General features: G+C 37.0%; 5 protein-coding genes across 7 annotated transcripts; 2 read left to right on the top strand and 3 right to left on the bottom strand.

The window, feature by feature from the left end:
- Positions 1 to 14,917: 14,917 nt before the first annotated feature.
- Positions 14,918 to 16,529, bottom strand: LOC128864667 (E3 SUMO-protein ligase ZBED1-like). The gene is made up of 3 exons (XM_054104423.1): positions 16,317 to 16,529; positions 15,090 to 16,243; positions 14,918 to 15,016 (listed from the first exon to the last, which is right to left on the bottom strand). The coding sequence occupies exons 1-3, from the start codon at positions 16,348 to 16,350 to the stop codon at positions 14,918 to 14,920; spliced, it is 1,287 nt and encodes a 428-aa protein (XP_053960398.1). The 5' UTR covers positions 16,351 to 16,529.
- A 2,467-nt stretch (positions 16,530 to 18,996) lies between these two features.
- Positions 18,997 to 19,971, bottom strand: LOC128864666 (uncharacterized). Its single transcript, XM_054104422.1, has 3 exons — positions 19,688 to 19,971; positions 19,227 to 19,628; positions 18,997 to 19,155 (listed from the first exon to the last, which is right to left on the bottom strand). Exons 1-3 carry the CDS (start codon positions 19,969 to 19,971, stop codon positions 19,017 to 19,019), a joined length of 825 nt encoding a protein of 274 aa, XP_053960397.1. The 3' UTR covers positions 18,997 to 19,016.
- Positions 19,972 to 43,602: 23,631 nt separating this feature from the next.
- LOC128863378 (decapping and exoribonuclease protein-like) lies at positions 43,603 to 46,107 on the top strand. The gene is made up of 4 exons (XM_054102507.1): positions 43,603 to 44,181; positions 44,241 to 44,376; positions 45,198 to 45,411; positions 45,576 to 46,107. The coding sequence occupies exons 1-4, from the start codon at positions 43,710 to 43,712 to the stop codon at positions 45,897 to 45,899; spliced, it is 1,146 nt and encodes a 381-aa protein (XP_053958482.1). The 5' UTR covers positions 43,603 to 43,709; the 3' UTR covers positions 45,900 to 46,107.
- Positions 46,108 to 46,131: 24 nt separating this feature from the next.
- On the bottom strand, positions 46,132 to 48,398 carry LOC128863377 (NADH-ubiquinone oxidoreductase 49 kDa subunit). Its single transcript, XM_054102506.1, has 6 exons — positions 48,097 to 48,398; positions 47,664 to 47,788; positions 47,494 to 47,603; positions 47,225 to 47,426; positions 46,980 to 47,167; positions 46,132 to 46,914 (listed from the first exon to the last, which is right to left on the bottom strand). Exons 1-6 carry the CDS (start codon positions 48,201 to 48,203, stop codon positions 46,225 to 46,227), a joined length of 1,422 nt encoding a protein of 473 aa, XP_053958481.1. The 5' UTR covers positions 48,204 to 48,398; the 3' UTR covers positions 46,132 to 46,224.
- A 1,733-nt stretch (positions 48,399 to 50,131) lies between these two features.
- Positions 50,132 to 63,348, top strand: LOC128863217 (probable RNA polymerase II nuclear localization protein SLC7A6OS). Of its 3 annotated transcripts, XR_008454583.1 has the most exons (5): positions 50,132 to 50,491; positions 52,891 to 53,360; positions 56,444 to 56,643; positions 62,828 to 63,126; positions 63,209 to 63,348. XR_008454583.1 is itself a non-coding variant. In XM_054102261.1 (4 exons), exons 1-4 carry the CDS (start codon positions 50,261 to 50,263, stop codon positions 63,013 to 63,015), a joined length of 1,089 nt encoding a protein of 362 aa, XP_053958236.1. In that variant the 5' UTR covers positions 50,132 to 50,260; the 3' UTR covers positions 63,016 to 63,179. The 3 variants fall into 3 exon arrangements, 2 of the variants coding, with proteins under 2 accessions (XP_053958236.1, XP_053958237.1); XM_054102261.1 differs by lacking the exon at positions 63,209 to 63,348 and having other exon boundaries at positions 62,828 to 63,179; XM_054102262.1 differs by lacking the exons at positions 56,444 to 56,643; positions 62,828 to 63,126; positions 63,209 to 63,348 and adding an exon at positions 53,787 to 54,971.
- The last annotated feature ends 8,302 nt before the right edge of the window (positions 63,349 to 71,650 follow it).

The following is a 71,650-nucleotide window of genomic DNA, read 5'->3' as shown; positions in this document are numbered from 1 at the left end:
AACCCAGTCATCATGGTTTATTTCGTCAGTTAGTTTCCCCAACATACATTTCAATATCCTATTCACCCTTTCCACTTGCCCGTTGGCCTGCGGAGAGGCAACGGAGACCTTTACATGACCTATGTTTTGCTTTATTAGAAAAGCACCAAACTCCATAGACGTGAAGCAGGACCCTCTGTCACTTATGATTCGCCTTGGACGGCTGTAGTAGCTGAAGTATTTCTCAAGAGCGGCAATCACTTCTCGAGTACTGGTTGAGTTGGTTGGGTAGAGTTTGACGAATTTCGTAAATGCGTCAACTACCACTAAGATGTGTTTCCGTTTTGATTTGATCGACGGTAGTGGACCGAAATGGTCTATATGGACGGTGTCAAACGGTAATGGAGTTTTGGGGATGGAATACAAGGTCCTCTCCCTGGCCGATGGAGGTGTAGCGTACATTATGCATTTTAGGCAGTTTCTGATAAATCTTTCTGTTTTCATTCGCATGTTCGGAAACCAGTAGTACAGGCAGAGTTTGTTAAGGGTTTTCTCAACCGATAGATGGCCCAACTTTTCATGCATTAGTTGTATAATGTTATACTCCATCTCGTAGGGTACGTACAGTGCTTTCTTACCATTTGCCATTTTCCTATATACAAGTCCGTCTACTAAAACGTAATGATTTAGATGTTCATTTTCTAAACGATTACGTATTGATTCAATAGCTTTGTCCCGCTCCTGAGCGACCTGTAGTTGGAATTCGACGTCGTCTGCGTTTATGATGTGGGCGATCTCTCGCGTGCTTAGGGCATCAACATGGCTCATGGAGGCTCCTCGTCTATGTTTTATTTTATAATTATAATTTTCGAACTCCAGAGCCCATCTGGCTATTCGAGGGTTCAATTGTTTTTTCTCCAAGGTCATTGTCAGTGAATTACAGTCGGTAACTATTGTGAAGGGTATACCCTCCAAATAGGGCCTAAACCTTCTCAACGCGTATATTATAGATAGAGCTTCTAATTCAAAACTATGATACTTCGCTTCGGCGCTGGAAGCAGTTTTAGAAAAATATGAAACCGGGTGAAATTTTTGTCATCTTGGCGTTGCAGCAGTACGGATCCGAAGCCTATGCTACTAGCGTCGCAATGTAGTTCCGTTTCCCGTTCCGGACTATAAATAGCCAGGACTGGGCCTTTTATTAACCTAGACTTAAGCTCGTTAAAGGCATCAAGGCATTTTTCGTCGAAGCTAAATGCCGAATTTCTTCTGAGTAGGTTTTGCAGTGGTTTGGCGATCTGAGAAAAGGACGGCACGAAGCGACGAAAATATGAAAATAGGCCAATACACGATTGTAATTGTTTTGGATTAGTAGGTATTGGAAAATTCTGTATACTCTTAATATGGGAGTCATTTGGCCGTATTCCTGTATGAGTCACAGTACATCCTAAGTAGTCAATTTCCTCATATCCGAATTTACATTTGTTTAAATTAAGTTCCAAATCCCGAAGGGCAAGTCGTTCTAGTACGGCTTGCAATAAATTTTCGTGTTCTTTGAACTTCTCGGTTGCAACAAGAATGTCGTCCATGTAGATAATGATCTTTCTATCGTCGATCATATCTCGGAAGACGTTATTTATGAAACGTTGGAATACTGCGGGAGAGTTCTTCAGACCAAAAGGCATTTTTAGATACTCGTATTGGCCATTTGGGGTCACGAATGCGGTGAGCTTGATCGACTCAGGAGCCATCTGCACTTGGTGAAATCCGCTCTTCAGATCGAGTACCGAGAAGAATTTCTTGTTCTCCAGGTAATCAATACAGTCGTCAATCATGGTAATGATGGGTAATGGGTAGTTATCCCTTACGGTTAATTTATTTAATGCCCTATAGTCTACACACAATCGTATTTTCCCATTCTTTTTCCTTACTAGTACGATAGCAGAAGCATACGGAGAGTTACTAGGTCATATTATTCCATCTTGGCGCAGTTCGTCTATGATAGCTTGCACTTGGCTTCGCTTAGCGTAAGAGAGCCTGCGGGGAGCGCAATGAAATGGAACGTCACTAGTCAAATGTATTTTCATTTCGTAGTTGGAGGGTTCGGCTTTCACGCTATTGCTGAAGTAGGTATCGTCAATGAGTCGTTTTAATACGTCTCGCTGATGTTTGCCCAGTTTGGGGCCTAAGTCAACGTCATTGGCTTTGCGAGAAATGTCGATGTTAAAAATGTCGAGTAATTCAGAAGGTATGCTATAGGAATTAGGTTTACTTTGGTGGAGTTCGTCACCAGAGTGCTTCGGCATAGTAGCGGCAGTATGTACGTCGGAGCCAATTACTGGTTGAGTAGTCACAGATGCATACGACTTAGATCTATCTCTTATTTCTAATGATTTTTCCTTGCTATATCTCTTAATACCATTTCTTAATTCAATATTGAAAATTCTCAAGAAGTCACGTCCCAAAATAACTGGTATGTTCATACTTTCATTCGCTATAATATTTAATTCAACTTCGTTTGATTTATTTAAAAATTGTATTTTACATTTCACTTTTTTTTTATAAGTAAATTTGTTCCTCCAATGCCTTTATAATGGGATATGTTTCCATTGAACTGCTCTCCTACCAGCTCTTTTGGGACGAGTGACGCTTTTATGAAGCTAACCGGACTGCCGGTATCGAATAGAGAAAAAACTTGATTACATATTGTTTCCCTAGTCAATTGGAACGATATACTTACAAAATTAAATGCGCCAATAGCGCCGCCTTCGTAATCTGCTTCATTTTCAATAAATGCCACGTCATCCCGTGGTTTTAAAACTTTAGCTGGATTCGGGCAGGAACGGTGGTCATGGCCTACTAGCCAACAGCGGAAGCAGGACCCGTCAGGTCGTAGTGGATATGGGCAATTGGGTTTCATGTGCCCATACCGCGAGCAATTAAAGCATAGAGTTGAGTCTGCTTTCGGCTTTGCTGTTCGCCGATCAATGTTTGTTGTTGTTGATGGTTGTTTTGCGTTTGTTGTGTTGGGCTGCTTGCTTCCAACACCTGTGACGTTGGCCGGCGTAAATTTTTGTTGATAGCGGTTCACCAGTGTTTTCAATTCATCGATAGTGCGTGCCATCATCAAGAGTTGAATATTTGAGACTGAGTTCCCCATACCATCGATGATGAAGTCAATGAGCTCAGTTTCATCGATATTGGCTCGTTTTGCCAAAGCTTGCATATTCAATATGTAACAGTGGATCGACTCGTCTTTTTTCTTCCACTTACGCTGCGCTAACATTTTGTAAATTTCTTGCCGCGTGATTGCTTTTCCAAACTCGGCGGTCAATGCCGTCTTTAAAGAGTCGTAATTTAGTGCGGTTGTGGTTGACAAGAAGACTCGTGCCGTTCCTTTTAAAGAACGGCGGAGTGCCAGTAGTTTGAGGCTATCGCCTGCTCCTTATGTATTCATAATCTCCTCGAAATCGCGTACAAAGTGGAGAACTGAGTATGACACGTCATCACCGTTGAACTTTGGGAGAGCGTGCTCGATATCTCCGAAATCTAAACGGCGCCTGTTTTCTTTGGGGACTCGGCACTCAAGTTCTTCAACCCGTTTCCTCAGTGTTAGAATTTCGATTATTTTCTTCAATGCTATGACCTCTTCGTCTAAGTCACGAAGCGTTGGCATGGCTCGCTGGTCCTCATTCATCTCTCCGGCAGTGTTTGTGGTGGCGGCGGTAGTGCCAATAGCGGCGACAGCAGTATCGGAATCGGCATCTGTAGTAGTAGTTGTTTGATTATAGGCGGCAGCGGCAGTACAATCGAACAGAATCGTGGAGTTCAAGGCGTCTGTTCCAACTCCCACTACGTTCTGAAGAGGGTTGTGCAACTGTTGTGTTGTGATAGTATCATTTTCCATGTTGGCGGCAGCGGCATTTCCATTGTTGCAGGCATTATTACTGTCGGAATCGGCAACGTTTTCAGGAGTAGAGTTCGAGGCATTTTCTCCAGTTCCTCCTACGCTCTGCAGAAGGTTGCGCAACTGTTGTGTTGTGGCTGATGGTGGGAATTCCACTCCTGCTTCACTGAGTGCATTCGCTAAATCCTGTCTCGGGTTAACCATTTTGATGATTCGATAAATATTATTATTTTCCAATGGGAAGTGCGGTTTACCCCACACCTGAGTTATAACAATGCCTGGTTTTACTTTATTTATGGCGATTCTATCGGTTAAAGAGAGCACTTCTTTAAATAAACACGTGTCCTCGCAATTCAAGCGGAAATTCAAGAATTCCCATTTTATTCAGAGTTACATTTTTCTAAACAGATAATACAAGCTTAACCTACGTTCACAATAAAATGATGCATGTAGAAATACGTTATTCTAATAATACAAGCTTAAGCTACATTTACAGTGGGGTGCACAAATGAGTACATGTTTGTACTCCGTACACTTCCAAGTGCATAACAGTAACAACAATAAAGCAATTCGGAAAATTTTTTTTCAATTTAATTTTTTATTCAATTCTTAGTAAAATAAATAATGCCACAAAACAAAAAGGAGCAAATTCTAGGGAATAAGCGAATAAAACAAAAACAACTTCTATGTACTCAATTTTGCACTTTTCACCAATTATACGGATGGAGTATGTTTTTAGTATTTTGTCCATAAACCTTTATTACGTATGACATTTTTCATACGGTTTGGCATACTTCCTACTAAATTTTGTGTAATTTGAGCCGGAATAGTTTGCCATTCGTGCTGTACACGCCGCCACAATTCGTCTGTATTGCCTGGGGCTCTTTGATATTGTCCTAACCGTCTTTTCACGATTGACCACAAGTTCTCAATCGGATTGAGGTCAGGACTTTGAGCGGGCCACTGCATTACCTCGAAATTTTGCCCAGCTAGCCATTCTTTCACAATTTTGGACGTATGTTTGGGGTCGCCATCCTGTTGAAATATTACTTCTTCTTCAGGATAAGCGGCTATATCAACAAAATGGGGAAGATGAGTCTTTAGAATATGCAAATATTCCTCCTTCCTCATTATTCCGTCAATTTTTTGCAATGGCCCAACTTGCCACCACGTGAAACAGCCCCATACCATGACGTTTCCACCACCGTGTTTCACCGTTTCTTTAATATGGTGTCTTTGTATGGTTTCTCCCGGACGGCGCCAGCAATACTGCTTACCATCGGACTGAAACCGATTAAATTTTGATTCATCTGACCAGATTACCCGCTTCCAGTCATCTTCAGTCCAATTTTGGTGTTCCCTGGCGAACTTCAACCGCGCCTTAACATTTCGTTCCGATAGTGCAGGTTTTGGTTTTTTTACCGCTGAGATATAGCCGATGTTATGAAGGGCTCTTGCTGCAGTCCATCGGCTAACGGGCTTGTTTATAGCTATAGCTGCGTCCTTTGGGGTTAAACATTTGTCCTTTTTCAATTGTGACATCATGACACGTGCATCCGAATCCGTTAAAAGTTTTCGGCGACCTCTAACTTGTGCTTTAGTGACCACCCCTCTCCTTTTCTGGACTCTTATAACCACTGATTGGCTTATGTTCAGCTGCTTGGCTATTATTCGCGTCGCGGAACCAGCATTTGTCATGGATATAACACTGTCCTCAATTTGTCGCGATAATTTCTTCATGACTTTAATTACGTATTAAATTGTTTCACTAACTTCCTCTATTTTATTAAATTTAAATGTGCCGCGTTGACAGTTTGCTTTAAACTAGGTTAGGTTAGGTTAGGTTGAAGCGGTTGTCCATTGTGGACACACTCAGGCTCGTAGTCCATTGTGATGCCGCATGGGGAAATTAGCCCTTATCCCTCCTGAAACCACAGTGTACTATTCAAAAATTTTGCTAGATCCTTAATTTCGACAGAGCCGAGATCTTCTAATTCATTAAAGAAATGTTTGCCCAAATTGGCGAGTCTACGTCTGGATAGAGCAGGACAATGGCACAGAAGGTGCGGAATCGTCTCTTCCTCTTCCTCGTCTAGACAACTTCTGCAGAAGTCATGTGTTTGCACACCCATTCTCTGGGCGTGCCTACCAATTAGGCAGTGCCCCGTTATGACTGAAGTCAGTATGTTGAGACTATGTTTGTCTCTCGTTAGTAGAAGTTCTGTGCGTTTAGCATTGAGAGTCGGCCACATCTGTCGGGCTATTTTGCAAGTGGCTTCGTTTCGCCATCTTTCATTCGCTATTCTTACAATTTCCTCGTGGATATGTAGTCTACATGTTTGCAAGGGTATACCTATATCAGTGTCTACCATGCTATCGTTAGGTGAAATGACTCAGCCATCTCGTTAAGAGATGTGCGGCATTTCATGGCTACCTTAGAGGTTGTCGACTGTTTAGTGAGGGATTTTATCGCCGCCTGGTTATCAGTGAAAATGTAGATATCATCACCAGATATCGCATCACACTGTACCAGTGTCACGGCTTTCATTATTGCCATCAGTTCAGCCTGAAAGACACTACAGTAGTTGGGGAGTCGAAAACTGAAGGAAATCCCCAGATGCTCGGAATACACACCCCCGCCCACCCTGCCATCGAGCTTTGAGCCATCTGTGTATACATGGATGGACTCGCCCTGTCTTACCACGTCACGCTCCCACTCTTCCCTCGTGGGTAGGAGGGTCACGAACGTTGTAGTGGCAAGTATAGGCGGAATTGTGTAGTCCACCTGTCTGGGAAGTCCCAACGTGCCATCCAGGATTTTGCCGTGGCCATAAATTGTGTTTGACCACTTACTTAAAGTGCTCAGCCTTATTGCTGCACTGCGCGCCATGTACTTTGCCTGCAGGTCTACCGGAAGGAAGTTTAGTATCACATTTAGTGCTTTCGACGGTGTGGTTGACATTGCACCGGTGATAAGAACAGATGCAAGTCTTTGGACCCTGTCAACCCTTTTGATGTTCACGCCCTTCTCCAGGGCATTCCACCATATTGCAATACCGTAGTAGAGAATTGGCCTAATTACTGCTGTGTACAGCCAGTGTATCATACTGGGCTTCAAACCCCATTTTTTCCCAACGAGCCTTCCACAGGAGTATAGCGCCGTCGTAGCTTTGCGTACTCTGTCTGCGACTGTGAGTCCCCAATTTAGCTTCCTATCTAGTACAAGTCCTAGGTATTTAGCGTTTTCTGTTACTTTAAGGGGTTTTCCCCCCCAAAAGAATTTGTTGAAGAGCAGGTGTTTTGTGTTTCCTGCTAAACAGTATCAGTTCCGTTTTTCCCGGATTTACTTCTAGTCCTCGACTCTTGCACCATAGTGATAGTCTGTTGAGAGCTCTTTGTTGAAGATCACACATAGTTGGAAGGTGTTTGCCAGAGATTGCTATTACAATATCATCTGCGTATGAGATTACCTTACCTCCCATTTTTTCTAGCTCCTGAAGGAGATTATTGACGGTCAGGTTCCATAGAAGTGGAGAGATTACCCCACCCTGCGGTGTGCCCCTGATCGGAAATTTCTTGATGGATGTTTCACCCAAATCTGCGCGAATCGTCCGCCCGACTAGCATTCGCTCTATGAGCGAGACGAGCGCTCTGTTTACTCCCATTTCTGTTAGCGATTTGGTAATTGCTTCCGGGTGTATGTTATTGAAAGCACCCTCGATGTCTAGAAAGACAGCAAGGGTGTATTCCTTATAGTGAAGTGATTTCTCAATCGTGTCGACCAGCGAGTGAAGCGCCGTCTCTACTGATTTGCCTTTGCTGTATGCATGTTGGGAAGGTGATAGCTTGTTGCCAATCTTCCCCTTGATGTGCCCATCTAGTATTCGCTCTAAAGTTTTTAACAGGAAGGATGATAGGCTGATCGGCCTGTAGTCCTTCGGTCTCGTATGTGTGGTTTTTCCTGCTTTGGGAATGAAGACCACTTTTACTTCCGCCCATTTCTTGGGGATATAACTAAGTCGTACTACTGCCTCAAAAATTGAGACGAGTCTAGGTGCAATCATACTAATTGTGTGTTGCAGGTCGGCGGGGTCCCGTCCCATCTGGTCCCATCTGGTCCCGGCGATTTATAAGGTTTGAAACTGCCAATGGCAGATTTTATGTTGTCCTCCGTAATAAAATCTATTGGAGGACCCCCATTGAGAACTGTAGGATGAGTTCTACCATCTTCATTGCATAGACAACCTGGGAAGTGTGTCTGCAATAGTAATTCTAGTGTTTCTTCACTATTAGTTGTCCAATTGCCGTCCTCTTTGATGAGGTAACTAGGGTTGCTGTGGCTCATTGATATAACTTTCCTGAGTCTACTTGTCTCAGAGGTACTATCTATCTTTTGACAGAAATCTCTCCAAGACGCCGTTTTAGCTGCCCTAATGGCATACTTAAATCTGCGTTGACAGTCTTTGTATCCATCCCACGAGTTAGTTCTTCTCGCTTCGTTATACTTGGTTCTGCATTCTCTTCTTAGGTCTGCTATGTCTGTGGACCACCATAGAGGTTTCGGTTTGCCTCTTTTCGTCCCCGGAGGGCAGGCTGCTTTCGCAGCCTGTTGAAATGCTGAAGTCAGTTCATCAACAGTAGAGTCGAGTTGTAGCTCGGAGTTAATTTGGTATGTCATGCCCGTAAGGTTGTTGGCTACAATGTTTTCGAACATACCCCAGTTTGTGCGTTTGCGGTTCACGACCGGTTTACACAGTTTAATTGGTAATTCAATGCTATACGTTAAGTACCTGTGGTCTGAGAAGGAGTTGTCTTTAGACACTCTCCAGTCTCTTATAATTTGTGACCCCCGTTCATTGACACACGTAATGTCCAGAACTTCCCTTCTAGTAGCTGTTACGAAGGTAGGGGAGTCGCCTATATTGCTAATATGAAGATAGTTACACATGATGAATTCAAAAATGTACTCACCGCGTTCGTTAGTGTCTGTACTACCCCAGACATGATGGTGAGCATTTGCATCTGCGCCCAGGATTAGTGGTATGCCACGTCTCGCGGCTTTCTCTGTTGCACCTCTTAGGAGTGGAGATGGTGGTGGTTGTACCGCGTCATGTGCCATATAGGACGAGGCAAGCCATATTGTCCTTCCGCAGGACTCCACTGATATTACTGCGTTGTCCGCATCGCTAAATTGCATCAATAAGAATACATTAATATGTTTTTTCACTAGTATACACGACCTGGGTTTACCTTTGTCGGTGACATAGACCAGTTTAAAATCTTTGTTACTCAACCCGCAAACCCGATCTTTTATGACCCATGGTTCTTGGATGAGAGCGATTTCCTCTTCTCTTTCAGCGAGACGGAGGATGAGTGCGGCTGAGGCCGCCTTACTGTGGTGGAGGTTGATCTGTACAACCCCCACCATCGTTGGTGTGCGTTGTTAGATGACAGCCAACCACGGTTTGGTCAGCGATCTCCTCGTCAGAGGAAGTGGGAATATATTCCTCGTCCTCCAGAGCGTCTGAGAGATCGGAATATTCCCCCATATCCTCTAGGGTAACCCTTCGGAAGAGTTCGCCTACCATACCGGAATTGGATGCCACCTCGTCGTCCGTTAGGTTGTCTAACGCAACCGTCGTCTCCTCCGCGGATGACGTCAAGTTAACTGCGGAGCTGCCTTTACTGGCTACATCCTGTCTGTAGACATGGAGTGTCAGTGATTGGAAGCCGTAGTTCACCTTCCATTTCAGGTTAGCGAGTGGATCCAGTGATTCCTCATTTAGGATGATCACCGCTAGTCTCCTCTTGCCATCCACTTCGCCAATCTTTGCTACTTTCCAATCGCTGGTAGGTAGCTCGGGGTTGCCTAGTTTGAGCAGTTCCAACACTTCCTCTGGGTCGGTGTGGAACTGTGGTATCCAGGCTCTTGATCTTGGCCGATTGGGGATGTCTTCACGGAGGACCACGTCGAGGCGGGCCCCTGGCCAAGGCTCCCCTATGCGTTTAATTGCCAGAGTGTACAGATCGACCGATCGTTGATCAGCGCACCTGGTTAATTTGACGCGTGATTGGAACCAACCCGCGTCTGAGCAGCTGGGTGGGGGTCCTGGATTTTCTTGCAGGATGTCCCTGTAGACTTTCCACAGACTCCTGCTTATCAGATCCCAGTTTGCTTGCGTGATCGCACCGTCATGGGAACTGCGATCAATCACCGCCCTTATATGACTTTCTTTCGCTACTTCCGCAAAAGATTTTTTGAGAACATTGGTTGTTTGAGTGGCGGACACCTTGGATCTTTTGGCTTCTGCCGATGTCCCCTCACTCGACCTTTTGCGCTTACCTTGCGCAGAGTCCATTTTAGCCTTCTCCCGGTGTTCGGCTATGAAGGCTTCAGCCCACGCTTTGGAGTCTGACTGCTCCTCCGTCAGATCCTCTAGTTTAGTGTCCTTCAGTCTCTCCAGGATCCTGAAGGCTGAACGCTTGGTACGGTAGTACCTTTCTGAACCACTAATTTGCTTCCGGGGGTGGGTACTACCCGGGGCAGTGATTGTGTCAGAAGGGCGAGCTCCATAAACCATTGGCTGAGCCATGTGGTCTGGTGCCACCGACGTTGATTTGGGTGTCGCTCCTTCTGGAGTTCCCGTGTCGCCTGGAGTGACGGAGACAGCAAGCTCGGCTTGTCTTGGGACAGGGCCGTCCTTGCTTCCCGAAGGTTTTGTTGCGAGGGGGGGTCTACTCCTGGCCCCAGATGTAGATGGGATGTCATCACCAACTTGTCTTGAGACAGGGTTGGGATGGCTACCAGTAATAGGTCTCGCTGCCGTGGAGGCGATCCCTGAAGGGACGGAGTGAGAGCCAGGCCCTGGCTTAGCCACAGGCTTGGCACCGCTCGTATGCGTGGTCTTTCCTGACGAAAGACCTGACCTTCCTGTAGGGTTGGGTCTCGTTTTGTGTGTGCCTTTATCCGAGGCTACGGTTTTTTTGTACATTTTTCATATTCATTATCGTCCGCGCTGCTCGACGTGGCAAGCATGGCGGACTAAGCTTTTTAGGGGGGAAAGGGGAAACGTCGACCATGGCAGTCCCCTCTGCCATGGCAAGGTCATTCTACCTCCTGAGGTGACCCGGTATTAGGAGGGCGCCGTTAAAATACAGAGAATCGAGAAAAAAACAAACGGTAAATAAATTTTTTCGCTGATATTATTGAGAGAAAACTCAGATCTTGCAGGTGCAAAATTGAGTACATAGAAGTTGTTTTTGTTTTATTCGCTCATTTCGTAGAATTTGTTCCTTTTTCTTTTGTGTTATTATTTATTTTACTAAGAATTGAATAAAAAATTAAACTGAAAAAAAATTTTGCGAATTGCTTTATAGCTGTTACTGTTATGCACTTGGAAGTGTACGGAGTACAAACATGTACTCATTTGTGCACCCCACTGTACATAAAAATTTGTTCCTTTACACATGTAAATATGTATGTCGTACATGCATGTATTGCGATGTTTTTATACACTCAATATTTTTGTAAATTGTGTATGTATATGTGTATATGTACTATTCACTTTGACAATGTACTTTTGGCGACTTGTCTTTTATTTGCAATTTACATTGGATGCTTCCAATATTTTTAATAAATTCACTGCACTAAATTGCTGCACAATAACTGAAACAGTTCTTTCTCAATTTGAGACCGACAATTTTTTTATGTTGGTATGTATTCATGAATTGTCTAAGTGTGGACTGTATAAAATGAAACTGCACTATTCAAATGTCGGTTGAAAACTGCTGATTTAAATTTTATTCATTTCGTGTGTACATAGTTGTATTTTACATGGTTTGATTAAGAGTAGTAAACAGATCTAAACCTTTTACATGGTTGTATTATTATAATATTTCATTTTTGTATAGAAAATTCATAAAATTATGTACACACGTAGGATGGAATATAAGAATAACTTAATTAATAAATGTTAGATTACTTTTAAAAATAACAGTTGTCAATTATAAACAGTGAATGCAAACATTACCCTTACCATCCCAGTTACAAAGCGACAAAAAATCATCATTATAAATTTGACGAAACAAATCGAAACAAACAACTACTTTTTGGTTTTCCAATATTTTTACAGAACAGGTATAAGTAGGTGTTTGCCTTCATGGGGTATGCAAAAGTATGTCCTCTTTGGGTATTTTTATTACTTCATTGCCTAATTGATCACCTAGTATTATACCTAGTGCCGGAGAAGATTGTAGCGGTTTGTCAAAATAGCTTTCTAATTTGCCAGAACTGTATCCTATCAAATAATCATCAATACCTATTATTTTGACAGGCCCAACTTTTCTGCTGAAACAGTAGGAACCTTTTTCTTTTTTGTGATAAATTTTGAAAGCACCAAGTTTTGAAATATTCTCGTCATCATTTCCTTCTTCTAGTCTAAAATATATTTGCTCAAGAATTTTGTTTGATTTTTTAACATTTTTCTTTAAATATTGCATATAGTTGCAATCCTTACTTTTTTTGCGTTCACGGTATTCTCGGGTCACTCGTGCCTTTTCAAATATTGAATTATCACTCACGGTTGCTGGTAAAGAACTGGAGGTCTCATACTGTAGGGTTTTGTAGGGTACTATAGGGAAGAATTTTTTTTTCAAAATATTTCGGACGGGCTCCCTTTCTCCCTCCACAAGATACAACTATGAGTCACTTTTGCCGAGGCACAAGTGACCCGAGGTTACCACGGAAGGGTTAATATTGCGCAAATTGCTTTTCTCATCCCAATCATAAATTCGTCTTCCTCTTCTAATATTCATGGGTCCTACTTCCATAACAAATAAAATTTAATATTCCCGGAAGAAGAATTATTACTCTTACTTACCAACACCACTATCAGACCAAATTGACAAATTATCGTTTTCTTTACTGGCAAATTAACTCTTTGTAGCAAATAATATTATTTATTTAAACCTTCAACTTACTGCTATTAAAGCAGTTTTATTTAAACGTACTCAAGCCGCAATCTTTTAGTGTATGAACTAAACAGGTAGTAGTAGCATTGAAGAAGAAATAAGCAATAATCAGTTATTGAGGGAATCACGGATATTATTTCTTATTGATCTCGCAACCTCCATATTTTGTGTTGGTATGTTAGAATGGACGTCGTTAATTTTAGGAAGGTTTAACTCCGGCATCGGGTGTATCGGGTATATTCTCTCTGAAATGAATGCAGATGTTATGCAAGCAACAAGTAACATTTACAATTTGTGCTGCTTTCTCTGGAGCGTAGTGTAGTTCTCGTCCACCAAGAATGCACCTCCATCGATTCTTTAAGCACCATTAGTTCTTTCAATTATGTTGCGACATTTTGAATGCATTTCGTTGAACTTAATTTCTGCTTGGATCGGCGTCCGATAAGGAGTAATAAGCCATGGTTCTAACGGATATCCAGCATCACCTTTATAAATAATTTGAAATAGATTTTCTCGGTTAAGATACATTTATAAATATGTGAGTATATAAATTTATAAAATAAAATTTAATAAATAAACAATTTTTACAAATGTAACAACCAGAAAGTTCTTTGGTGGTTTGAAAATTGTGTCTCAAAATGTGAACGTAATTCGCTAACGTTCCAAATTAGCGAATCATGACTAGCACCCGGATGAGACGTAGCGTATTTTTAATTCATGGTCACATACCTATTATTATAAAGAATCATTAAATGTACTTCAGAAAGGATTTAATAACTTACCAGCATAACATTTAAGCTGTAATAACCCTTTCTGTTGTAGTATAGGTGACTATTTTCGGATGGCGCAATTATCTTAACGTGCGTTCCATCAACGCAACCGACAACAGATGGAATTTTATGCTTAATGTAAAAAGCAGTCGCAATTTTACTTTTTTCTTCGGTTGTCACTGGAAACTGTATCCACCTTGGACATAGATATTGTTCAAATATAAAGAGGACGTCCGCAAGTGCTTTGCAGAAACTGGACTGCGCTAGCCCCACGTCGTGGTCTTTTCCCACACCCGTCTGGTAACCGCCTTCCGCAAAGAATCGCAAACATGCGCTTAACCTTCATCTCACCCTTAAATAAACTTACATTGTATACCCTCGTGTGTGGTTTTTCACACATATGGTATGTTTACGTATTTTACAGTAGGAACTAGAGCTGTTGAAACATCGATGTTTGACCACATCGATGTTTCGATGTTTTTCAGAAAAAAACATCGATGTATCGATACTACATCGAAGTAATATAGTACATTTTTTGATTCTCTATATAATATATATATCTTTATTAAGGATAACATCCTTTTTCCAAACTTAAAACTATAAAACAGAAGTTCAATCATTCAACTTAATACTATAAAACAGAAATTCAATCTTTTAAACTTAATACTATAAAACAGAAATTAAATCTTTCAAACTTAATACTATAAAGCATAATTCAATCTTTTTCAAACTTAAAACTATAAAACAATCATTGCTGTTCAGAGATCCACTTGTTCCGATTGATAAAAAGTAGCATGTCAACATGTTTAAACTGAAGCGAACTTCTTTTTTCGCTTACAACGATTCCAGCCTTACTGAACATACGTTCGCTTTCTGTCGAAGTTGCTGGAACGCAGAAATATTTTTTGCAGCAATGCTGAAATGATTTATCTGATGAGATCTGTAATAATAAAATTTAATTAATACACATATTTAAACGCTGGAATTGACAAGTAAAATACAACCTTCCAATAATCTAAAGGGTTGGAGTTTGATTCCAAATGGTCTAGATTAAAATATTGACGAATTGACAATATGGAATCCACTGTATTAGTTTTATGTTTCAAACTTTTGTTTTTTTCCAAAAATTGAAAAAGGGATGTCTGCGATGTGGAGGTTGATGTTGGCAGGCGTGGTTCGTCGCAAGGGCGAGACTTCTGTGCGTTGAAAAAAGAAAGCTCGTTTTCCAAGAGTTTTTGAGCCTCAGTGATGTTAAATGGTGAGTGAAACGCTTCTTTTTTAAACCGAGGATCTAGCAAAGTTGCCACTCGAGGAACATTGCGAATTTCATATTGCAGTAGTCTGGACGATATGCCCTCCAATAAGCAATTGCAGCTTTCGCGACCTTCAACTGTTTTTAGGTCATTTTTTAACAATTGCAAATTATGCAGAAGTCCGCAAGTTATAGGAATTATTAATGATACCGTGACCAACGTTCGCGAAGAAGGTTGCAATGTTGCACATTCAAAAGGTTGCAATAAAATTTTTATGTCTTTTAAAATTAAAATTTCGTCAGCCGAAAACGGGGCAAGTCCCTTTGGGGTTGAAAGAAGAACACTGCTTATAGCATCATTTGTTTTAAGAATTCTTTCAATCATATGAAATGCGCTATTCCATCTTGTAGGGCATTCTTGCTTTAAACTGTATGGCTTCTCTGTATTTTGAGCTTCTTTAAACTTGGCGTAAGCTACTGTGCTTTTCTTAAAAAATCCCACAATACTTTTGCATTTCCCCATAATAACTTTTATTTTCTCTTGATTCAGGCATTGTTGAACTATTAAATTAATAACATGCGCAAAGCATGGCACATGTCTTTTTTGCAATATCTCACATGCTTTTATCATTGTTCTTGCGCTATCGGTAACAATGGCTGCAACTTTGTCCATAACTTCCCATTCAATTAGCACTGCACATAGAGAGTTCGCAATGTTTTCTGCAGAATGATTTTTCTCATTCTGTAACTTACTAGTCGAAAGTACTGCTGTGCGAAGTTTAAATTCTGGATCTATAAAATGGCAAGTTACGGTCAAATAAGCCTCGTTGGCTCGAGATGTCCAACAGTCGGTTGTCACAGCGCAATATTCCACTTCTTGCAAAATGCTTTTCAGTTTCATTCTCATGTTCATGAATAAATTATTATAACATGTTGAAAGCAATGTTGATCGTGAAGGCAATTCGTATCGGGGATCCAAAGCATTTACAAATTGCTTAAATCCCTCGTTTTCTACAATGTAAAATGGACGTAAATCGGAGCAAATGAAATTTAACAATGCGCTGTCCAAATCTCTCTTCCGTTTCGATGAGGCTTCATATTTTTTATCCAAATAAGCCGCCATATGTCCTGAAGCCTTTGGCAACTCACTCACCGTTAACGTTGGGTGTACCCGCTTTAAATGTCCCGCCATGTTGGTGGTGTTTCCGCTGGTTTGATAAATTTTACCACATTTTAAACATTTGGCAGTCTTGCCATCCGAGGACTTATTAAAAAAATTCCACACATTGGACTGACCATATCGCGCCTTTTTGGCTTGCGGCTCTTCCTCTTGCTCTTTTTCTTCAATGGTTGCCGCACTACAACCTACATACAAATGAGACAAAACACAGAGGTTAACTTGTAAAGAAGGCATCAGTTAATATATATATGTACATACCTTGCCCATTTGAAGCTCTAAGATATTTATGCATTATAACCACTGCCTGCCAACACCAATAACTCCAAAAATAACGCTCTAGCTTTTACTGCGTTTTTTTCTCAGTGATGGAAAAACTGGCAAAAACATCGAACATCGGAGAAAAAACATCGATGTTTTTTACGAAAGGAGAAACATCGATGTATCGATACTACATCGATGTTTCGCACAGCTCTAGTAGGAACATAATTTAATTGTAGTCAAAATCAAGATTTATCATCAATAACATATTTATTTTTATATTTTGTTATCTGTTACATCAAATAAGTCTATCTTTAATACATTTTACACAAACATTTCGGTTATGAGTACGCTTACATACACCTTTTTGGCAAAAACAGCACATCGTTTGATATACATAGTTCTTAGTTTTCGACTTCTCGCTATAACAAATGTGACATCTAGCTTTTCCTTCGATATTCGGAGGAACACTTTTGGATCTTTTTGGAGGAATGTTGAATGATCGTGATGAGCTCTCCCGAGATTCTGAAGGTTCACGGAACAGTGAAGATGTGGAATAGGCTTTTGAGCTACTGTGCTCCCCGACTGATTCATTTAGTGAATTGTTGCTAATAACAGAAAGCAAAGACGCCGCTGATTCGTTTCGTGGCACGCCTTTTCTCATTGTCATGTATGATTTTGCAAGAGATATTCCAAGCTCACGCAAGAAAACTCGTCGCATTGTTGGTTTGTTTGTTTGCCAATTTGGTTTCACATCTTTGAATATAATCAAAGCGTTTAAAGCTGAGATGTCGATCATATTTGCGAAAACCGCCAATGGCCATCGATTCGTCTTTCTTTTAGAACTGTAACAAGACAACATTTTGTCAACTGTATCCACGCCACCTATAACATAAAATGTTTAATGAAATCAAAATAAAAAGCATCGAAACGAGCCTTTTGTTTTATTATAGAATAAAAAGTATTAGAACAAACCTTTGGTTTTATTATAATGTTGAATGATTATTGGCAACTTTTTTCCATCAGATTCTACATCATTTGAAGCATGCATTGTGCTTTGCAGTACTACGCAATTGTCTTTTCTGCTGATGTATGATACGAGTGTTGTGTTTTCGGTGAATGCAAATGTTGACTTTTTTGCATTCTAAAAGTTTTGGTGGGATGCTTCTTTTGTTTTTTCGCATTGTACCGACCATTGTTAGCTGTTGTGACAACAATTTTTGACCAAGTTCATAAGAGGAAAGAAAGTTGTCCATTGTTATGTTATGCCCCTTCAATCCACGAACCAAATCCAAAACTACACGTTGACCTTGATTTTTTTCAGCTAAACCACCAACTGGCTTACCCAAATACGGTTGGATTTTCCAAACGTAACAAGTTTTAGAGCAAACTAATAGCCAAAATTAAATTCCATATCGTTCAGGCTTAGAAGGCATATATTGCCGAAACTTGCATCTACCACAAAAACCAAACAATTGTTCGTCAATAGTAACACATTCAGATAGATTGAAATAATCAGCCAATAGTTCAGACCATTTGTCGAATATTTCACGAATTGGAGCAAATTTGTCCGTAGAGCTTTTTTGACGTCTGCTCATAACGTCATCAAATCGTATAATACGATTCATATATTGAAATGTTTTCTTTGACATTATCGCTCTAAATATGGGACGTCCATATTCACCATCGAATAAATCCAACATTGTTTCATTCTTTGACCTAAATTATTACAATTATTACTAAAAATTAGATTCATTTTAAACATAGGCATATAAAAAACAACATACCTGTAAACTCCAGCCAAAATGAGTACACCGATATATGCATGTAACAAGTTTGAGTTGATTTCGATATAGTTGTCGTCATATTGCTCCTTTGCATATGCGTTTGACCACTTTAGAACAATATTCTCAATTGTCGGTGGGAAAAACAACATAAAAGCATCTTTGATGTCATCGATACGTGCTCTTGCATATCTTGTTGTGCCTGGACGCAGATTGATGACATTTTCATTCCGTAATCTTCCAGCACGATCGTGAACTGGTTGGGCATTCCATACTATACCGTCTTTTGAGACAAATAATGGATCCACCGTTCTCTCTTCAGATGAGACTCCTATTGCATCGACATCTTCAATTTGTTCCATTGCATTAAATTCAGAATCAGCTTCACTTAATTCTGATTCATCATTTTCTTCTGGCGAGTAATTTTCATCACTATCAGTAAAATCTTCAACATCCGAAACATTTAAAATAGCTTCAAGCTCTTCGTTAGTAAGATATTTCGGTCTAGCCATGTTGTCCTAATAAACGACAAATAAATTACTTTATAAATGTCAAACGAAATTCTATCTTTAAGAACGAGTACAATTACATGAACCTCTCGCACCCAAAGCAAACAGCACACTGACTTGCTTCTTCATTTCTTTGAAGCAATGAGTCATAGTTTCAGTGCTGCCAGAATCTTCCAAGCTAAAATTGCTAGATTTTTGAAGAAAAATTGCTAAAAGTTGCTAAAAATTTTCTGAAAATTGCTAGAAAAATTGCTAAGCCATTAAAATCTTAATTTTCAACAAATGTACATATTTATTTAATGAAACGTAGAAATTATTACTCAAAACACTTAAAAATAAAAAAAAACCAAACAATTTACATTTAAAATTCATTACTTAATCAATTTATAAACTAAATCAGTCTTAAACTAAAGGATACTTAAAATATTGTCTAGCTCGTCAGCTTCACATACATCAGAATATTTTTCACTGCTTGTTATTTGACTCAAATATTCATTTGGCAGGACATAATTATGGCAACATTTGCCATGTCTTTCTAGTCCATATCTGTAATAATATTCGAAGTTAAATATGTTCCATTTGTATTTTGGTGAAAATTATTCAAAATTAAGTCTTACCTTATATACATTATTGCATTTAATGTTTTAAGGCTCATGGCGTTGCGTAATTTGCTCTTAACGATGTTCATTTGTGAGAATATCCGCTCAACTTCTGCATTCGACCACGGCAGAGAAAGAATTTTTAAGGCGAATTCCGCTAAGTCGCTAAACGGATTATTATTTCCAGCGTCTTTGTACTTGATAGGTAGGTTGATAACTTCCGTCCAAAATTTGCTGGTGTCCTCTACAAACTCCCATTTTATAAAATTAATTTTTTCAATTTGCAATTGAATATTTTCAATGTTTTTACATTCAAAATATTCTAATACTTTGAAAATTTCTTTACTTTTTGAAACTTTTAGCATGTTTTGTACAGAAAATAAATTTACCAGTTGCATTATTTCTATATTATCTGGCAACCTAGAAATTGTAAAAAAATTATTGTAAGATATGAACTTAAACCAAAATTCCCATATTACCTTTCACGTAGTTGGATTATTAATTCTTTAACAAATTCCATGCAAATTTTTCTAATTTCCAGCTCCTGTGATAGAAATTGAGCCTCTTTAATTTTTTGCTCAAAAGCATAGCCCAAATACATATTAGGCACTGCTGCATTTTCCAAATCATCTTCTAAAATGTTAATTTCATGATCTGGTGATATTATTTTAGATTTAAGCGAATTTATGGCCACAATTACATCGGAAAGTATTTGGGTTGGGTTTCCATTCCATGCTTGGAAGTTTTTATTAAGACTTTGCATCTCTTTTAGAATTGGCTTTAAAAACACCAAATACAGATAATTTGTATCGTCTTTATACAATCCGTTTAGAATGTGAGCTTTGTGACACTTTTCAGTAGTAGCTGCTAACTCGAAATGCAGCTTCAGCTCCGTCCACTGATCCACGATACGAGAAACCGCACTCTCTATCGACAACCATCTTGTGTCACATACTCTCGGTATTTTTAAGGGATTCTATTGTATTAAATAAAAAAAAGCGATTAGTTTAAAATAGGAAAATCAAAGAAAACAGACATTTAACAATTACACACACAAAACAACAAAGTTTTACTGTATCTATCCATTTTTAATACATTAGTTATAGACAATCACAATTCGGATTATTTTTGGTTAATACATATATTTGTATGTGTACCTTGTTATCATTTATGCATTGATACACCTTTTTATAATTTAATTGGCGACTACAACTTTTCGAAAACCAGGAGTAAGTCTCATGCAAATTATGTTTTTCCTTACTGCAATAACATTTTTTAAAAAAAAAAAACGTGCTTCAGTTGAAGACGGAGTAAAAACTAAAACTTTATTCTATAAATTCCCTTATTTATATCTTTACAATTTGTTTACTTAAATCTATGTGTTTCACAATGATGGTTTGGCATTGCATCAGCCTGGTCAAAGAAGATATCAATTTCATTTTCAATTAATTTTTATTACGCAGCAGCATAATGCTGAGCTGGCGGATTTGTAAGATGCAAAATATGTTTTCTCAATTGTGTTTACATTTAGCATTGTAATGGGGTAAGTGGTCTGCCGTTAACTCCCCCTTCTCTAAAATGAATCGCCCTCGATTCAACGATTTCTTTTGATAGAATATTTATTTTATTTTGCAACTCAAAATATAATTTTTCTTGATTTCTTTGGAACTTTTCTTGCTTTTTCATTTGTATAAACAATATCAATTTATGAACTGTATATGCTATTATTGCCAGTGACATGAAGGTCAATAATGACATTGATTTGGGATTTTCAATATACGAATTTCCAATTTTTTCTAAGAAATTTATGTTAGTGAACTTTAAAGTGTCGTCATTTGAGTTTACAAATTCAAGTATTTCATAATTTTTAAAATGATTTTGTTTTATAAATTTTACAATTTTTCCTGTGGGGTTTTCATATGTTTTGTTATCTATATTCACACTTGTATTAAAAGTTATTAAATATGTACCATTTATTACAATTTTATTAACTGTATGTTTCCCTGAAACTAATATAGCCCCATCTCTTATTTTATCTATTTGTTTATTATTTTCTTTGATTTTAGTGCAAGCCAGCTTTTTATTTAACAAATTTATAAAACATGTATTTTGTAATTTTTGCTTATAAAAAATATTACTTATTTCAATTTTACATTCTTCAATAGATATAAATGTGTTATTACATAATGCTACTTCATTCTCAATTATTAATTTCCCATCATTTTGTGATATTGGTCTGGTTTCAAATAACGTACAAATATTATTTATTTTGGGATATTTAATATACAATATAATTAGATCTGATTTTTGTATGATTTTAAATGTTGAAACGTCTAATAAGTCTGTCAAGGTTACTGCTTGTAATTCGTTCTGAATTATTTCTCTTGTTTCATCTGTATGAAGTATATGTGAGTTTAATATTCCTCCTTTTGCTAATGTAATAGTTTGCAAAATATTTTGTAATTCATATATTATCATTTTAATTCTCTGTTTACGTATTATTCTTTCATGCGAAATTCCTGTGATACTGTTTACTAAATTCGTTAAACGTCGTATTTCCTTAAATATTTCAGAATTTGTCGTTAGTTGTTTATTGCTATTTTCAATTAAATCATTAATTTTATTTGAAATAAAAATGTAGTCGTCATGGTCAGGTGTGCCTGCTATCCACTTCCATACTGTACCTATTTCATTAATTCCTCTCTTTGTTCTAGTTTTTTCCAATTGAATTAAAGAAGATTCTATAATTTGGAGTTCTGATTCTATTTCTAGAAAGTCCGATGTAGAATAAGAATGTTTTTCTTTTTCTTGTAAAAAATATAATTTTTCTTCATTATATAAAGTTTCATAATATGTTAAATTTGTAACATGGAAAATGCTTCCAAACGATTCGTATAGCAATGCTTGTTCATTCTGTATTAAAATATATTCGTCGTTTGAGTAATTGATTATGTCCGCCTGGATGAGAGTAATAAAAGGTATGAAAAAATACCCCAAGTACATTTCCTATAAAATAATATAAAAAAAATTTTAACTTTTAATGTTATCCTTATGTATTATTCTGTTTCTGTTATTAATTACTACCTTATTTGCTAAGTTCTCTTTTACTTGTTGTCTCTTATATCTGGGCTTTAACTTATTTCTTTCACCTACAATTTTTTCATATATTACCTGACCAGAGTGGTATTCCTTATTTAATCTATTTTTGTTATGAATCGCAAGCATTTTCTTTTGCGCCTGCTCAAGAGTATCATGTAATTTTTCATGATCTATTTTATTATGAAAAATATCTGTTGGTCGGAATTTTGTAACGGAATGTATTGTAATATTATATTGTTGTGCAGCTCTTAGAACTGTTTCTAAATCACTTACTATGTTGTATTCCTCTTTTATACATCTAGCTATCTCTATTATCGTAGAATGAACTCTTTCAATTTGTCCATTAGTAATACTATGCCTTGGATTGCAAAAATATATTTCAATATTTAATCTCTGCATTAACGATTTGAATTGAGGTGTTGTAAAACTTGGCTCATTATCTAACGTTATTCGTTTCACATCTGGGAAAGTTTGAAGAATTTCTAAAACCTTTTCCTCAATATTAGATTTGTCTTCTATATTTTTTAATATTAAAAATTTTGAATAAGCATCAATACATGTGATAAACTTCAACCCCTGAGCATAAAAAATATCTAGGTGAAGCTGTTCTCCCTCTTTTTCTGGAATTGGAGCCTCTTTTATTGGAATTTTTTTCGGATGTCGATCATATTTGTTCCTATTGCACGTTATGCAATTGCGTACATATTCCTTCATTTTCTTTCTCATTTCTGGTAAAATTCTAAATTCCTCAAGGTTTTTACCCTGATTTCTCCTTTCTGGAGTTTTATAAGCTCTTACTAAGTGAGAGTCTTCACTGTTTTCATCAAAACTTTCATTGACTGCCTGATCTGAACCTTTTTCAGTTTTCATGGAATAGTTATCCCTTATATTACCTGAATATTCATCAGCTATTGCTTTAGGATCTTCAGGTGCCAAAGACAAACATTTATATGGCATACTTTTACCGGTAAATCCCTCGGTATATGCTGTAGAAATTTTCTGATCCACAGTGTTTATTTTATAATTAATTTTTTTATTATTTTTTCTTTTCTTATTGCCGGTATTTTCTTCGGCGGGCGCCTTAGGATCCTTTTGTCCCAAGGGGTTAAAATTTTCTTTTTTCTCATTTTTATTTTCATACTTTTCTTTTTTGTTGCAGGTACTATCATCTGCTGGCGCCTTAGGACCTTTTTGTCCCAAGGGGTTAACATTTTCTTTTTTCTCTGAGTTTACTCTTTCTTTATGGATGTTAATATTCATACTTTCATCCACCTTTTCGTTCTCATATTTTGTTTTGTAAATTATTTTGTTGCTACGTATATCGATACGTGCTTCTATTTTCTTTAAAAAATTATATCCTAAAAGGATGTCCGAATCCAAATTATCTATTTCATAGAATACTTGTCGAACTCCGAATAAATTTATTATATGGTAATATTTTATAATAGAATAACCATTTACAGTTCTCACTCTTTTATAAATGGCTAATTCATTTCTATTTTGATATACTCCCTGCTTAATATAACAAGAAGTTGCTCCGGTATCTACCAGTGCTTTCAATCCTTTATTGAGTTTTTTATCATAAACTATGATGTAGGGGAGGTCGTTCCCCTTTTCCCTAAAAAATGTTCTTCATTTAAATTGTTTATTTTAGGAGTTTTTCCTTGCGGTTGAAAGCTATTATTACTTTCTCTTCGTCTCTTGAAGCCTTGCATATGTTGGTTCTGAGACCCTGAACTTTGTTGAGTAGTATTTAACCCATTGCCTGAACTACTTGTCTGGGGTTTGTTATTCTGATTAAAATATCTGCCACCTTGTTGACCAAAAGGGTTGTAATTCTTATTGTATGACCTGGAGACAGATGGATCTACGTCCATTGGTTCTGGTTTTGGTACGTTATTCCTTGTTGGGAACCTCAAATTATTATTGGGATAATTTGTTGTCCTAGCTCTGCTTCTTTCATTTGCAAAATTTTTAGCAAATAATGCCCTTTGGTTGTTTGATTCTAGTTCCTGTGCTTTTGCCAAAGCATCAGGCAAATCCTGAGGATTGAGAGAAAATATTATGTCTCTTAAAGGTGCATTGAGACCAGTTACAAATATTCTTAAGGCATGATCCCTATTCTTTTTATTAAGTTCTTTGGCTATATCGGATGAGCTACTATGAGTCATTATTGTTTTATTTATGAGTAAGGTCAATTTTCTATTGACCAAATTATAATACTCGACAACTGTCATTGATCCCTGGCGTAAGACACTCAGTTCCTGTTCTATAATGTGTATCGGCCGTTTGTCTGAATAAGCAAAATCTAATCGCGCAATTATTGCATCAAAATTCAACACCGTACCATGATTGGTGAGCGTGTCATTCGCATCTTGTGTGATCTTGTTTCGCAAAATAGTAAGGGCTGCAAAGTATCTTCTACTTTTCCTTGTATACAGGCTCATAGCATTATGTGCTGCCTCCCTCCAACTAACGTAAGAATTTAATTTCCCTGAAAAATCTGGAAGGGATTTAACAACATCAAGAGATTCTTGGCACTGTATATTTTCGTCAATAGACTCAGTCACATAATCCGTCACCCTACGAGTATCTATCTCAACTTGAGATCGTAATCGTTCAACTTCCTGCCTTAAATTTATTGTGCTCTCCGCAATCAATCTTGTAATTAAATCAACTGTTAAGTCAGCCATTTTTATATCTTATTCTTTTGTTCACTTTTCTTAAAATTTTTCTTAAATAATATAGGGCACTTTTCAATTTTATGATCCCCACTACATTAAATCAACTGTTAAATCAGCCATTCCTATATTTTATTATTTTGAATACTTTTTATTCTTTTGTTCACTTTTCTTAAAATTTTTCTTAAATAATATAGGGCACTTTTCAGTTTTATGATCCCCACTACAATATTCACAATATAATAATTTTGAATATTTTATTTCACTGGGAGTATTCCCCATTTACTTATTATATGTATATGGTATAACTTACATATCTCATTTTTTATCTTCGGTGCATTTGTGTCTCCTCTTCTGCGAAGAACGTGCTGCGCCAGGAAAATGCTCGCTACAAGGAGCGCTGCCAAATCGGGCAAAAATGTCTTGTCGTTTCTATCACGGGGAGTTGCTGCAAAAGCTGCAAGCCAAGCCGCTGCTGGTGTTAATGGCAAAATTGTTGCTGTTTTTGGTTGAACCGGAGCTCGATGCCTGCACTGCGATCACTTTTAAACGCTCTGGAAGTGGAGAACAAGGCCCGTTACGTTGGGCGCCAATTATGTTTTTCCTTACTGGAATAACATTTTTAAAAAAAAAAACGTGCTTCAGTTGAAGACGGAGTAAAAACTAAAACTTTATTCTATAAATTCCCTTATTTATATCTTTACAATTTGTTTACTTAAATCTATGTGCTTCACAATGATGGTTTGGCATTGCATCAGCCTGGTCAAAGAAGATATCAATTTCATTTTCAATTAATTTTTATTACGCAGCAGCATAATGCTGAGCTGGCGGATTTGTAAGATGCAAAATATGTTTCCTCAATTGTGTTTACATTTAGCATTGTAATGGGGTAAGTGGTCTGCCGTTAACTTGCACAAGAAATTCCGGGTTGTCCGGTAAAACTTTTGTGCACGACTTTGTAACAGCTAGTTGAACTGAATGACATACACATTTTAAAAGTTTCAGAAAGGGAACTGATTTCCTCAACTCTGTGTATACACTCTTTTTGGAGCCAGTCATTACATTAGCGTTGTCAGTGCCTATGCCAATTAAATTGGATATTTTTAAATTATTTGATAAAAGCAAGCTTTTTACAGCATCTGCTATGGAAATGGCGTCTCCAGCATCGATTTGCTCGAGTCCTAGAAACGTTGATAATACATCCCATTTACTCTTACTGAAGTAACAAATAGCAACTCCTTAAGATTTAACAATATTTACAATTACATATTAATTAACATAAATACATGTACACTCGTCAGAAAAAGTTAACGTACACTGCATGCATTCATTAAAAAAGTATAAAAAATGTATTTATATTTGGATTGAATAAAAAAAATTTGTACTTTATTTACAGGTTAGAGTTCAGTCATTTAGCACAAGATGATTTAAAAAGCATAAATTTAAATTCAGTTTCAAAGTAATAATAAAAACAAAAATCATATGAAAAATACTTCAGAAAAAGTTAACGTACACTGTACATAACTTTAAAATAAAAATTAGTAAATAAAATAATAAAACTTATTAATAGCTTGTAGGGTATCCCCTACGTCTTATAACTTCTGCTAAACGTTTTGGCATAGATTTGACCAACTTTGACGTTTCCTCTGACGTAATTTTGCCCCATTCTTCAGTAATTACGTCCTTCAGCATTGTTTTTGAGGTTATGTTATGCTGCCGAATCTTTCGTTCTAATAAATCCCAAAGATGCTCACTAGGATTGAGATCTGGTGATTGTGGAGGTGTATGCAATTGTTTGGGTACATTATACAGGAGCCAGAGTTTAACTATTTCTGCAGTGTGCTTAGGGTCGTTATCTTGTTGGAACACAAATCCGTTCTCTAAGCCTATTTTGGTAGCACTCTGCCTCAAGTTCGATTTCAGAATATCCAAATATCTGTACTTATCCATAGTTGATTCTATAAATTCAATATTACCCACTCCGTTATATGCCATACACCCCCATACCATTACGCCTCCGCCGCCGTGCTTAACAGTTGGAGCAAGATTCTGTCTGTCGAGAGCTGTTCCTTGTTTTCGCCATACCAGTTTTCGTCCCGTAATTCCAAATATGCAGAATTTGCTTTCGTCGGAAAATAATACCTTTTCCCAGAAATCTAGGGGCTTGCTGATGTGTTCTTTGGCGAAAGCAATACGTTTCTGTCTGTTTATTAATGACACAAACGGTTTCTTGCGTGCAACTCGGGCATGATAGCCACTTTTCTTTGGAATTTTACACACAGTATCACTGCAAATGATTTTTTGAAACCTTTCCTCAACGTCTTTTGCAATTTTTGAAGCCGTAAGTTTTGGATTTTTTTGAACTTCATTAATAATATGGCGTTTTTCTCTATCAGTAAGCGTACTAGGGCGTCCTGAACGCGGCTTGGAAGTTGTGGAGCCTGTCGATTTATAGTTTTTGATAACTCCTTGGACTGTAGAATGAGTCCTTCCTACAGTTTTTCCAATTTCGCGTAAATATTTCCCTTCATTCCATAGTTTTATGATGATATCCCTTTCATCGGAGCTTGTTGCTTTTCTTTTTGGAGCCATTTTACAAAACTGCTGAATATTACACGCACTAGCTAGAAAATAGTTTAGATATACACCTTAAATGCTTTTTATTCAATTTTGTTTAAAACGTAATAGGGGAAGCCCCGTGCTTTGTGCTGTACGTTAACTTTTTCTGCGGTGGTAATGCCACATTTTTTAAATATTAATCGCTAAATCAAGAGTTGCCACAGTTTTTCTATTAAAATTACATTTGAATGATTACTCAATATTATGTGATGGTATTGAAATTAAAAAAAGTTTTGTTTATAAAGAATCTTATCATTCAGAGCCAAGAAAAGTCCGTACCGGGCCGTGTACGTTAACTTTCTCTGACGAGTGTATATACAAGCTAATATTTACTTAGACAAAAAGCTTACCAAGAATTTTTTCGACGCTGATGTCAGTAGACTCGTCCAATAGAAGACTAAAGCCTGAGTCTCCGATGTCGCTTCTTAAATCGCTAATAAAAAGCATTGCCAGTACATTTTTAATGATGTAGGTGCACTTCGTTCTGCCTAGTTTTATATTTGCAGCAGCTTTGCAAGCTGAAAACTGCTCAACACACAACTTCGACAAATGATCACTTGTCGCAATCGCTGAGTGTTTGGCAATATGCAGACATAGTGCTGCTTCCTGCTCCTGCGTTTTGGTCGACTTTGGAACGAAATGCAACTTATTTTTCTGGGTACATGCGCCCATCACAGCTACATGTTTTTTTGAGGCAGCGTGGTGGCGAATGTCAAAAAGCTTTGCGCCTATTGAGGATTTGCAGTAGGCACAATATGCTCGCGTTGGATCAGTGCAATCCTTGCGAATCCATTGCTTAAACTCCTCGTCTTGAAGCCAGGCATCACGAAAATTTTGCTTGTAGACTTTTGGCATTTTGATCGCTTTGCTATCACCAAACAAATTCAAAGAGTTACCATACACAATAAAGTTGTTCATATTAACGAACCACTGAAATAATGTTCCGATATCTTTGCGAACCGCTTTCATCGTAATTTGTGCAATCGATGACAAAAAGGTATAAAAAATGAAAAAACTCTGAAGAAAAATATAAAATTTGCGTTTTTTATAACAAAATTGCTAAAATTGCTAAGAAAAAATAAAAAGTTGCTAGATTTGTGGCTAATAGCATTTTATAAAGAAAAGTTGCAAATTTTTTTAAAAGTTGCCAGATCTAGCAACTAAATTGCTAAACTGGCAGCACTGCATAGTTTCAACAAGCATTCGCTGTCGATCGTTGTGTAAATTTTTTGAATCGACAAGGCACAACAGCAGTGCTGCCGCAGCTGCGGTGCGGCCGTTTAAATACAGACATGCACGCTTATCAGTGTGTAGACGTGCAACAACATGTTTTTATTTTATAATACGTACATAGTTTCTCAGAAAATCAAAAGACATGAACGTTTTACGACAAAAAATGCTGTTCCTAGTGCAAACTACATAGAAATAACATATGTGTGGAAAACCAGGGTAAGCAATGTCACTTTTTAAATATCTGTTTATCAAAAAATATTTTTTAATCAATAAATGCGTTTTTTGTGCTAAATTTATGCGGCAGGAAATGTCAAGAAATTTCATGAACATCGCTCAAAAAATTGAACTTTATTAAAGTGAATATTTTAATTATTAACTTATATAAAGAAGAATTCAGCAAAAATACTAAAAATTAGACCTTTTCCTTACATTCAGTTCTGTTTAAAACAAGACAAACTTAAATTTAATTTTTGTACTGAACTGTCTTTTTCCTCTTTTGCCAATACATTTTTTATTGTGCTGGTGCACTTCTTTCTTCCGAGCTCAGAGTGTTTTATTATTTCAGAATCCGGCACGATTTCTTTTAAGAGTGGGATTAAATGGTCCACCACTTGCAGCGCGACATTATGCTCAGCGAAGAACATGATAAGTCTTATTGCGAAATTTCTGGAACCATTTGGTTTACTCGACTTTTTCTAAAACAAAAAAAAAACTGTTTATTTCAGGTGTCTTTTTCATTGCCTTCATATTTTTTTGGTGAATTTTTTTTCGGCGTGTTTCTGCAAATTAGACTTGCCGGAGTCCAAAACTTTGTCGCACGCAGCGCATTTGCATTTGAATGGATCGTTAGCCACAGCTTCCAACCAGCCACTAAAATTTTCGTCGTCAAGCCACTTGTGATTGACCTTTTGTTTCCGATACTTGCGTTGTTTTTCCTGGTGCTTCTCCGAAGAGTCCGTCGAAGAGGAGGAGCTCATATCTGTAAAATATATGCATTTTAAATATAAAAAAAGCTAAAACTAAAATAATTGCACACTTACTTCAAAAGTGAAAAGCACCAGCAAAACGCGGGACAACTAGCAATTTTCGCGTGAAGAAAAAATCGCGTTAGCGTTAACGAAGAAAAAAATGGTAATGTTGGCGTATTAACGCTTTTAAAACTATGCTGCCATAAGGAAAAAAATTCTGGCATGAAATCTTACTGCGGATTTTTATTTTAAATTAATTTTTTTAATTTTTCACGCTGTTTTAAAATTTTGTCTGTCCTTGAAAATCCCCTACATTTACATAATTTAAAAAATCTGTCCTTTTCCTTACACCCACATTTTTCGACAAAAATCCCTACATGTAAGAAGTCTGTATGATCCAAGAAGCTTTTTTCTTGGAGGGCGAAACCGAAACATCTGGGGGTGTATATCCAGTGCACAATAGAAAAAAATGTCAAAATCCAAAATATATGCGTACATGCAAAAACTTGCGAAATCACTTGCGAACCAAAAAAAATGTACTGAACTGCTTGATGTGAGCGATAAGACTAATTCATTTATTGAAATTCATGCTAATTATGTACAGGCGAAAGATTTATCAGACCAAAAGAGAATTAGAGAGCAATAATCAGTAATATTGACTATATATATGTGTGTGTGTACATATGCAAATTTACAATGAGTGGAGGTTTATTTGAACATATTGAGTGTTAATTAGGTGTAAGTTAATTGAGTAGTTATTGAAGCGTAAAGGGTGATCCAACAAAGTCAAACTGTCTCAGTCAACACGATATTACAGTACAGTGCACACTCGAAAAACGCGAACCGAATGTGATCCAACAAATATAATAACTTTAAGTTTTGATGAAAGTAGAAAAACCCATCCCGGCTGATGCAAGTCTTTATAGCCATGTTGCCCAAATACCTATTCTGTGACCAATCCATATGCATGTAGGGCAGTTGGTTATGTGCAACTATCACCATTCGTATTCATCAGTTGGTTGTACTAAAGTACCTTTTTACCTTTACCTTTTTAAAAGTAGGAGAATTTCTGTTGCTATTTTATTTTGTAGTTGAGTATTTCGATTCGCTTATTTGTGCAGTCGGCGAATTGCATAAACAAGCTTCTTGGGAACATTTCGAAAAGGATATCGAGTTCTTTTGCACTTCTATAAATTTTAGCAAGAATAGTTGGCAGTTCCAAATACGGAAGAGTTTTTCCGGGAATGAAATTAGCATTATTGTTGTCCCATACTAAATATGCTGCGATTGACTCTTGCATTCCCTCAACACGTTATTCTGGCACGGTAAGGTCACAAAACATTTTGAGCATGCAAACTGCAAACGCTAATTAAAAATGTCTAACTTTACTATGACAATGTCACATTTTATTTACATTTCACACAGGCGTTGCCAAATCTCTAAACTTAAAGGCCTGAAAAATGCTGATTTTCAATATTTCTTTTTTTGATAGCCAATTGGTTTATTTTACAAAAATAAAAGCCTAGCACTAATACATTTTGACTTTAGCAAAATTAAAAAAAAATTGTTGTGTGGAGCCTGTTTCTCCAGAAGTCCCTTGTGGTGATCATCACAAGTCTTTTGTTTTTTTAAATTAACAATATGGCGGCCTCAGGAAATATTTTCCAGATTTTCGAGAAAAAAACGATAATTAATTGTTTAAAAAGAAATCGGAATTTTTGAAAAAAAAAAATCCTTCGATCAGGCACGAGCAGTATATATTTTATTGAAATCTACCAAGCGGTTTTTAAGTTACAGTGATCACCAGTTCAAAAAACATAGTTTGTGTGTCATCTATTCCTCGGCCATATAATAGTTCTTCAGCCGCCATAACAGCTTCCAAAATATATTCATACATATCCAAAATATCGATTTGCTGTTGCCTACGTAGCATTCTACCTTCTCGAGTGTTATAGTTAGCGCGCTTATCTGCCACTTTCATACGTACAGCCTCCAGCTACTTGCTGTCGAACGCTCCGGAGTGCCCAAGTGCCCTTTCTTAATTGTTGAATAACTCGAAAAATATTTTTCGGATTCACTTAAAATTTTTACACAATATTTTTAAGATATTATACTTTAAGAAAATGCAAAAAAATCAATTTTTTTGACATTTCTGACTACCCCTAAGCCCTTAAGGAGCAAACTACGCAAAAAGTGTAAATAAATGAGGTATAATATAAAAGTCGGTCAAATTTTAGACAAGATCGAGATTATGCAACAAAAAAAAAGCAATGGAAAAAGAAGAGTATCGTGGACACAGCTGCATCTCAGTGTACAAGATTAACCAATTGCTGCACGGGAAATTTGTGGTATTATAATTATTAAAAGCTAACACGAAGAGCACCATTGAACTTCTCTGATGGATTATTATTTGAACATTTTATTATTTAGTAGAATTCTCACTGATAGCACTATTTTTTGTCTTAGATGCACGTATTACTACAAAAACTAAGAAACAAAATAGATGTTTAATCATTTTCAAACTAAAAAGGTTGCAAATATGTTTCCCAATTTTTATTTCCGTACCTCTACTACTTGTTTGAGACCAATTAAGATAATAGATTTGAGATCAAGTTGGGAATTAAAGAAACATAATTAATGTTACTGAAACATAATTATGTTATGTATGTATATGAGGCTTTCTCTGAAAAAAAAGCCACTTGAAAAAAAAAGTTCTTTATTTTTTTTGGCAATAATATATCTTATAGTATATGTAAAAACTAAAATAAAAAATATGGTTTTAGGTCCGTGTAATGCGGGGTTGCCATACTGTCAGGGGTCAAAGTTTTTTGCAAAAAAATTTTCGAACCGCCATAACTTTTAAACGAATAAACGGATTTTAAAACACCTTAAGACTCTTTTGTACAAAATTTCTTAAACTTTAAAACTGTGTATCATAAAAAATTTTTAAATTAATATTTCATTGAAAAAAATTTAAAAAAAATTTTTTTTTGAATTTTTAACCACTTATGCCCCCTTCGATTTTTTTCAAAAATACCCCAAAATGTTCCTTATTTCATCACCTTTTTACCCCCCAAAGGGAATTTTGGGACAGCAATATTTGTATGAGTTACAAATAAAAAACCAACTCAGTGCAACGCTCTCAATCTAACCAATCTATTTGTTTGACTACAAATTGCAATAATTTATCAGAAGCTGTGAAAAGGAAGTAAAAAATAAGACAAGCAAACAGGATTCCTTAGATTACAAGCTGTTGCTATGATGAAAAATCATTGATTTATGGACTTTTATTATCTGCATTTAGCGTAACCCAGGATTAACGACGTGGACGTAGCAGACATTTAATCCCTTTTTTATTTTTTAATTTTTTTACATTTTTTTTATTTATTTTTTTGTTTTTTTATTATTTTTAAACTTTTTTTGTATTTTTTCAATTTTATAATTTTTTTTTTTTTGGTTTTTTAGTTTTTTAAGTAAAATAATTATGTATATTGAATCTTAACTTGATGTTCATGTGCTTTTGCGTTTACGTCCACGCTTTGGTGGAAAAACTACAGATTCTTCAGAGAAACTAAATGTTTTTAATAACAATTCTTCGTTACCGATAGGGATAAATGCGTGATACTTTTGGGTACCATTAATTCTGTTTGCTAAAGAAAATCTGACTTTCAAGGAATTTTCGAGCACATTTTGTTCTTTTTTTGAAGAAAAATACACGAAAGTTCGTTCAAGATTTTTCTTTGCCCAATTGAAAAGAGCTTCTGCTGTCAAAATTTGTTGGGAAGGTGGAAGTTGTAAGCTCGCTCGAGCTGCCAATCTTTTTAAATTTCCACCAATACCGTCACAAGGACCTTTCCCATGGGCAGTTTCATGGAAGTGCCATTCAGCATCCACTCCAAAGTCCTTCTTATGATTCAACAAATTAACAAAGTTAAATCGATTCTTATAATGTTGTGCTGCTCCATCAGTAAAATATATTATTTTATTTATCGATAAACTTTGCTCCTTTAAATGTTTCATAAGAATCTTCTGGAATGCATGCACAGCTACAGTATTATGCGTGAGATCATCAGAAAGAACAACTATACTGTTATGTTCAAGTTTCTGATTTTTAACATAATAGTACACAGTTGTATGAATGGAAACTTGATTGTTGTTCCAGTGGAATGACTGATCAGCATTTTGAGCAACGAATGCATAATTCTCTGCAAAATCGCATAATAATAGCAATTCTCCTTCTTTTAGATTTTTTTTCAGATGCTCTAAATAGCTTGCTTGCTGTCTAGCAATAAAATCGTGATTCCTCAAAACTGTCAATTTCTCACACAAAGTTTCAACAAATTCATTACTATCCTGAACTTGAAATATCAACGTTGAACGGTCTGTGCTTTCCCAAATTTGAAACTCAATTTTATTAATTCCGTTAGTCTCGAAAATCTCATTTAAATGGTCTTTTATAATATCAATATTATTTTCGCATTTTTTACATTCTCCAGAATGACATTGAGGTGTCGCATTTTCACAGACCATGATTTTTAAGCAATCTTTATAAGAAGTAAGTTTTAAAACACTGGATTCAGTCAAAGAAGGTATAGATGCTCCGTCAATCATTAAGTGCACATTTTCGTGGTAAGTACATACACAAACCGAATGTGTTCCACATGATCCCGCAAGAACACAATGCCTCGGTCGCAATCGGGCGAAGGTGGAAAATCCTATCTTACAATTCGGATGTTCTAATATAATTTAAAAAGATAATAAAGTTCCGAAAGGTTACATAAAATTAAACGCTTTTGTACATGAACACGTTTTCCATCGGATTGATTTACAGGAACGAAATCTTTTTTACCTTGCAAAAGACGACTATTTGTGTCCTTTTCATAAAAACTAATAACCAACGTTTTAATTTCTTCAGATAATGAATTTCCATTAATTTTATCGCTTTTTCCTTCTCTTGCTTGTTTGACGAGTTGGCGTGAACATCCAAATATCTTTGCTACTTTTCTTTCTCCCCATAAATCTGGTACAAGTTTTAATAATTCATACTTTTCAAATCTACTAATCTGTGGATCATTGAATTTATTTTTTAATTTTTCAATAATTTGCAACAAATCAGCGGAATCATTACCGTTATTAGTAGATTTATCATCTTTAGCAAAAGAAAAATCTGAATCAGATTCGTTCTCACAATCAGATTCAGATTTATTCTCAGACTCAAATTCGTTCTCAATCTTAAATTCTTCCAAATTCTTTAAATCTGTAGACGATGCAGAAGATTTAGGTTTAGATTTACATTTACCAGTAACTTTAGGCCAACCTTCTTTCATAAGCTGTTTACGACATTTATCACACAAATACAAACTGTGAGGTACGTTTTTTCCAACAATTTTTCCACTATTGACCTTACGTACATTCTTATTTTTATGATATTCATATTGAAAAGGATTATAGCACTTAGTAAAAGGCATAATTAAAAAAAAAAATAAATAATATGTAGTGAAAAAAAATACTTACTGTAGAAAACTCTTTCAATGCGATAATCGTAGAAAATGTTACACTTTGTTAGGCACGGTACTTATAATACGCGTGAATAAACTCGGTTGTAAGAAGGCATACAGCATAGCCACCTAGCGGGAATTTTAGGGTACTTGAATTCTCCAATTTAAACTATGTAGTTAGTATTGGACAATTATCAGTATTGGACAATTTTAAGGACTTTGTTTTCCATTTATGGACATGAAATCTCTTTAATTTCTTTTACAAAATTCCTAAATAATAATTTTTCTTACATTTAGTAAAGTATGATGGAAAAAGATAATAATATAATGCAGTAGGGATGATAGTAGAGCATTTCCTTGGATTAAGAGCGTTGCACTGAGTTGGTTTTTTATTTGTAACTCATACAAATATTGCTGTCCCAAAATTCCCTTTGGGGGGTAAAAAGGTGATGAAATAAGGAACATTTTGGGGTATTTTTGAAAAAAATCGAAGGGGGCATAAGTGGTTAAAAATTCAAAAAAAAATTTTTTTTAAATTTTTTTCAATGAAATATTAATTTAAAAATTTTTTATGATACACAGTTTTAAAGTTTAAGAAATTTTGTACAAAAGAGTCTTAAGGTGTTTTAAAATCCGTTTATTCGTTTAAAAGTTATGGCGGTTCGAAAATTTTTTTGCAAAAAACTTTGACCCCTGACAGTATGGCAACCCCGCATTACACGGACCTAAAACCATATTTTTTATTTTAGTTTTTACATATACTATAAGATATATTATTGCCAAAAAAAATAAAGAACTTTTTTTTTTCAAGTGGCTTTTTTTTCAGAGAATGCCTCATATATAGTTACTGTTGTACAGAAAAATATTATTTCTTTTTAAGAATGCTGGGATTCTCCAATTGGTTGGTGAGTCGTTGAGAAACAACAATGGAGATTTCAAAAAGATGCTAATTCTCAACTTAATCTCAAGTAAAGCTCAAACCTGTATGTTTTTGGGATATTTGAATTTTATAATACCAGTTTTTTGTTTCGGTATGATTCATGCCATAGGGTATATTCAATAACGCATTATAATGCGCAACGTACTTTTGCAGTGTTGGCAATGCGTTCAGAAATGCAAATATGGCAGTACTGCAAATGCATCGCGTTCCAAAACGCCATTTTTGTATCAAACGTCGCGCATTATTTGCAGGAAAAATTTCAATACTGCCAATCTATCAATTGCAACACTTGTCACATTGGCAGTGCTGCCAGCGCTGCAATTACTGCGCATTTATAATGCGTTTCTGAATATACCCATATTTAACGACATGTTGTGAAAGCTTTTGTTGACAGCTAACTGCGGAATAGTACCTTAAAAAATGCACTATTTTTCCTTTAGTTTTAAGGTGCAACAATTTACTGCAGGGTATACAAGTGCGCAAGTCCCCTAATTTATAAATACAGTTATATTTTTATGCAAAATAAATGTTTATGATAATACATATGTGCGCTATTTATGGCAAGCTGCGCCTAAAAAGGGAATATTTGTATACATTTGTTTGTACCTACCACCTAAATGTAAATTCTAAGTATCTTATTCAGAATATTTCTGTATACATTGTAATATATATGAATGTTTCTACAAAGTAGAGCACATACAGATTTATAGTCAAAAACAAAACTTCTTAAATGTGAAAAAAAAAAAAAATAAAATAAAAAAATTTTGTTTTCATAACTTTGTTTTTGGAATGGATAAAATGTATTTTTAGCGGTAAGTACATATGTACATATTTATAAACGATTGGGAGATTATTTAAATCATTCAATAAACTTTTAATGTTATAAATTTATGGAGCAAACTGTATATAAGCTGGTTACAGCAAGATTTTTTATATTTTAATGGACTGTTTTAATTGAACTTGATCGATTTATTATACTAGGTTGTTCAATAAATTTAGCGCTTCAATAAGAACGAGCGTTGCTATTAGCGTAAATTTTTTGTTGTTATGTTTTCACACTCTTCATATCAACGTACTATGTGAAGTTTCACTTCAATCTGTCCATTAATTCTTTGATTACAAGCAATTTGGTATCTACGTGTCGCAGTATTTTCTACAATGGAAAAAATGAAGCATCGTGCAGTGATTGAATTGAAGCCTTGACGATGATTCACATCAAGAACGTCCAAAAACAGCAACAACATCGAAAATCTTGAAAAAATACAGGATATCATACCGGAAAATCATCGAGTGACTGATAGAGATTTGGTAGAAGCTCTAGGCAGTGTAAGCAATATTTTGACTGAAGTAATGTGTTTCTCAGGAAGCTAAGTGGCACATTGGATACTATTATACCTTCTGCTCAAATATGAACGAGACGTTATCAATAAAACGGTCCGCGGATGTGATATGTCACATAGTTTGTTTTCTGTGCTACTGTAAACAAGTCAAGCTCGAGTGTGTTCTTCGAATTCTCTTTTATGACTTCAATTGTCTCAAAATGTTTTCCACGGAGCGGCAACTTGAGCTTGGGAAACAGGAAAAAGTCACATGGAGCCATATCAGGCGAATACGGTGCTTGCGGAACGATATTAACATTATTTTTGTTCAAATAATCGCGAACAAGACGTGATGTATGAGCTGGTGCATTATCGTGATGCAAGAACCATGACTTGTTGTCCCACAATTCCTTCCTTTTAAGACGAATGTTCTCGCGCAAACGCTTTAAAACGTCTAAATAATATTCACCGTTAACCGATCGGCCTTGCGGAAGGAACTCCGAGTGCACCACACCTTCGTAATCGAAAAAAACAGTCAGCATAACCTTAATTTTTGAGCGACTTTTGGCGTGGTTTTTTGGGTTGATATACAGCCCTCTTTGAACGATTTGTACCACTGGAAAATACGTGCACGCGATAGAGCAGAGTCCCCATAGGTTGTCTGCCACATTTTTAAGGCGTCTGAAGCCGAAATTTTGTTGGAATAACAAAATTTCAAACAAATTCTTTGTTCAACTTGAATTTCCATCGTTAAATTCGAAGAACACACTCGAGATTGACTTGTTTACAGTAGCACAGAAAACAAACTATGTGACATATCACGCTGAAATTTGCCATGTAAGCTTTTAACAGTCCTACCAAAAAACAAAAAAAATGATTTTTGCCATATGTCATCCGCGGACCGTTTTATTGATAACGTCTCGTTCATATTTGAGCAGAAGGTACATTCGTGAACAATAGAACAAAAACAAATGTTCACTGCCTGCTCGTTCATTTTAAACAAGCCTTCGACAGTGTTAAAAGAGATAGATCCAGCACATGCTGTTTATTCTTGGAATACCAGCCAAAGTAATAAGGCTCGTTATCGCAACGCTCATAAGTACACAAGTAAAAGTGACCATTCAAGGGAAGCTCACAGAGTCGTTCTCTACTGAATCTGGTGTAAAACAAGGTGATGCCTTATCAACAGTCATAAGGCAACAAAGGTGATACCTTGACTACTAAAGCAACCCAAATATAGGCTTACGCAGATGACATCGCTATTCTCTCAAGAAATAGGACTGATTTAAAAGAAATTTTCTTAAAAACTAACAAAATTGCGAACGGTATTGGCTTTTTATAAACGAGGGCAAAACCAAATATCTGTTGAAATCGAGGCGGCCTGCACAGTGCAGTATTTTAAATATTTGGGAGTTATGTTCGCATGTAGCGATGATTCAACTTCGCAGTCAGGGATCGTATCATTGCCGCCAAAAAAACGCATTATGCCCACCTTAAGTTGTTCAAGCCCAGACTTTTGAAAAATGCTACAAAGTTCACTATGTACAAGACCCTTATTCGATCAATCCTTACATATGGTTGTGAGGTAATGGACTCTTAAGGTTGATGACTGCACACAGATTGCTAGCATGGAAAGAAAAATTTTAAGAAAGATCTTTGGCCCAATAACAATGGATAATGGTACCTACAGAATTCGATTGAACTCTGAACTGAACGATATAAATCAAAACGAGTCAGCTGTACGTTTTATTAAAGCGCAGCGCATAAGATGATGGCTAGGTCATATGATCCATGTGCCTGCTGACTGTGCCGTGAACAAAGCCTTGACAGGAAAGCTAATGGGCGTGAAGGCCGAAGGCAGATCGAGGAACCGTTGGATAGACGCAGTGGAACACGATCTTAAGAAGTTGGGAATACGTAACTACGAAGCAACAGCTAAAGAGAGACCGCTTTGAAGGAGCATTTTTAAGGAAGCTTTGACGCACCCCGCGTTGTAACGCTATGAAAGAAGAAGAAGAACAAAGACACATTCGAATGCTACTTTCTCAGAAACATTTAGAGCATTTTCGGAAGGATAAAGTGGATTTTGTGCGTCCATTCATCACTTTGGTTGGGACTTGAATTTATCGCCATCATCCTAAATCAAAACAAGAGGCAAAAGAGTGGTGTGTGTTATTCTTTGGCTCCGAAACGAATTCGTGTCCAGAAATCGGCCAAGAAGGTCTTAGCACCAGGCTTTTGTATTGCGAAAGGAATTTAATTTGTGGATTACTTGCAAACTGGTAAAACAATAAATTCGGAATATTATTGTAGTCTTTTAGACCAGATGAAGGAAAAAATTCGTGAAAAAATACCTAGCTTGCAAAAGAAAAAAGTATTTTTCGTCAGTGCCACAAGAATGCTCTTGGCTAAAATCCATAAATTTAAGCTCCAATTGTTGGAGCATCCACTGTTTGCACCAGTTTTGGCCCATATCGCCTTCCATTTGCTTCCAAATCTAAAAATAATTAATGCGTGGAAAACGTTTTTCATCAAATGAAGAGTTTATAACAGCTGTGGAAGCATATTTTTCAGCCCTTCCAGATCTTCACTTCAAGGACGTAATTCATAAATTTGAATTTAGTCGGAACAAGTGCATTGATGTTCAGAGAGGCTATACTGTGTAATAAAGTGAATTTCAAACCATAAAATTGTGTTTTTCTAATCGAACCACAAAGCTTATTGAACAACCTAGTAAGTCTTCAAAAGAAGCAGACAGGGTCATCGTCTATTGGCAATTAAATACCTCAAGCTAAGTCCTACACTGATGTACTATCAAAATTTCTTTATTATCATTCGTGCATTCACAATTTAATAAATGCCACTTAATTTTTATTATTTTGTTAAATTAAAAATTTTAAATATTCACTGACTGATTCACAACCAACTAACTTGCACACAAAGGTTTGTTGTTTTTGCACTGATGTCACTAAATGTCACTAAAAACTACTCATCCTATCGAATTCGCCAAGTACAAAGTAGCGGTTTGCGGATGGCGCCAGCCTTAAGTTCTCTACATTGTGACACACCTAGGTTAAGGCTAAAAAACAAAATTTTCAAATTCTTCTGACTTGTTCGCGAACCACACCATAACCTTAAAAATGACGGCGAGCACGAACAAATCAGACACACCATAAGTCGGCGATTTTCAACAGCTATTCAATTCAAATGCAGTCAATTATGCCTAATAGCGTAACATTAAAATGCATAACGCTTCATTCAACGCGAAATTGATATCTGACACTCACATTTTATAAACAGATATACCTGGTACTAAGCACTATTTATACAAAAGAACAAAATTTGGACATATTCGTAAAAAATAACATATTTATTCAATATTTAAATAAGTTTATGATAATGAACAGCAATACGTCACCTGAAGAAAAAACTGTTGAAGATAATACAGGAAGCCCGGTAAATAAACGTCATTATCGGCGAATAATGCAGGTGACAAAAAAATAAATGTTAAACTTATTGATGAAATTTTAAACTATGTGGAGAAATTAATTGAAGAACACCCATCAATTACTTTAAAAAATAAAAAAAAAAATTTTTTTTTTAAATAAAAACGTTAACATTACCACAACAACGGTATTTAATGCATTAATAGCTTTAAGAATAACATTAAAACCCGCCACAATCAACCTGGACCATCTAAACTCCAACTCAAGCATTGAAGAACGCAAAAATTATGCACCAAATTTTCAACAAAATGCTCCACAAACACATGAGAAAATAATTTTTATTGATGAATCCGGTTTCAACTATCATCTTCGTAGAAATAAAGCTCGATGGAGGATAAATACTTCAGTAAATTTAATAGTTCCAACAACAAGAGGAAGAAATGATTCATTAATTTTAGCCAGGAATTTAAATAGTAATTTACATTCTCAAGAAATTTCTAACTCAACAGTAAATTCAAATGTTTTTATTACACTTCTTGACGGATTATTTAATAAACTTGCTGAAAGTAAAATCGTAGAAGCATTGGTTCTGGACAATGCCAGAATCCATAAAACTTGGGAAGTATGCGAAAAGATTAGTGAGATTAATCTTACGTTAATTTTTCTATCACCATATTTCCCCATGTTAAATCCTATAGAAATGGAAACTTTAATTTGAAGTTAAAACCCTATATTAATTTGTGCTTTCACAATTTAACTCACGGAATTTCGGCTTCATTACCTTGATTAGTTTACAGTCTGTGTCAGAAGAAAAGAACCTTTTTTTCTTGTAACTTCAAGATATATTTCGTTCCTACTTTTGCTGCATAATAGTCCCACTCAGGGGCTACGACGCCAGTGCTAACTCAGGTTAGTGTCGTTCGAAACTCTCCCGTAAACGCAACCAAACAGAAATGAGTGAGAAGTACGCGAGGCGTTTTAAGGCGGTAGTTTTATGCACGCATTCGAAATTCCGAAATTATCTTATGCCGCGGCTGCAAAAGTAATTAAAAAACCAAAAAAAATTGTTGTGATGCGGAATCAGCGATATAAAGTGTACAAAAATGTTGATGACTTTTCCGAGCGCGGCTTGAAACGAGTGACGACAAAAAAGCATAATAAAGCGATCGTCCAACTTTTTAAGCGGGACCCTTCTTTGTGACTACGCCAAGCACGATAAAAAAAAAAAATAATTGGCGCGTACACTTCTGTTAGGTATTTGGCCGAGCTCCTCCTCCTATTTGTGGTGTGCGTCTTGATGTTGTTCCACAAATGGAGGGACCTACAGTTTCAAGCCGACTCCGAACGGCAGATATTTTTATGAGGAGCTTTTTCATGGCAGAAATACACTCGGAGGTTCGCCATTACCTGCAGAGGGGCGACCGCTATTAGAAAAATGTTTTTTTATTAATTTTGCTTTCACCGAGATTCGAACCAACGACCTCTCTATAAATTCCGAATGGTAATCACGCACCAACCCATTCGGCTACGGCGGCCGCCAAGCACGATCAGTTCTTGCTAAAAAGGGAATAGATGTGAGTATCAACACCATTGAACGTCGACTGAAGGTGGCGAACATATCCTACCGTTCCATATCATCAAAACCACTGCTCTCAGAAAAACACATTGAGAAACAACAATACAAGTAAAAAGTCCCCAGACGCGAACTTAATTGAAAATCTGTGGGGAACTATCAAAACGCATCTTGCCGGAAGGCCAGTCCATGATTTAAAGCAACTCGTGCGTGAAGTTCGCAAAATCTAGTCCTCTTTGTCGACGAGCTACGTAAAAAAGCTTCAAAGCATGCCGAAAAGATGCCAGGCTATACTCGACAACAATGAAGACTACACGGCTTATTGAGTAATTGCGACTTGTAGTTTTGTACATAATTTCATGTAAAAAATTTTAAATATACCTATATTTTTTTATAAAGGGTTTTTCAATAGGGGCGGGTAGATGTTGCAATGGAATAAAATGACGTTTGCTGTGTGGCACGTAGCGCCGTCCTGCTGGAACCACATGTGGTCTAGGTCCATATGGTTCAATATGGGCCATAAAAAATTGGAAGGGCCACCACGTCTACCGAACACTCGTTAATGCGTTAATGAACACTCATTTTGATAATAAAGTTTTATCATTTGAACGTGCTGTTCAATCGTGTAACTTGCCATGATGATTTGGCATAAACAACTGAATAATAAACGAAAGATTTAACCGATGTCACCAAAACAAAATGGCTGCCACAGGGCGCCAAAATCGACCCGCGCTAATTGAAAAACCCTTTACTTCATTAATAATCGCGGTTCCTTTTTTCTGACACACACTGTAAATCTCACAAATCATAATACTACCAAGCCATTCACTGAAGTTTTACAAACATGTAATTTCTCCTACTTTTGTTTGTTTTAGAACGCGAAGAGAGCTGACGTCAGATTTGTCAGAATCGCGACAAAAAAAGTAACTATGTTTTAAAAGCGCCACCTAAGGAACTCAGTTCGCCTTGGTAATCACATCTCTGCTTTCGGCTTTAGGCAATGTGGATTTATAAATTCGCCTTGGCTTTAGGCTTAAAAAAATCAGAAATCTGAAGTCGAGCCGTTAAGTTGCATACTCGCGTTCCCTACTTTTGAACAATTTGATTAAAGTGTTGGAATGAAAAATGGCCGAAGGAAAGTTACTGTATTGTATAAATCATACTGAATTGGAGCATTCGCATGTGTATTTAGAGCAACCAACAGTTCTCAAATTTGTACAAACAGATGGGAATGAAATGAAAACGGGGAAGTCCCTAGAATATTTCAAAGCCCCAGAACTGACTGCGTATCCCTTACTTTTAAATATTGGCCATTATAAAGAAAAATCTGTAGAATCAAAATTAAAATGCACGGAAATGATGGAAAGGTTCGTGATAGAAAAAGGCTTCTACAACGCTACAAGCACAGATCGATACAAAGTTATCACCAGACGCCATGTCCTAGGGACTATTTTAACTGCACCATACTTTTATTATGATAAATCTATAATTGTTATAAAGCACAAAAATCTTATTTTTATATTAATGGAAGACAATAATACCAATACAAATGAACTTCGTAAAATGCACCACAAATTCGAAAAGTATTGTGGAGCCGGTAAGATGTTACTTTAACTTAAATTTATAAGATACTTAAATACTGCATCTAATGTTTAGATTATCCTACTGTGGAGCCGTGCGCTGACGACAATGAAGAGCGATTCTTTGTTTATGGAGCGAAATTAGGAAAATTCGATCTATTTTATTCCGGTCTAGCAAGTATGGTGATGAGTGATGAGCGCATTGAAGATTTGTAAGTGAAATTGGTAAAATTAAAAAAAAAATTGTTTATCCAACTGTCATTAAATATTAATTATATAATATATATAGGTATACATATGTATATATATAATTGGCGCGTACACCCTTTTTGGGTGTTTGGCCGAGCTCATCCTCCTATTTGTGGTGTGCGTCTTGATGTTGTTCCACAAGTGGAGGGACCTACAGTTTCAAGCCGATTCCGAACGGCAGATATTTTTTATGAGGAGGTTTTCCATTGTCTGCGGAGGGACAATCGCTAGTAGAAAAAACTTTCTTCCTTTTGGTCTTTCATCGAGATTCGAATTTACGTTCTCTCTAAATTCCGAAAGGTAGTCACGCACCTACCCATCATTCGGTTACATCGGGGAATTAATTATATAAGCTATACTTAAATATAGCAGCATTCCCTGCACATGTACAGACCAAGGGCCATTTATGACTGCCGTGAGTCTGCAAGCATCCCTTCGTTTCGTATTTGAAATTTGCTTGTGGTTGTAGGTGGGCCAAACCGTTCTGCTAATTTTGCATGTTGTCCACTGGTCTCTCCATTTACAATCCGCGTTTCGGAGGTATTTTGAGGAAATTACATTCATAATTGCACCCAGTGGTGTGAATACCGGTTCTGCAAAAACGTTATTCATGGCAGCTCCCCCTCTTGTCAGTATTTGTGAATACTTATCTACCAATTTTTATTTCTTTTCTTGATTATGATTGTTTCAGCAAATGAAAAATGAAGAAAATAGAAAAATCGAATTCATAAACGCAATTTAAAAGCATATTAATTAATAACTACAATTTAAATTTTCTTTGAAGAACCGATATGGGCGCAATAAATAATTGTCCATTCATTTTAACAAAGCTGATGTTGGAAGGGAAAAAGCTTTATTGGTGGAAGACCGGAGCAGTTCTTAAGTGGTGGAGCCAAGCTCGTTTCTCAAATGTAAATAATATTTTCGTTGGATTTAAAGATGATCAAGGAGTGGTAAATAAACCAGCCATTCTCGCGACAGTGGCTGATTTAATAAAGGTTTGTGAGTTTTCAAAAACTGTTTTGAGTACTGAAACACGTTCATTAGGGTGATTTGAATAATGTGGTGTTAAAATTAATAATTATTTTTCAATTTTCCAATTTCGAACTATTACTTATATAAATCGAACCACCCCAATGATCATAACTTTTTTCCTCCATAGTTTCAATATAAACGCACCAGGGTATGCGAAGGATTTTTGCATACATTTTTGAATTTGGTTTTGGAGACAATGTCCGATGTTGATGACCCGGGTACGATGTACAAATATCAATTTGACACGGAGGGGAATATCAGATATTCTTTTCATAACGTTGATGAAGAACTTCCCATTTTCAGCGATGATTTTTTTAACATATATGAAAAGGCATTAAAGCTGGATTACATTTTACGGTACTTTACTTGTCAGCGAAGCAGCGCAATATTCAAATGTAAATGTATATTTTGCACATATTCCTCGAAAGCGAAACAACACATTTTTTTTTAGTTCGGCAAAAAACGTAAATGAAATATTTCAACACAGTGCCCCGTTATATAACACGAGAAGAAATATAAGTACCTAACTACTTTCTCAAAAGCTTGCAACCCATATGTATGTACGTATGAATAGTAAAAAATTTTAGTTTATAAAAATTTAAATTTCTTCAGGGTTGATGAATATTCATGCAGCTTAATTAATTCAACGGCGTTGTTTTTGTTTTTACAAATTGTTCGAATAATTATTATTTACTATTATTTTAACTCCTTTTATTAAACGTTCGTTTGTTAATTTTACACTTTATCTCGGAAAATTGTTTACTATTTTTTTTCATTTATCGATCGATCTCGCCGAAAACAACATCTAGTGTACCAATGATGGCGACAATATCAGCTAACATATGCTGTTTGCCGATTTTTTCCAGCGCCGCCAAATGCGCAAAGCCAGGCGCCTTAATCTTGCAACGGTATGGACGGCTTGAGCCATCCGAAACCAAGTAAACACCGAATTCACCCTTTGGTGCTTCAATGGCTGTGTAGGTTGCACCGGGCGGCACTTGATAACCTTGGGTAAAGAGCTTAAAGTGATGAATAAGCGCTTCCATGGAGTTCTTCATTTCAGCACGCGAGGGTGTGGTTACTTTAGCATCGTCGGTTTTGATTTCGCCAGCGGGCATTTGATTCAAACATTGATCGATAATGCGCAACGATTGACGCATTTCCTCTACACGACACAAATAACGATCATAGCAATCGCCCTTGGTTCCGATGGGAACATCAAAGTCAACCAAATGATAAGCATCGTATGGTTGCTGTTTACGCAAATCCCATTTGATGCCTGAGCCTCGCAACATAACGCCACTAAAGCCATAATTTAAAGCATCTTCGGCAGATACGATGCCAATATCGGCTGTACGTTGCACCCAAATGCGATTTGTGGTGAGCACATCTTCGACCTCGTCCAAGCGTTCGGCAAACTTGGAAGCAAATTCATAGATATCATCCATTAGACCAAGAGGCATATCCTAAAAGTGCCAATAACATTCCATTATTTTTTTTTAATTTTGTTTTTTCGCAATTAAAAATATACCAAAGAAACGCCACCGGGACGTATGTAAGCTGCATGCATACGTGCACCGGAGACACGTTCATAAAATTCCATCATCTTTTCACGTTCCTCGAACAGCCAGAAGAATGGTGTAAGCGCACCAACATCCAAAGCATGAGTGCCAATTGCCATAATGTGATTAAGGAGACGTGTAATTTCAGCAAATAGCGCTGGAATTAATTTGCACTTTTAAAATATTCTAAAAAATTCTTCAATAGGCAACTTACTGCGAATGTACTTGGCGCGGATTGGTACTTCGATGTTAAGCAATTTTTCTATGGCAAGTGAATAGCATTGTTCATTGCACATCATGGACACATAGTCAAGACGATCGAAATATGGCAACGCCTGCATATAAGTTTTATATTCGATTAACTTTTCCGTGCCACGATGCAACAATCCAATGTGTGGATCAGCGCGCATTACAGTCTATAACGTTAATATATATTATAACTTGCATCAATTGAAGCCAATGAAACGTTGCAAGTTTCCTTACCTCACCATCCAATTCCAATACTAGACGTAATACGCCATGAGCAGCTGGATGCTGTGGACCAAAATTAATGGTCAGATTTCGTACCGACTTCTCTACTGGCAAAATTTTGCCTAGCAAAATAGAAAGTGAGCAAAAAAAGAAACCTTATACAAATATAAAGGAAAATTTACTGTTCCAAGGTGGTAACTTCAAAAGAGCGGTCGATTCATCGGGGTACATGACAGGTCCGCTGAATTGTTTCATGAATTCCGGATCGGGATACCATTTTGCGGCACCGCGCGTTTGCTGCTTGTCGCTAAAGATTATAGAAAATATTTATAATTATGTATTTAATCATTAATTAATTACAAACGCTTTAAAAAAGCAATTGCACAGTAGTAATTAGCAGTTCAAGAAATAATTTCAAACTTAATCATAATTCTAATGTAACGTCAAGCGCTGCACATTTCTGTTTTCTCCTCCCTACTTTTTCTATTGATTATGTAAGGTCAATAATTTTTTTAAGACTTAGTTTCAACGCGTTATTTGTCTAATGTTTTATTATTGTGAAATGTCGAACACTTAGTTTGTTTGTTTCACAACTTAAGCGGACTAATTTCTCACCTGCTCAATGAGGATCCTACGGCAGCAACAGCTTGAGGCCGCATCATTTGGAGTCCGGCAGCAGCGGACCTCTTCATCAAAACATTCATCGCTGAAAATGCCATCATTTCTCAGTTGTTGGCTTAATAATGACGGGTCCAGTCAACGGTTTTTTTGGTAAACGTTGCTAATCTTCCAGCAAACGTAATAAACGTCCCGTTGGGTAAAATAAAAACAGGAATATACTGCTTTAGGAAAACCTCCTAGAACAGCAGAAGTACGTAATACAAATCCCAAAAACAACAAACGAAATGTCCAAAGTGACGTTTTCCAACTGTCAATATAGATTTTAAGTGTAAACTTGGCTGTGTTCGATTCAGTGATGTGCAATCAAGAATACTCTAAAAATGGCATGGCCATATACGCGATTATGAAAGAGGGATTTTTTTTAAATGCATGAAATATATTAGAATACCTTTAGTACCTGTTCCGGCGTGCGTCAAGGGAGTATTTTAGTTCCCCTATTCTCTATATTATTCATCAACACGTTAATAATTGCTTTACATTCGTTAATTTCGTGTTATATACTGAGGATATAAATATATTCGTACTACAAGTATTGAAGTTTTATATCAGTGCAGCCCAGAGCTCGCATGCGATATATATACTGTAATATTGCAATTGCGAAATTTCGTGAACCGACTGGCAACAATAGCGACTATAGCCAAGCCAAAAACATGAACTAGCCTAGATGGCGACAGTAGATAGCGAGAGAGAGCATGCTTTCTGGGTCTACCGTTAGATGAGCTAGTCGAAGACGACATGTGCCTACATTCCACAGACGGGATTAAGTAAGCTACTACAACAGCAGAACTCGACAGTAGATACGAGCTGCCAGATCTAGAAATTACGACAGTTATTAAGCACATGTATATAAGCAGAGGTACTCGTACATGCGCATAGGATATTCAATTGGAAATAAATTGAATTTGTAAGCCAATAAATGAAAAGTAATAGAGTGAGTCAGTTTTAAGCTGAACGTGTACATTTAAAGTAAAATGTTGAAAATAAAGAAAAGCAAGTGTGAGTTTCCATTAATTTATGACTTTCATTCGACAATCTAGTGATCGAAAAAAAGTTCGTAACAATATATATAATTGGCGCTTACACCCTTTTTTATGTTTTGCCGAACTCTAACTCCTATTTGTGGCTTCCTTTTTGCTGCTGTTTTAAAAATCGAGGGATCAACAGTTTTAAGCCGACTTCGAACGGCTGATATTTTTATGAGGAGTTTTTTCATGGCAGAAATACACTCGGTGGTTTGCCATTGCGTGCCGAGGCGTTAATTTTGGTGTTTCATGCACGGCGATTCGAACCTATGCTCTTCCGATGGTAATCACGTACAAATGCTTCCGGCTACGGCGATCGCGGCCGGTTCGCAAGCAATACCTAATTGAAACTGCCGATGTGGGGTGAAGTGTTGTTGGAACGGTTTCCACTGTTCTAAAGCACTTGAACCTGTCTCACTATAGTTTACAGAAACAGTTTGGATTTTGCATCCTTCTTCGTCGTTGAACTAAAAGTACTTAATGGGATCGGCGACTTGGCTAAATGAATATTTTGAATTGGCGGAGAGCTTCGGATGGACGGCGCTACAGATTGATTCAGATGTAGCAACGATACTATGTATTACGGAGGAATTCATGATGTGATATACATAAAAGACAAACGTCATGCCACGCACCGCAAAACATTAAAAATTATGTAATTAAATTGACTTTCAAAGCCTACCGCTTGAAAGCTGCCATTTAAAAATTGTATAATGTAAATTCCACTTATACAGTAATTTACAACAAGAAAAAAAAATTATTCTGAATTTGGTAAATGGTACGCATTTAACCTAATTAATGTGGCATTATGAAACCACGTCGAAATAGGGATGCAAATGTTAAATATATATTTGAGAATAAGCGTTAACGCCGGGTTTAATTCAAACATGAAATATCTGATGAAAATATATGGCAATACTTGATGATACTTGACATATTTGATTGGGCAGCACTGAAAGTGCGAAAAGTTGAACATTTCTTTGTCGGAATTTTCTTGGCTTGTCGCATTTTTGTGGCGTTCATTCTTTGAAAAAGTGAAAATTAAAAATTAAAACAACATACTTTAAAATATAAATATGCCTGCAGTTGTACGCATAAAACGTAGAGTCGATGAAGAGCCTTTAAGTGCGTTCATAATAAATAGCAAGAAGCGACGCCGTTTAGATAATGTTAGTGAGGAAGATGCACAAGGAGAGGAGGCTGGAGCTGCTGGCGTAGATATTGGATCAGTTAGCGATAGCGTTATAAATGACAAAGATGGCGAAACTTCAACGGTGCTGAAATTTGCGGGCACACTACAGGAACAGGTAAAAAAATTAAGTTAGCCGTCTTTTAAAATAATCAGTAGCGAAAAAAATTGTCCATTAAATATATCTGTTCTCATATGGCAAAGTAGCCTTAAGGGATAAATGAGTTTTGCTTTGGTAGCATAAACATGTATTAAGTTGGTTTTCAAAAATTATGTTGAGTTGACTTTAGTGTAATGCCGCATGAGTTTTGCTATTATTTGCCTTGAAAATCTCTTCAATTCATAAAATTTTCAGCCACACGCGTGTTTTCACTTTGTTTTTATATTTAACTACATATTTCAATGTAAATGCAATGCGAGTGCATTTATCAATATCGACACTTTCCAATTATAAACGAAAAAAAAAACGTTCGAACTGACAATAAGAAAATGAAGTATTTCAGCTCAGTTCTAAAAAGGAAGTTTGCGTGTCTCCATACCATATACATACATATGACATTTTAATTCACGGGGGCTATTTTAAGCGCCGACAAGAGCTCTACGCAAAAATACTGTGCCAGGGTTAGCTGGAGTTGGACTGTTGAGTCCTATTTTTGTGAAGCAAAAAGTTCTACGTAATAAGCTTTTCGCAAACACCCTTTTTGTCAACTCCTCTGTAAAATTCAAAAGAACCTGCACACGAACTTCGTTATTTTTAAGTGTTAAATTTTCATACAAATTACACAACTTTAACAATAAATGACTTAAAAACTATAACCTGTTAGAAGATATTCTAGACACCCTGCACCCCCTGTACATCCTTTTTTCAAAGCAAGCAGCTTTATACTACTTAGTCCCCATTTTGTTTTGCAATAAAATTTACTGTTCAGCTTAATTCTTTTGTATAAATGCATTCGACGGAAAATTTTATGTGCAATAGGATAAAATATCTCATTATATGCCGTGCACTAGGAGAAAATATCTCCTCATTCAGTCTCACTTTTTAGAGGTTAGATTAGGCCACACATTTGCCTGGTCAGAGTGCGACAGTTTGAAAAACGATAACGCCACGCCATGAAAATACTGAGCGAAGAAAATTTAACAGCTTAAACAACTAAATAGATTAAATTGACAAACTTTATAAAGGGTGATCAATTTAAGAGATATCGAATTTTAAATTGAAATAAAAAAACGAATATTCAAATTGATTGGACAATCTTTATAATTTTTGTGTAGAACCATTCTTGAGATTAAGATTTAAGATAAATCCTTTACAATATTGACCACAACTGCGCCGTAATTCGGCTATCCGTATTACTCCAATTTTGAATGACTCGCTGGAGCACTTCGGCCGGTATCTCGTGAATAATTTTAGTAATGTTGGCTTCCAATGCCTCAATTGAAGCTGGTTCACCTACAAAGCATTTAGACTTTACATATCTCCACAAATAAAAGTCCAAAGGTGTGATATCACACAATCGTGGTGGCCAATCCACTGATCCCAGACAAGAGATAAATTGCTCAAACGGCGACGCAGTAAATCCCTTGTTTTACGGTCCATTAGCCAAATAGCGCCGTATTGTTGGAACTAAATCTTGTGGAGATCAAGGGCTTCAATTTTCGGTATCAAAGAGTCGTTTATCATAACGCGATAGCGTTCGCCATTCACTGTTACTTTGGCGCCAGCCTCCTCTTTGAAAAAATATGGGGCGAGGATTACTCCTGCACATATGTAGGTCGCACCGAAGGGTGTTTTTCAATGGGGGTAATGGCTGTTTTTGAATGGCTGCGTCTTGCATATTGACGTAGCCATTAAGTCAAAAGAGAGCCTCATCGCTGTCCACCATAAGTTGGCCTGAGCGCGCGATGAACACTTTTCACAGAACGTCGATTTTCGTAATACAATTACACGCTTTGTAAACGTTGTTGAAGTGTACATGGGGTTCCGTGACGAAATGTCAATGAATAATAAAAAAAATATGTATTTAGTTTGACAGTAGTCACGCGTTATATATAAAAAAACCCCTATTGGCAAAAGTACCTCCAATCTGATCACCCTTAATAGCACAAAGGATGTGCCCACTCCTTGGGCAACCATTCTAACCTAACCTACCTCTTCATAGGCCCATTAAAAAGTTTCATTAAACCACTTTTGTTTATTGAACAATGCCTAGTTGAGAATATTTATTTTGATATAATTAACAAATTTTAATTTCTATAAAACGTTTGAGTAGAAAAGCCTTCATATGCAGCAATTTCCAAAAAAAATTTAATACTTTATTTAATTTTTCTTTTAATGCTTTACTTTGCAAACTAAGAAACAAATTAGAAAAAAACCTGTTTGTATCTCCACACTGTCTTTTCGACCTAAGCTACTATGCCATACGAACACATATATTTCACAAATCTTTCGCTGCGCGGTATACTAAAAATATCCTTAGATTATGACCCAATTACATACTATAATTTTACACTCAGGATGATGGGGCGACTACACAATTAGCGCGACTTACAAAAGAGGCTGCCAAAGAACTGGTGCAGCAGAAGTCTTTACGAACACCACGCAATCACACCGAACGTGCAAGGCAGGAAATGAGACAAGCCTTGCACGAGAATCGGTTCCGCGTGGTAAATTGCATGCGCACCACACTAGAAGACACAGACACTTCAGAATTGGCGGCCAAGGAAGTAACAATTGTCGATATTGAAAAACAGGAAGCAGACGAACGGGTGTCTAGCGCAGTAACAACGACAGCAACTGGACACTTAAATTCGCTGCAAGAACAAAGTGAGACAAAAAATATGGAGGCGCAATATTCGCAAACCCATGGCGGCAATAATACACAACAATCGACTGATTCCGACTCCGGCTATGTGTATGACTTGTATTTGCCAGAGAATGAATTGCAAGTGGAGTATGCCGATATGATGGACGATAACTATCTAAGGTTGGTTTTGCATATCGAGCAGATTCTGCTCACCAGTCGTTACATTTAGATCAGCGCACATGTTAACAAAATAGACGAAGAAAAAATAACCAAGCGCAGATTTATTCAGGGTGTGGGTGTATTTATACATATATTTATGTTTTAAACTATGTAAATGTGTTTCTGTATGTGTAATTGGATTAATGGAGAAAGGCACTTTTGTGAAAACACCAAATTTCCACAAATGCATATGTCTCATGCTAATTATGAAGTTCCATTTTAGAAAGTAGAAATTACAAAAAAAAAAAAAAAAAAAACAAGCAAACAGAAAAAAGCACGTCTAGCCTTTTTCTGCTCATACACATTATGCGGTCTATTACATACATATTACTGCTGGATGATATGTTAAATAGTAATATCGATGCAAATTGTTGTGTATTTATTAAGGTTGTACTATCCGTTTAATTACTACTACAACAACACTTGCTACAACTACTGCTATTGGTAATTGACAATTAAAATAATGAGAAAAGTACTAAATATAAAAAACAAACAAAAAAACCGATTGGATGAAATGTCCACCATACGACCAACGAAGGATATCGAAGGTAGCCGCAGCGATGCAACTACAACTAGCATGCATATGAGTAACAAATTAGAAATATGCGGAAGGTGGCAGCAAGTAGCAGCATTGCCAACTGTACGCCGGAAAAACACCCTCAGATGCCAATTTCGCCACAGCACTGCACAAAAAGTGGGAAATATAGAATTTAAATCCTATCTCTATAAATTAGTTTAAGTAAAAAACATATACATACGTACAAGCTTGCCAAACATATGTTTCAATACGACAAAATTTCAATTTGTTTGGATTTTATTGGTTCTCCTTTCGAGTTGTTGCATAATAGTTTTCAATAAGCTGCCAATAAGTAGCATTTTATTAAAATTTGAAATGCTTTGAATACTTCGAAATCTTGATTTAAAAGAAATGTTGGAAAAATCGCAATTTCTCAATTTACTATAAATATTATTGTATACAAGCTTGTGATCTCGAATTCGTGCTTTTTATTTCATTCAATATTATTTCTTGTCGTATGTCCTTTCGTCACCCACAAACAAATAACTCTCGCAGCAATTGGTAGTATCTTTGTTATAATTATAATTTCGAATGGCAACGGGCATTCCCATCAAAATTTAATTAAATGAATTTTATTTTATTTACTCGTTCTTGTGGGAACGAGGCTTCCTTAGACAGGCAGGTATAAGCAAAAATAGGCGCACACTCGCAGCGTGCAGGTCGAAATATTAAAAGCAAATTTTAGACTTAAGTTTTTTATGCTAAGTATTGTTTGTAATATGCCTTACATATAATTACATAATTTTTAAGTTTATATATATATATATATATATGTATATATAATATTTACATATTTATATTGTAGAGGTCGCGTGCATTGTTGGGTAACTGAAAATAAATACTTGGTTTTCAACAGCCAAAGTCGCATAGAAAAATTCAAAGTTAAGATAAGAAATTAAAAATTTAAAATCCATAAATAAAACTCAAATTTAACACAAGTAAAGAATAAAAAGTATGAATAAAACTAAAATTTGAAATAAAATCGCAAAACAATATGTATGCAAGCTAATTTGTATTAAAATATGTGCAAAACGCAAACTTTAACTTTACTTATTAGCATTAAAAATGTAGGAATTTAAGCGTACAATTATCTGACATTCGAAAAATTGCGTTTTTTTATAAAAATAAAAAATATACATACATAATATATAATACAATATATAAATGAGATGAAAAAAAACAACAACGAAGTTCTTTTTATTGCCTATAACTATTACTAGGAAATGCGTTTGAGTTCTTTGGTTGTGCCAAGTTTTTATTTTCGTTAACTTTTTAGAAAAAAAGCAAACAATTTGAGAATTTGTATTGAAATTATGAAGCACGAAGGTTTAGACTCGAACGACACAGTTTAAACTGGATATGACTGGCTACGAATTGCCATGTTACGTGGATTTCGAGAAGTAGCGACATACAGTGGAGGTAACTTTGGATTGTCCGTGCAATCCACTAGCGGTGCTCATTGTTTGCAGTCAATTCCTTTTCCGAGGGATTGGGCAGCACGTGCAAAACCTGTTGAAGTGCGAGGGATAATTTACTGACGAGTCCGGACGCACATCAGATAGTATTTGTATCCGACGTAGCATAGAACGCTCCCACGGTCGGTTGTTATCGGAACGACTCTTATTTATATCCGGGTAAGGACTGATCATTCCAACAGTGTTTGGAAAACATTTATGGAGAATGATTTTACTAATACAACAATGGCGTTCCTACCTATTTAGAATAGGTCCCGACCTACTCAACATAAGCATATACGTCATGCGAGCTCTTCACATCTCCACTTAAACAAATTCACTTCTTATAACTCCTATCTCCCTTTAGTCAACTTATATATTGTATATATATATATATATAATTGGCGCTTACACTCCTTTTAGGAGTTTGGCCGAGCTCATCCTCCTATTTGTGGCATGCGTCTTGATGGACCTACAGTTTCAAGCCGACTCCGAACGGCAGATATTTTAATGAGAAGTTTTTTCATAGCAAAAATACAATCGGAGGCTTGCCATTGCCTGCCGAGAGGCGACCGCTATTAGAAAAATATTTTTCTTCATTTTGGTGTCTTACCGAGATTCCGAATGGTCGTCACGCACAAACCCATTGGGCTACGGCGGCCGCCATCTTAGCCATTTAAAATTTCATGTGAAAAGGAATGGAGTTTGGCGGGTGTTACCAAATGTTGTCCTGTAACAGTATAAAATATGACCCATGCATTTTTTGTGAACATTGTTTGAGTAAAAGTCTTTGCGCGGGATTAAATTGGAGCTGGTTCCCGTAACAGGTACCTGCCCGTCGTGTGAACGAAAACAATTGGTATCCTAAATAACTTGTTTTATATGACCTCTGTGGTGAGTTATAGATTTTCCAACATCAATTTCAGCTAAATATTTGCAATATATAAATTATGTGGAAATTGAAATGTCGATTCCGCTAGTTACTCTTTTGGTATTACTCTTTCATCTTGCAGTATTCGTCCGTACGATGATCTTGTCTACGAGGATCGTTTCAACGACGACGATGACGAAGACGATTCTGAAGATTCGAATAATGAAAATTACTATACAAATGAATACCCCGATGAGGACGAGGATAATGAAGATTATGTGGACTCATATGATCACGAAGATATTGATCAAATCGCAATGAATCTGGGGCGCATGAGGACGGGTAAGTAGTGGTGAAAAAGTTTTGGAAATCCTTGTCAATGAAAATGAAATTAGTGACATGAAAAACTATTGCTTGTTGCTATTAAAACAATAGTATTTTATAGACGCCGTTAGGTTAGGTTAGGTTAGTCAGGTTGCTTGTTTAACGCAAGACACTCGGTGGCCCTAAGGCCCATTGTGATACCTGCATTTGTTTTCCTTGCCCTAACTAAGTTGTTTAAACCACGTAGATCCTTTTAAGAAGGTAGCTATGTAGTCGACCTTCCAGTGAGACATTTTGCAAATTTCCCAGGTCCTCAAAGAAATAATCGCCAAGATATTTGGCACGGCTTCTTTGAAGTCCAGGACATTTACAGAGGAGATGTTGAACCGACTCAATTTCTTCTTCATCTCTACAGCACCTGCAGAAGTCCTTGTGTGGTACACACATTCTACTAGCTAGGGTGCCGATAGTGCAATGAGCCGATATAACATCTGTGAGGACGCTGGTAGTTGATGATATGTGGTTCACTAGACAGGGCTAGTTTACTGGGGCGGCAGCCCTTGGTTGGGAAAAACCCGAATCATTCTGGTAACGTAAAACCGGCTTCCATGGGAATGAGGCACAGTTGCTCCCTGTAATGGAGCACAAAAAACTGCTCATCAAGCAATTCCTGTTAGGGTGCTACCGCAGGTTTCACCCTTACAGACACCTGCTTGAGCCAGAACCGTCTCCCAGGCGCGTCAGTTGACACCTATTAAACTAAGCCTACTTAGATGAACCAGACGGGTATACGGGATACGGTACACTAGACAGGGCTAGCCAGACGAAGACGACCGGTGATATACCCTACACTGCCGGGCTTCTATTACTGCTACAACAACAACAACAACAACAGCGCTGGTAGTTGATCTGTGAATCCAAGCAAACATTTTCTCCTTTTACGATACAGTTTTGGCCTTTGGAGACCCTGCAATTAGTAGCCAAATGCCACCGTTTATTGGTTTTCGCGATTACGCTCAAACCAATCGCAGTGTATAACTCCTTTAGAGGAATGCTTATGTCCTCTACCATTCGCTGAAGGTGCAGCTCAGAGCCTATGCTTGCACACTCATCCGCTCTTTAATTTCCCTCCACTCCAGAGTGGCCGGGATCCCAACAAACTGTGATGATATATTGTTGGATGAGCGAGAACGACCTCCTCATTCTTTAACAATAGACGACGTTAACCCCTTGCCGTGCTTTAATGAGTCTGACTCGTGATGCAAATTTTGGTCCAAACATGAATATGACGACCCAGGCTCGTGAATAGATCGTCGGAACAAACGTAAATATCTCGTCGGTCGTGTACAGATGGTCGGAACAAACGTAAACATCACGAGCCTGTGTTAGTTAGTTTCTATGTTAGTATCTATCTGTATGCCACCAGAGTTAGTCACGAGTCTCAATTACTGTTAAAAAGTAGTTTATATTATTCTGATCTATTTACCATGCGTTGACGCGTTACACTTGGGCCCGAGTTTTGTTGAGTTAAAAGGCACGGCAAGGGGTTAAGAATCTGATATCTGATATTTATTGACAGTCTCAGATTTTTAGAGTTTTATAAAAACAAATTTAAATTTATTTTTTCATAAAGCGTTTCTAAGCGAATTTTCCAGAATTTTTTGTGAGAAAACTTTTAAATTTATTGATCTAAAAATTTTTACACATATTATATTATGTTATCTTTTAACTGTATTTTAAGGCTTAGTATTAGTAAAAAATTCTCATTTGGAAAGCAGCTACAGCTGATCTCTGGGAGCTCCTCTCAAAAAAGACGTTTTGCGGTGACCACTATATCTCTGAACTCGATCCTTTGAAATTAAAAAAACCAAACAGATTTCGTTAAAGTAATGTTAAATCTAGTAATTAATCGAAGGAATAAGCAAAATAATTTTTTGTGACACAATGGCAGTCTCTCAAAAAAAAAAAAAAAATCGATTTTTGACCAAAAATTCGTCCTTAAATTGTTTATAAAAACAAAATATTTATCGGTTAGAAATAAATCTTCGATTAATTACTAAAAAATATTTTTAAAAAGCTCGTGTAAAAATTTGAGACTAATCGGTTTAGCCGTTTTCGAGTAATGTTGGTCACCCACGTTGAAAACACCATTTTGAGAAAAACGCGTTTAAAGTTTTCCTTGTACTATTTGCGTGTAACTTCGAAAATATTCACCGGAACGATATTAAATTTTCTGTGAGTATTCTTAAATATATGTACATTAAGAAAAAAAATAAAAATAAAAAAATCGTCGATTTTTGTTTTAATTCTAACTGTATATAACCCCTTAACAAAAGCGTGTTTTAAATTTTGAATTCAAAGCTCTGAAAATAATTACTATGCATTTTATTATTTTATGATAAAACTTTGAAAATCTGCACATTTTTAATTATAGTTTTTGCTTAAATAAAAATAATCCAAGTTCCGAATGATAACCGCACCTTCAAACATATTGCTTGTTGATACAAGGCGAATCTTTTAAAGGTGGTGTTGGGAAATCAGCTGATTTTTTTTTTCTTTCGCTGTGTCTATGTAGCTGTCAGCACAGAATAAAACAAAGCGAATTAATTTTTTGTGCTCTTCTTTGCTATGACAATCAAACGTACAAAATATTGTTGTTGGTCTCGTGCCATGCGCCTTGGCTTCTTCTTCTTCTTCTTAATTGGCGCGATAACCGCTTACGCGATTTTGGCCGAGATTAACAAAGCGCGCCAGTCGTTTCTCTCTCGTGCTAACCGGCGCCAATTGGACACACCAAGTGAAGCCAAGTCCTTCTCCACCTGATCTTTCCAACGCAGAGGAGGCCTTCCTCTTCCTCTGCTACCACCAGCTGGTACCGCATCGAATACTTTCAAAGCCGGAGCGTTTGTATCCATTCGGACGACATGACCCAGCCAACGAAGCCGCTGGATCTTTATTCGCTGCGCTATGTCTATGTCGTCGTAAAGCTCATACAGCTCATCGTTCCATCGTCTACGATATTCGCCGTTGCCAACGTGCAAAGGTCCAAAAATCTTACGCAGAATCTTTCTCTCGAACACTCCAAGCGTCGCTTCATCGGATGTTGTCATCGTCCAAGCTTCTGCGCCATACGTTAGGACGGGCATGATGAGAGTCTTGTAGAGTGTTAGTTTTGTTCGTCGAGAGAGGACTTTACTGCTCAATTGCCTACTTAGTCCAAAGTAGCACTTGTTGGCAAGAGAGATTCTACGTTGGATTTCAAGGCTGACATTGTTATCGGTGTTAATGCTGGTTCCTAAATACACGAAGTCTTTTACAACCTCAAAATTATAACTGTCAACAGTGACGTGGGTGCCGATACGCGAGTGCGCCGACTGTTTGTTTGAAGACAGGAGGTACTTCGTTTTGTCCTCGTTCACCACCAAACCCATTCGCTTTGCCTCTTTATCCAGTTTGGAGAAGGCAGAACTAACAGCGCGGTTGTTAAGGCCGATGATGTCAATATCATCGGCATACGCCAGCAATTGTACGCTCTTATAAAAAATTGTGCCTGAGCGATTAAGTTCTGCGGCTCGTACGATGCTCTCCAACATCAGGTTAAAGAAGTCACACGACAGCGAGTCACCCTGTCTGAAACCTCGTTTGGTATCAAACGGCTCGGAGAGGTCCTTCCCAATTCTGACGGCGCTGCTGGTGTTGAGCAACGTCATCTTACATAGCCGTATTAGTTTTGCGAGGATACCAAATTCAGACATCGCGGCATACAGGTAACTCCTTTCCGTACTGTCGAATGCAGCTTTGAAGTCGACGAAAAGATGGTGTGTGTCGATTCTCCTTTCATGGGTCTTTTCCAGGATTTGGCGTATTGAGAATATTTGGTCAATGGTGGACTTTCCAGGTCTGAAGCCACACTGATAAGGTCCAATCAGTTGGTTGACGGTGGGCTTCAGCCTTTCACACAATACGCTCGCTAGAACCTTATAGGCGATATTTAGAAGACTAATCCCGCGGTAATTGGCACAAATTGCAGGATCGCCCTTCTTATGGATTGGGCAGAGCACACTTAAATTCCAATCGGCAGGCATGCTTTCATCCGACCATATTTTGCATAGGAGCTGATGCATGCACCTTACCAGCTCCTCGCCGCCATGTTTGAATAGCTCAGCCGGCAGTCCGTCGGCGCCCGCGGCTTTGTTGTTTTTTAGCCGTGATATTGCTATTCTCACCTCGTCATGGTCGGGTAACGGAACGACAATTCCGTCGTCAACGATTGGGGTATCGGGATCTTCACATTCTCTATGACATGCGCAGCTGTCACCGTTTAACAGGTTCGAGAAGTGTTCCCTCCATAATTTAAGATTGCTCTGTACGTCAGTCACCAGATCGCCGTCTTTGTTCTTACAGGAAAACGCCCCGGTCTTGAAACCTTCTGTAAGCCGCCGAACTTTCTGGTAAAATTTTCGGGCGTTGTTCCTGTTGGCCAGCATCTCAAGCTCCTCGCACTCACGTATTTCGGCCTCTCGTTTCTTCTGTCGGATAATACGTCTCTCTTCCTTTTTCAGCTCTCTGTAGCGATCCCACATGGCTCGCGTTGCGCCCGATCGCAGCGTGGCTCTATAGGCGGCATCCTTTCTTTCTGCGGCAGCATGACATTCCTCGTCGTACCAATTGTTTTTTCGGGCTCGCCGGAATCCGATTTCTTCTTCGGCGGCGGTACGTAGTGAACGAGAAATGTTGCTCCATTGCTCGCGCATGCCGGTTTGTTGGGCAGTGCTCTCCGAGAGCAGGAGTGAGAGTCGAGTGGCGAATCTTCTGGCTGTCTGTTGTGATTGCAGCTTTTCGATGTCGAACATTCTTTGCGTAGGTAGATGTACGTTTTTTGCTGCACAGAGGCGGGTGCGCAGCTTGGCTGCAACAAGGTAATGATCCGAGTCGATGTTGGGCCCTCGGATCGTACGTACATCTAATACACTAGAAGCGTGTCTTCCATCTATCACAACATGATCGATCTGGTTTCGCGTTTTTCGATCAGGAGACAGCCAGGTAGCTTGGTGTATCTTTTTATGCTGGAATCTGGTGCTGCAGACTACCATGTTTCGGGCCCCGGCGAAGTCGATCAGCCTCTGTCCGTTACCGGATGTTTCGTTGTGCAGGCTGAATTTTCCGACTGTGGGACCAAAAATTCCCTCCTTGCCCACCCTGGCGTTGAAGTCGCCAAGCACGATTTTTATGTCGTGGCGGGGGCAGCGCTCATAGGAACGTTCCAAGCGCTCATAGAAGGAATCTTTGGTCGCATCGTCCTTCTCTTCCGTCGGGGCGTGAGCGCAAATTAGCGAGATGTTAAAAAATCGCGCTTTGATGCGGATTATTGCGAGACGCTCGTCCACCGGAGTGAACGACAGTACTTGGCGACGAAGTCTCTCTCCCACAACAAATCCGACACCGAATTTGCGCTCCTTTACATGGCAGCTGTAGTAGACGTCGCAAGGTCCTATGGTTTTCTTACCTTGCCCCGTCCATCGCATCTCTTGGATGGCAGTGATGTCAGCCTTTACTCTCACGAGGACATCAACCAGCCGGGCAGAGGCACCTTCCCCATTAAGGGACCGGACATTCCAGGTGCATGCCCTCAAATCATATTCCTTATTTCGTTTGCAGGGGTCGTCATCAGTAAAGGCAGTTCTCATCCGAGGCTTTGTAATTCTTTTCATTGGGGGGGATTTTTAAGTGGCGGGTCCCAAACCCAGCGCACAACCAGCTATCCTGGAATGCTTCGCCTTCTCACGTTAGCTCACTCCCGAACGGGTGTTCGGGAGCTACCCAGAGGATACGTGGGCTAATCCCGGCCGTTGTGAGCTGCTTGAACCATATGTAGAAGAATCGCCCTGGCCACTCCCAAGTGAATGGCGATCAGTAACTTTCCCCACTTGCGGGGACTTCTACACATGGAACCATCCACCTTGGCTTGATATGACAAAATTTCCGACAACTCTCAATGGTGGGTCTGCGAAGCTCACTATAGTTACGAAAAAGTAACAAACACTTCTGGAACTACATATAGCATAATTCTAAAGTCTAATTTAATTCTACGTCGATATTTTGTATTAGTGCTTTATTGAAGGCACTTATATATTTAACAGCTTACATTTAGCATAGAACTTATTATACCTATTTAAATGTTTAATTTTATATCTCTTTTAAGAATATATTGAAGATGGCATTCGCCTTCGCCCTTGGCTTGACGCTGATAGCAGTGATTACGAAAGTGAAGACTCCTCTGAGATGTATTCTGATGACTTCTATGGAGCTCGGGATGAAACTACCGATGAGGATATAGATAGATTTAGCATCATAAATGCTGGCGGTGAAAGTGATAATTCAGATGCCTAAATCGAGGCGCCTACTTAAATTGTTTTCTTTCAAAACATTGTAGTTCATTTCTATTCATTTTATTTTCCATTTAGAAAACAAAAACTGATAAGGCTTAATATTATTAAACATGTATGTATGCGCATAAATATAAAATACGTCGATATCAATGTACAACTGATAAATACGTCTATATATTTTCTGACTATTATAGGTGCAAAACTCGGATATGGCGTACGCGCCGACCCGACGTTTTTAATAGACCATATAATGCGTACAGTTTTACGATACAAAAAATAGTGGAATACCCCGGAATTTGTGGATTTTCATTCCGCCATTTAAATAATAGTTAAAAAAAAAAAACAATTTATAAGTACATAGTTACTCTGATAATATATTGGGTGTTTTTTAAGACCTTGAGAACTTAAAATGATAATACAAAACAGAAATATTGTTGGAATGATTTTTTTATTTATTTATTCTGTTAATTTCATGGTATTTATTTTTGTATCAGCTATGTACCGCATTCCAGAGTGCCACATGATTGTGAGAGAAGCAAGTTGGAGAACACTCTTTGCGACATACTGCAAAGAGCTTTAAACCTGACAACGAGATGGTATGCTGGGTTGGATCTGTATATAAACCCGTCCAAAAAAGCAATCACTCTTTTCACCAGGAATGCAGCAGAAGGAGATGTATGCCTTAGGTATGTGTGCAGAGATAAACTTAGACAGAAATTTCCGGAATGAGCAAATTGCCATTCTGAGCGATAGTCTATCATCCTGTGAGATTAAGTCGTCACTGGTCCTTGAGTGTATCGAGAAACTGAATCTACTAAGAACGCATAAACGCACCCGACAAATTTGGGTCCCGGGATACAGGGGTATAACAGATTGACGAGAGCGGCTGCGGCTGGCCCGAGGTCTTCCTTTCTACCATCAAGAAGAACCTTAGCGAGTGAAGAACTAAGGCTGAGGGAGGTTTGTTGGTACAAAACTATGAGGCTATGCCATTAAAAATTCTTATTGGGAGGGTACAACCAAAAGAGGTTTAAAAGGCTCATAACCCTCCCCAAGGATAAGCTGAGAATGCTTACAGGCAGGCCACTGCTGACTGCTTAGTCATCTCACATGATCGGGATATGGTAAACTGATTCTTATAATTTCTGCGACCAATTCTAGGAGACTCCAATGCATCTTTTCCTTGAATGCGGGGCTATAACTCTAAGAAGGTTGAGACATCTCGGTCAACTGCTTTTGTCTGAAAGGTACATGCGCTCAATCCAACCCAGCTGTATCTTAAGTTTAATAAGGGAACTGGGTCTGGATGAGGTACTGTGATAAGCAGAGGGCACAAAAGACGATGAGAACGAAATGCGAACCTCGAAGAAAATCTATCTATCTACATGATCCGCTCGATCAGTCCAATATCTAGCCGTATGGCGTCAATGGTGGTTTGAATATTGCAATAAATCGATTAGTAAGCGCGCTGTGTGGCCCGTTGCGCCGTGTTGTTGGAACCAAATGTCATAGATATTCAGCTGATTAATTTTTGGAAACGAAAATTCAGTCAGCATGGCTCGATAGCGCTCGCTATTCGCCGTAACTACAGCTCGTTTCTCATTTCGCAAGAAATAAGGATAGATGATGCCGTCAGTGCTCTATGAACTTCGCGAACAGATTTATTATTATTATTTTTTTTTTTTTTCAAAGTAAATTTTCACAATTTGGAAGCATTTTCTGGCGTTAAACGATTCATGATAACTTGTCAAACCTTACTGAACAGAAATGTCAGCACAGTTTGCCATGCTCAGCTGTCAAATCATAGTTATCGATATCGATAGTTTCATGCAGTTCAAAAAACACCCGTTAGGTGGTTTGATAGGCTTTTCTTATTCAATTCATTTATTTATTTATTAAATTTATATTCAATACAATTAAAAGTAATGGTAAAATACAGCTATAATAGTGTTGCTTGAAACATTCTTGAGAGTTGCATTTTTTTGTTCACGCATTTTTTGAGTTGTTATAAAAAATGTATTTATTTGTTTCTATAAGGATGGATTTTGTTTAATTTAAAAAAAAATTGAATAAAAATACGAAACTAAAATAATTTTACTTTCAGTAAACATTCTACAAAAATTAACTAAAAAAATATGTAATTTAATAATAGGGTTGGATAGCTGCTTATGAATGCCCACCACTGTATATACATAACTACAAGGTGGCGCAAAATTAATCATTATTATTCACGGTATGAATAAATCTCTTACTAAATATAAAAAAAAAAATTAACGATATTTGTTCAAATCGCTTTATTTAAGTAATGATTTCAAATTTTGAAAATAGAAAAGTGGCATGTCAAAGTTAAGACAATATGAATTTGTATACATATACATATGTTAGTGTGTATGTTCACAAACAATTTGTATTCTCTCTGCACTACAGAGTCGCATTGGAATCGGATTTATTTTCAACAATTTTGACTAATGGAAATCTTTATTATGGCATTTACGCGTTGGGTGTTTGTTTGCTTGTCTGCAGCTGTCTTGTTCACAAGTGTCAAGTGACGATTGACGTGCGAAGCCATTTGCAAAAATTATACAACTTCCGATAGGTCGATTATTTTGTGTCATCCTGTATGTACGCATATATGATATTTTTATCGCCAACAAAATTCTTGTTATATGGAAAAGGGCCAATTTTTCAGTGCCAATTTAATTAAGCTCTTCAGTTAAATTAAAATCAAAAGTTAAATATTTCAAACTCAGTATAAATAAATATAAATTTACCACTGTTAAACCAGCCCTTATTTTTTTAAATTCATAGCATTCAGCTTTATTTTTCTGATTGTAAACTGCACTCGCCGTTCATCCGGCTACTAGAGTAATCGGTTCACCAATGGTATGTTTATATACAACATGCTCACAACAACATTAAACTTGTATCTACGAGATATTTCTGCGGTGAATTTCTTTGTGTATTTACAATTTTCCACCAAAACCTGCAGCCACTGAATCAAAAGGGGAAAAGTCACTGCTTATCGCTCTGCATTACATGCAGTACTCATAGAACAGCGCGTTTTCCAATTGTTGGCCAAGCAAGGTAGATAAACATTGATATTGATAATTTGTGTAGAAGCTTGATTGTTTTTCTGCCAACATCGAATTTTTTTGTTCTAACATTATGTTCATTGATTTTGTGTTGAACGGGTGTTGTTTTCGCGCATACGCATACATTATCGTTCATTGACGCTTACGTCTAGATTTGCACCGCTGTCGCCGTATTCGTCGCCGTCAACATCAACGTTGTTGTCATTTTTTTTCTCTTCTTCACTACGGTAATAAGCGCAGTCGAAGCCAACTGACGCTGTACTGTCGCCGCATCTATGGTTAGTTGCTTGGTGAATGCAGCAGACGAAGGTGAAAATTGTTTTTTGTGTAATAAGAAAATTATTTTCGCAAAGCAAATTCTGCAACAAAATGAATGAATAGAAGAAAACAAGAATAACAATAATTGTGTGAAAGTGAAAATTATGTGAAAAAGTTTGAAAAGTGTAATTTTTTCCTGTGACAAGTGAGATAGCAAAAAAAGTAGCATTAAAAACAGGGGCCAATTAAAACGAGTAAAAATGTGCAGCCCAAGCAAAAATTGACACAGCTAAGTGCAGGAGGTGCTAAATTGTATTAGGATTTCGGAGCATACATACATCTGCATGTAGATGTTTAGGTTGCGCATTATTTATGGCTCTAATTGTGCATTGAGATTGATTATAATTGTCAAAATTTGGCAGCTTAAAAGTGTAATGTGCCGTAGAAAAATGAGTAGAAAATAATAATAGCACTTTTTAGCAATGTTCAAACGATCAAAAAGGCAATTGTTATACATATGTATGTAAACATGCACATACATAAATACATATGTGTTTGCTGAACATTACACACAGTGCATATGTACATGGCTATGCAATTTTACCTAGTTAGGCGAGGTAGGAGGAAATGTAAACTGAAGAGAATAATGATAAAAAGTAAACAAGCAAAGCAATTGTGTAGAAATGGTGGCCCGTATTAAATACTCATTTTTAATACATGTGAATGTTGTAGGAATATAAAGAGAAGTCAAAATCAAACTTTTTGTAAATGTAAAAATAATCTCATAATTTTAGAATATAAAATAATATCATAATTTTAGAAAATAGAATATCATAGTTTTAGAAAAAAATAAAATATCATAATTTTAGAAAAATCGTTTTCTATAGCATACAATAATTTGAACAAATTCCTTGACAGATTTCGACTTTTGTTTTTTGAAGGTCGATGACACTTCACAGATTTTTTGTCGTTTACATTTTCATTAAAAACTGATATACTTTTAAAATTCGAATAACGAAGGATACAACTTGTTTACTACATAGAAGTCAAAACACTTTTATCGCTTCGCAGTTTAGTCTGTTTTCAGTCAAAAACTCGCACTTGATAAAAAAAATTAAATTATACACCCGTTATTATAAACTATATTAAAATTTAAATCTGGGGAATGACGATACTTTAAACCTTTATAAAATACTAGATTGAAACTATCAATAACAAAAGCAAATCGTGTGTGAATTATATAATATCGAAAAATTAAAAATATAATTTAAAGTATTGCAAAAAAAAAATTAATAAATATTTCAAACTCAACAAAAAACATATTTTGTTCATATTCTACGCCACCAAAGGAACATATGACAACTTGCGCTGGCTTAGTGTGACTATTTCTTAAGGTAAATTATTAAATTAAACATTTTTCAATAAATAAAAAAAAAAATTAAATAATAATTATTTTCCTACGTTGTGTCAGCGTCGATAAGTAATGAAGCAAAATGCAATTAATTTTTACTCTTAAATTTTATATTGTTAAATCTCATTTTCTTAATATTATATTTCTAATAAGCCAAATATCCTGAAATAATGGCTTAGTGAATATACTCTTGTTCTTGGACTATTTGAATTTGTTTGTGCTTTACGAGTATATGGAAAAAATTCTTAAAATCGTATGCAAAAAAAATTCTAACTACAGCGCACGCTCGATAACGTGAACTAATTCAAACCAAGGCAGTTCACGTTAACAAAAGTGTTCATGTTTTGGAATGTCCAAAAAGACTAAGTAAATATATTTTTTCACATTTAAATTCACATTTTATTCTTGTTTCGTTACATATTAATTGAAAATTAAGTCATGCGATGGTTTTATTTAAAAAATCAGTAATCTTTTTATGTAAGGGAGAATGGGGAGTTTTGAGACGGGTTTTGTTTTTGGACCCGTATTACTCAAAATCTCAATATTCTGCATATGTCAACGATGAAATCTTTAGTCAATGAATACTGGAAGCTATTGGTATGGCCTATTTAACAAAAATACAATTTTCCTTAAAATTAAAATTGTATATAATAATGTAAAATATAATACAAAATACAAAAATGTGGGGAGTTGTGAGACACCATGGTTTAAATCAATAAAAATTACTTATTTTAGTTGTTAGTTCTTTATTAAGATGAAAAAGAAAAAAGAAAAGACAATTGTTATAAAAAAGTGTATAAAAAATGCAATGACATCAATCTGATGATTCGCAGTGAGAACATGTATAATAACCAGTTCGTAAATTGGCACACTTTAGGTGCACAGCTCGATCGCATACATTGCAATGAATGGAGTTGCTTCTGCTTAACTTTTTCGGCATTGCACCTTTGCAGATGATACATATACAAACAATGCATGAATATTGCGAGGTACTTATGAAAGATGCGTTAAAACGTCGAAAAAAACGGTGTCTCACAACTCCCCATATTTGTTGTCTTACAACTCCCCAAATCGTTTTTTTTATAAATGGCCGCGTAGTCATAAACACATCGAACGTTCATGCCCAAGTGAATGTGTAAATTCAAAGCTAATAGGACAATTAATAATTTGTATATATTGACATTTGCAATTTGCTATAACAACTGATCGAATGTATCGCAAAACAAATGATGAAAAAAACGTACCGAGAAATTCCAAAACACAGTAACTGGAGAGACGCGTCGAATGCGTGTAAATATGACCAATGCTAGCTGAAAAGTGAGATCGCATCGAGAACACTTGTTGACACTTAAAATCGAATGTAAACAAATGAATAATGCCGAACGGTAACAATGTCTCACAACTCCCTGTGTCTCACAACTCCCCATTCTCCCCTACATATATTCTGTTTTTCTAAAACTTGAAGCACAGCTATCTCCCTTAACCGCCTTAGCACACTCATATCATTTTGATCGACGTCTTCATGACCAGCCCACATTAACGCCTTGTTGAAAATTTCAACTGCTTCACTCGGCTTAATTTTCTCCAGTTGCTTTGATACGCTGTCATCATCGGATTCGTCCTCTTGTTGATGATCGTCATCTGCACTGCCCTCCTCGATATCTTCGTTCCATTCATGAATGGCTGGTAACGTGAATTCAATCTGAAATTTAAAAAAAAAAAAGTTTTTCAATCAGAGCAAATCAGACTTTGTCGCTGCTATTGAAGCTAGAAGGCTGTTTCTGTAATGCAACTTAGTGATTTTGGTTGCATTCTGATCCATCGGTTGAATGAGGGGATTAATTTTAGGTGGCATAAACATTGCCGAAATTTGCCCATTCACCGTTGTCAGTTCAGCTTCATTTGGGGGAGAAGGAGCGTTGTCGATTAGGAGGAGAGCTTTAATTGGTAAAGCTTTCTCCTTTAAAAACGATGTAGCCTTAAAAAACAACCAGTTAACCCTAAAAATCGGACAAAACTTAAAAGGAATATTCACCTGTGGAACTAATGACTCATGAAACCATTGCTTGAAAATAGCCGACGTCATTCAGGCGGATTTCGAGCTCTTATAGTTGGTGGGCCACTGAAGGTTTTTAAAGCAGCGTGGATTCTTCGCTTTTCCAATTACCAAAAGCTTAAGTTTGTTAATTTGTCTGACTCGTGATGAAAATTTTGGTCCAAACATGAATATGACGAACCAGGTTCGTGAATAGATCGTCAGGCCAAACGTAAATATCACGAGCCTGGGTCGTGATTGAATATTAGTTTCTATCTGTACGCCACCAGAGTTAGTCACGAGTCTCATAATTGCTGTTACAAAGTAGTTTATATTATTCTGATCTGTTTACGTTGACAGGTCACACTTGGGCCCGAGTTTTGTTGAGCTAAATGGCACGGCAAGGGGTTAATCTAGCAATCTAAACATTTCTGAAATATTTTCTGTATATCCATCAGAGCCGTTTTCATTACTTTATTTTTTCATTACTTCCTTTCGGCTGTTAAAACGTGTTCCTAGTAGTGGTTTTTTGACACAATCAGGTGAATTCGATGGCTGTCGGATGGTATTCGTTTCGTTCTTGGAAACAAATTTACGGATGCTGATGGTAATGCGCGACGGTGCGTTATGATGATTGCTACAATTTTGGAATCCTTGCTTTATTCCCATAAAAGCATACGTTTTCGATAGCTATACAAGTATAGCTACATATCAATTCACACCAAGCTCTTAGGTAGGTAGGTAGGTGAAATGGTTGAAGTGCACCTGGCCCTCCTCAAGTAGCACCAAAACGCCGTTTTGATACCATTATGAGACCTCCAACATACAGGTATCTACAGCCAACCAGAGCTGTTGATATAATGGAGAAGATTGATTGGATTTAGTTTGGCGCATTGCCCCAGGCTGTCGAAGAAAGGAGCTCCTAGTGACGTAGCTGCCAAATCCGGACATTTACAGAGAAAATGCTCTACAGTCTCCTCTGAAAGATCCTCACAGCTTCTGCAATGGGGGTTAAATGGTAACCCTAGCTTTTCCGCGTGTGTGCCGATCGTCCAGTGACCGGTAAATACAGCTACCAGTTTGGAAATTGAATGGCGAGCAGTCCATGGAACTTTCTGAGTCCTTCTTGTATCGTATTGGGGTCAAAGGGTTTTCGAAATAGCACATGAAGAAATGGAGCTCCATCTTTTCTGCGCTTTCCTGAGAAATAATTTGTGCAGTTCCCCTTTAACAACTGTCAAGGGGATGCCGAGGATTGGGTAGGAGGTCTCTGAGGCCAATTCAATCCCCTTCCTGGCAAGCTCATCAGCAATTTCATTTCCCTCTATGTTCGTATGTCCTGGAACCCAGATTAGATAGTTGATCTCCTCCTTACAGGAATTTACTACTTTCGTTTTGCACTATGGCGTCGTCAGAGCCTTGAGTGCGGCTTGACTATTGGAGAAAATGTTAATATCTCCCTCGCTCCCACGTTCCTTAAACATTTTGCATGCCTGCAAGATCGCAAAGATTTCTGCTTAAAAAACACTAGCAGTGTTCGGCAGTTTAAAGGATGTAGATAAATTGGCTGATATAGAGAAAACCCCTGCTCCGACTCCCGATTCCATCTTGGAACCGTCAGTGAAGACAGAGGTGCAAGCTTCGGTGCAGATTTTCCCCTCGATCCGATCCTGCCAATCCTCCTACATAACACCTTACTTTTTTCCAACCACAATACTTTGTGGCAATACATTTTACTGCACGAAACTTTTTCCATAAAAAATAGGGCTCTAATACAAAAGTGAAATATGAATGCATTTATTTGTCTAGTGTTAACTCTTCTGTCCACCCTCAAAAGCCA

The sequence above is a fragment of the Anastrepha ludens genome, chromosome 5, assembly GCF_028408465.1.
Source record: "Anastrepha ludens isolate Willacy chromosome 5, idAnaLude1.1, whole genome shotgun sequence".
In the NCBI taxonomy this organism is placed as follows: domain Eukaryota; kingdom Metazoa; phylum Arthropoda; class Insecta; order Diptera; family Tephritidae; genus Anastrepha; species Anastrepha ludens.
The sequence above is the reverse complement of the archived record's forward strand: the minus strand, read 5'-3'. Positions and strand labels throughout refer to the sequence as shown.

Bases quoted from the DNA above. Each gene is read 5' to 3' on its own strand.
- LOC128864667 (XM_054104423.1), bottom strand. From the start codon at position 16,350: ATGCATAAATATCTTAGAGCTTCAAATGGGCAAG. The intron at 16,244-16,316 runs GTATGTACATAT...ATTTGTATGTAG, and splicing joins TAGAGCTTCAAATGGGCAAG to GTTGTAGTGCGGCAACCATT. The intron at 15,017-15,089 runs GTATCATTAATA...ACCTAAAAACAG, and splicing joins CTTCGCGAACGTTGGTCACG to TTGAAGGTCGCGAAAGCTGC.
- LOC128863378 (XM_054102507.1), top strand. From the start codon at position 43,710: ATGGCCGAAGGAAAGTTACTGTATTGTATAAATCATACTGAATTGGAG. The intron at 44,182-44,240 runs GTAAGATGTTAC...TCTAATGTTTAG, and splicing joins CGAAAAGTATTGTGGAGCCG to ATTATCCTACTGTGGAGCCG. The intron at 44,377-45,197 runs GTAAGTGAAATT...TTTTCTTTGAAG, and splicing joins GATGAGCGCATTGAAGATTT to AACCGATATGGGCGCAATAA.
- LOC128863217 (XM_054102261.1), top strand. From the start codon at position 50,261: ATGCCTGCAGTTGTACGCATAAAACGTAGAGTCGATGAAGAGCCTTTA. The intron at 50,492-52,890 runs GTAAAAAAATTA...TTTTACACTCAG, and splicing joins CGGGCACACTACAGGAACAG to GATGATGGGGCGACTACACA. The intron at 56,644-62,827 runs GTAAGTAGTGGT...ATCTCTTTTAAG, and splicing joins TCTGGGGCGCATGAGGACGG to AATATATTGAAGATGGCATT.
- LOC128863377 (XM_054102506.1), bottom strand. From the start codon at position 48,203: ATGATGGCATTTTCAGCGATGAATGTTTTGATGAAGAGGTCCGCTGCT. The intron at 47,604-47,663 runs GTAAATTTTCCT...CTATTTTGCTAG, and splicing joins GAAGTTACCACCTTGGAACA to GCAAAATTTTGCCAGTAGAG. The intron at 47,168-47,224 runs GTAAGTTGCCTA...AATTAATTCCAG, and splicing joins CCGCGCCAAGTACATTCGCA to CGCTATTTGCTGAAATTACA.
- LOC128864666 (XM_054104422.1), bottom strand. From the start codon at position 19,971: ATGCAAAGTCTTAATAAAAACTTCCAAGCATGGAATGGAAACCCAACC. The intron at 19,629-19,687 runs GTAATATGGGAA...TACAATTTCTAG, and splicing joins ATAATCCAACTACGTGAAAG to GTTGCCAGATAATATAGAAA. The intron at 19,156-19,226 runs GTAAGACTTAAT...ATATTATTACAG, and splicing joins AATGCAATAATGTATATAAG to ATATGGACTAGAAAGACATG.